General features: G+C 36.5%; 6 protein-coding genes and 3 non-coding genes across 9 annotated transcripts in view; 5 read left to right on the top strand and 4 right to left on the bottom strand.

Annotated features, from left to right (window-relative positions):
* LOC131940963 (uncharacterized) overlaps nt 1-4,073 on the top strand; it is a 9,891-nt gene extending 5,818 nt beyond the window's left edge. The window contains exons 6-9 of the mRNA XM_059299903.1: nt 1-58; nt 686-747; nt 3,139-3,169; nt 3,913-4,073. The exon at nt 1-58 is cut by the window's left edge and continues 53 nt beyond it. Of these exons, the coding sequence (XP_059155886.1) occupies nt 1-58; nt 686-747; nt 3,139-3,169; nt 3,913-4,001 (240 nt within the window). The 3' untranslated portion in view covers nt 4,002-4,073. The remainder of the gene's footprint in view (nt 59-685; nt 748-3,138; nt 3,170-3,912) is intronic.
* A 1,827-nt stretch (nt 4,074-5,900) lies between these two features.
* LOC131940979 (uncharacterized) lies at nt 5,901-22,646 on the bottom strand. The gene is made up of 18 exons (XM_059299924.1): nt 22,522-22,646; nt 22,019-22,130; nt 21,075-21,160; nt 18,800-18,891; nt 18,459-18,570; nt 16,668-16,774; nt 16,233-16,359; nt 15,511-15,631; nt 15,177-15,262; nt 14,712-14,950; nt 14,395-14,454; nt 14,050-14,211; nt 12,785-12,910; nt 12,502-12,616; nt 11,620-11,769; nt 9,725-9,909; nt 9,544-9,629; nt 5,901-6,272 (listed from the first exon to the last, which is right to left on the bottom strand). The coding sequence occupies exons 1-18, from the start codon at nt 22,616-22,618 to the stop codon at nt 6,083-6,085; spliced, it is 2,253 nt and encodes a 750-aa protein (XP_059155907.1). The 5' UTR covers nt 22,619-22,646; the 3' UTR covers nt 5,901-6,082.
* Nucleotides 22,647-26,259: 3,613 nt separating this feature from the next.
* LOC131940980 (elongation factor 1-alpha) lies at nt 26,260-28,970 on the bottom strand. Its single transcript, XM_059299925.1, has 7 exons — nt 28,805-28,970; nt 28,513-28,692; nt 28,245-28,412; nt 27,995-28,138; nt 27,637-27,879; nt 27,079-27,243; nt 26,260-26,876 (listed from the first exon to the last, which is right to left on the bottom strand). Exons 1-7 carry the CDS (start codon nt 28,946-28,948, stop codon nt 26,526-26,528), a joined length of 1,395 nt encoding a protein of 464 aa, XP_059155908.1. The 5' UTR covers nt 28,949-28,970; the 3' UTR covers nt 26,260-26,525.
* LOC131940981 (small nucleolar RNA SNORA73 family) lies at nt 27,349-27,592 on the bottom strand. The gene has a single exon (XR_009386601.1). It is a non-coding gene; the product is annotated as a small nucleolar RNA SNORA73 family (small nucleolar RNA).
* A 5,305-nt stretch (nt 28,971-34,275) lies between the features above and the next one.
* On the top strand, nt 34,276-34,347 carry Trnaq-uug (transfer RNA glutamine (anticodon UUG)). Its single transcript has one exon. It is a non-coding gene; the product is annotated as a tRNA-Gln (tRNA).
* A 3,488-nt stretch (nt 34,348-37,835) lies between these two features.
* On the bottom strand, nt 37,836-41,214 carry LOC131940972 (small ribosomal subunit protein uS14m). The gene is made up of 3 exons (XM_059299919.1): nt 41,057-41,214; nt 38,920-39,183; nt 37,836-38,304 (listed from the first exon to the last, which is right to left on the bottom strand). The coding sequence occupies exons 1-3, from the start codon at nt 41,099-41,101 to the stop codon at nt 38,122-38,124; spliced, it is 492 nt and encodes a 163-aa protein (XP_059155902.1). The 5' UTR covers nt 41,102-41,214; the 3' UTR covers nt 37,836-38,121.
* Nucleotides 41,215-42,347: 1,133 nt separating this feature from the next.
* On the top strand, nt 42,348-50,173 carry LOC131940974 (elongation factor 1-alpha). The gene is made up of 8 exons (XM_059299920.1): nt 42,348-42,442; nt 46,358-46,528; nt 47,636-47,815; nt 47,926-48,093; nt 48,202-48,345; nt 48,461-48,703; nt 49,109-49,273; nt 49,492-50,173. Exons 2-8 carry the CDS (start codon nt 46,385-46,387, stop codon nt 49,840-49,842), a joined length of 1,395 nt encoding a protein of 464 aa, XP_059155903.1. The 5' UTR covers nt 42,348-42,442; nt 46,358-46,384; the 3' UTR covers nt 49,843-50,173.
* On the top strand, nt 48,748-48,991 carry LOC131940982 (small nucleolar RNA SNORA73 family). The gene has a single exon (XR_009386602.1). It is a non-coding gene; the product is annotated as a small nucleolar RNA SNORA73 family (small nucleolar RNA).
* Nucleotides 50,174-56,385: 6,212 nt separating the features above from the next.
* LOC131940976 (uncharacterized) lies at nt 56,386-62,829 on the top strand. The gene is made up of 6 exons (XM_059299922.1): nt 56,386-56,462; nt 56,552-56,778; nt 57,596-57,739; nt 58,557-58,713; nt 60,937-61,886; nt 62,646-62,829. Exons 2-6 carry the CDS (start codon nt 56,568-56,570, stop codon nt 62,777-62,779), a joined length of 1,596 nt encoding a protein of 531 aa, XP_059155905.1. The 5' UTR covers nt 56,386-56,462; nt 56,552-56,567; the 3' UTR covers nt 62,780-62,829.
* Nucleotides 62,830-66,617: the final 3,788 nt, after the last annotated feature.

Raw genomic sequence — 66,617 nt, 5'->3', positions numbered from 1 at the left:
ACCCTTCATGTCATGACGGCCATCATCGACAGCATCACAGCCAGCGTTTCTCGTGTCGGTAAGTTCTCAAAACTAGGCACAGCCCAACACGGTCTAACATTCCTACCAGTCTATAGCCGGTAAAATAAAAACTCACCTCACCCTTACACTGACTTTTTCCCTTGTGGCCCCTGGAAGATATGCAGCCATACCTCACATAATGTTAACAAAACTGAGATTAAAATACTTGGTTCTAACATAATGTTAACAAAACTGAGTTTATAAACTCGGTCCTAAGATAATGTTAACAAAACTGAGCTTACAAACTCGGTCTTCATATAATGTTAACAAAACTGAGCTTACAAACTCGGTCTTCATATAATGTTAACAAAACTGAGTTTTCAAACTTGGTCCTTTCATAATGTAAACAAAACTGAGTTTTCAAACTTGGTCCTTTCATAATGTAAACAAAACTGAGATTACAATACTTGGTCCTCACATAAAGTTAACAAAACTGAGATTAAAATACTTGGTCCTAAAATAGTGTTAACAAAAATGAGATTACAATACTTGGTCCTAACATAATGTTAACAAAACTGAGATTAAAATACTTGGTCCTAACATAATGTTAACAAAACTGAGTATACAAAATTAATCATCACATAACGTCAATAAAACTGAGATTACAATTAACCTCTGTTTACAGTTGGACGAGTACCAATAGCATCTGACCAATCAGGAAGCTCGTACTTCAACAAAAGATTTACGGTAAGATTGTAGTTACTGTTACTATGATTCATGCGCTTGTCCATATTTTGATGTCACGCTTTATTTTAACGGTTCTGATTACTCATTCCCCATCGCCCGGAAAAGTCATACTTCATCTAAAATGACGTCACACGACAGTCTAATCCCACGTCATTAATTAGCTTTTTTTTAATTATTTTTTTTTAAAGGAAATAACTATGCTGGGTCCAAAATAAGTGTTATTGAACATTTTCTTTAATTCTTAAAAGTTTAACCTGTTTTACAAAACATTTTTTAAAACGCGAGTGTGACATCATAATTTCTGAACACACACACGCTCTCCCTTATCACACATCGTTACAAAATCAACTCCCATAAGAGAGTGACGTCACTTATGGACGAACCCCCCTCCCCTTAACCTGTATAACCGCTTGTTGACGTCTTTGAAACATTTTCTATAACGTCCACATGAGGGGGGGGGAGGAGGGTCGTAAGTCCAAGTTTTTGGATTTACACGTGTAAACAGGAGCGGAAAAAATGGGAGGGGGGGGGGGGGCGAAAAAAATATGGACTTGATAAATCGATGATGAACCCAAGCTAGAAAAAAAGGTTGGCAAAATAATCCCTGAGTGTTATGGCGAAATTGTAAAAAAAAAGGTTATGCCCCAGAAACTAAAAGTCGGTTTTGTTATGGGCCCCTTGTACACTCCAGCCCACCCCAGTACATCAATGTTTAATATGTACTCACCCACGACGCAAAGTCATATGGTACATATAACTATTATAACTTATGTCCAGTGTTTCTTCCAGGCTTTTTTTCTCCGGGGGGGGGGGGGGCACTTGAAATTTTCGGGGGGGGGGGGGGGGGCGGACACTGTTAAATGTATATATTTTCTATATAAATTCCATTACGCTCGGGGGAGGGGGGTTGGTAGACTTTTTTCGAAGGGGGAGAGGGCGGAGCCCCCCCCCCCCCCCCCGAAGAGATGCTGGAAGAAATTCTGCTTATCTCAAATGAACAAAACATAGGCTACTATCCCTTTTTTACAAGCTTTTATTTAACTCACTTCCTCGACAGTCTGTCTGTCTGTCTAGACGGAAACGCAGGAGTGAAAATTCGGACAGTTCTACTTGACCGACACGATTCACAGTTGGCACGTGGGTCAAGACATGAAGACAATGCAATCTGAAACTAAATTTGACTTAATTGGATGCCTAATTGATTTTTTATGAATTAATTAAAATTTGGACCGAATTAGTAGGCATGTCTAGCCAACCACACCACACGCGTCATCAATAGCTGCGCCATCACGACCACGTAATGGCTGCGTTCAAAAACCATTGCGCGCCTACTGAACGTGATATTCAGTAGGCGCGCAATGGTTTTTAGTCATGTAACTCTATTGTAGATAAAACATGTAAAGTACTGAAAAAAAAATTCATAAAAAACGTTTTAATAACAAGCTTTTATGTAATGATGCACTAAAAAGTAGAAAATAAATTATAGACTACTATTTAAATAACTATAAAGAAAAGCGTGGGTGTCTTCCTTAACATTAGTAAAGGTATCCAATAGATACTAAAGTGACCCACGCTTTTCTTTATAGTTATTTAAATAGTAGTCTATAATTTATTTTCTACTTTTTAGTGCATCATTACATAAAAGCTTGTTATTAAAACGTTTTTTATGAATTTTTTTTTACAAGCTTTTATTTAACTCACTTCCTCGTCATTCTGTCTGTCGTCAGTCTAGATAGAAACGCAGGAGTGAAAATTCGGACAGTTCTACTTGACCGATACGATTCACAGTTGGCACGTGGGTCAAGACATGAAGACAATGCAATCTGAAACTAAATTTGACTTAATTGGATGCCTAATTGATTTTTTATGAATTAATTAAAATTTGGACCGAATTAGTAGGCATGTCTAGCCAACCACACCACACGCGTCATCAATAGCTGCGCCATCACGACCACGTAATGGCTGCGTTCAAAAACCATTGCGCGCCTACTGAACGTGATATTCAGTAGGCGCGCAATGGTTTTTAGTCATGTAACTCTATTGTAGATAAAACATGTAAAGTACTGAAAAAAAAATTCATAAAAAACGTTTTAATAACAAGCTTTTATGTAATGATGCACTAAAAAGTAGAAAATAAATTATAGACTACTATTTAAATAACTATAAAGAAAAGCGTGGGTGTCTTCCTTAACATTAGTAAAGGTATCCAATAGATACTAAAGTGACCCACGCTTTTCTTTATAGTTATTTAAATAGTAGTCTATAATTTATTTTCTACTTTTTAGTGCATCATTACATAAAAGCTTGTTATTAAAACGTTTTTTATGAATTTTTTTTTAACAAACCACAATTCATCCTTGTTTTAAATTTAGTAAACTTTTTTTTTCTCAGGATGAAGAGTTACAGAAGGCCAAACGTACTAGTAAGTTCTTGTGTAACAAAATAAATTTCCTGTGTCTAGTCTCAGCGTTTGGGTTTAAATTAGAGGCTAGGTTGTCTTTTTACTGTCCAATATTTCTGACATTTATTATTTATAACGCCCACACACATTAAGGATTGTGCTCTATGTTTTTGATTTTTTTTTTTTAAAAAGGTTTTCAAAATGTTTAAAAATATTCTTCCAAACCAACAATTTTAAATACCCATGATGTGACGAATCAATCCCAATAAAAATGAATAATACCCTGTATTAAAAAAAAAAGTTTATTATAGTTTAATGCATCTTATTCTTTTCTTAACGATTTGTCCAAAAATACGTCACGAATTATAATTTAAGTGAATAGGCCATAGGCGTAGCGACCCTTCCCGGCGCCCGGGGACAAACTTTTCGATTTGCACCCCCTCAACCTTTCAATGTATTTTTCCAACCCATTTTGGCGCCCCCTAAGGTCGGCGCCCGGGGACATATGTCCCTCCCCCCCCCCCCCTACTTGAATAGGCCATACGTTTTATTTTATAAATCTTTTTAAGAAATAGATCTAGATTACAGACAAACTTTTGCGTTAGTTTTTATCGTGAAAACAAACCTGAACACACCCCCCACCCCCCCATAAGAATAACGTCATTTGAAATATAACCAATACATACCTTGATAACACCCCCCTCCCCTCACTCTAAAGTTAAGCAGAGATTAGTTTTGTTTTTCAACTTTTTAAACTTTCACAGCGGCCGGTATCCCCGTGTTCAACTACTACGGCTATTGGTTGAAGTTTGATGACTATATCTACAAATGGAGTGACAACAACTCCATGTAAAGATGCTGATGTAAAGAAGCTTTTCATTGATCAGGCTGATATCAGTGAAATAAAATATCACATTTAGGATAATTAGTGTTGCTTTGGCGTCATTTACCAATAGTTTTAGGTAGTTCTTTTAACATTTTACTAGTAGAGTGGGGGGGGGGGGGAAGCAGGCGTTGTTACTGAAATAGCAGTATAAACAAAAAGTGATATTCGTCGCCTAGGGTAGACCGAGGTACAGGATTAAGTCCGAGTAAAGACACTTTAAACCCAACGGGTTCCGAACCTACCATTCCACCTCTGTCTACCCTAGATGTTTAAATATCACTTTCTGTTTATATTGCTATTTCTTTAACATTCTACTGAATCATAAATCATACAACTAGCTAAATTATGCGATCATAAAACTAGCATGTTATCATTCCTCAACTGCAAAACTCAACTGGATCACTTGTTAAATTTTATATAGTATAGGTGGATAAAAAAATTTGTTTTTGATTGTGGGATGTGAACTATAAATAGATTTCATTCTTAGTCACTGGGCAGACGATCAGATGTGATTGTGAATGGGCTCAACAGTTTTGAACAAAATCACGTTAAAAAATCCTTGTTTTGAGCGACTATTAATAGATGGGTTATTTAAAAAACATAACCAGTTTCGTTAAGAAAACAAACAGGATAAAATGTATTTTATTGAGCATGTAAAAACTGAACCGTTTCTGTTTAGTCTGTAGCTGCTTATGAGAAATAATTTTGTTTAACAAGATTCATAGATGATGAGGTATAAGTACAACAAGGGGGGAAGGGAGAGAGAGAAGAAAAAAAAAACATAGTCAAAGAAATAATACTGATACAGCAGTTATGATTATGAAATGGGGAGATGAAAATTTGTGCTCACATTAACACATAATAAGCAACAATTTTATTTAACCCTGTAAATCCAGATTTATCAACAAGAGTTACCATAACTTGTAAAAGAAAAAAGCTTAAGAGTTATTGGTCCTTTTAAAACCAGAATTCTCAAGAGTTATTGGTCCTTATAAAACCAGAATTCTCAAGAGTTATTGGTCCTTGGTCCTTATAAAACCAGAATTCTCAAGATATATTGGTCCTTGTAAAACCAGAATTCTCAAGAGTTATTAGTCCTTATAAAACCAGAATTCTCAAGAGTTATTGGTCCTTATAAAACCAGAATGCTCAAGTGTTATTGGTCCTTGTAAAACTAGAATGCTCAAGACTTATTGTTCCTACCAAATTGGTAAAAAAAAATTTGGTCACCTTTACCATTAAGGTTTCTGTGCTATGTAAAGCTCAAAAACATGATAACATACCCAGTAGAAACCAAACAAGTAAGAAGAAAAAAAAATTAGAGATGATCTATTCATTATCTCTAGAAACTGATGAATAAAATGTTGATTGGTTCAACACAAACACACAATGCCCAAAAAGCCAGGACAAGACCAAACACCATAACCCTCTCACAGGGTCTTGCCATTGTATACAGTAACTGGTGTGGCCTGTCTGAACTGTAGAGGTGAATCTACACAATTTGATAGGATTTGATTAGCTTCAAGCTTTGCCAAATCTATACTTCATCACTGATATGTAGAGTAGGTGTACTACATCTATACTTCAGTAATGGTCAAGTAGGTCCATTGCATCCATACTTCATTACTGATATGTAGAGTAGGTGTACTGCATCTATACTTCAATAACGGTCAAGTAGGTACATTGCATCCATACTTCATTACTGATATGTAGAGTAGGTGTACTACATCTATACTTCAGTAATGGTCAAGTAGGTCCATTGCATCCATACTTCATTACTGATATGTAGAGTAGGTGTACTACATCTATACTTCAATAATGGTCAAGTAGGTCCATTGCATCCATACTTCATTACTGATATGTAGAGTAGGTCAACTACATCTATACTTCAATAATGGTCAAGTAGGTCCATTGTACCTATTCTTCATTACTGATATGTAGAGTAGGTCTATTGCATCTATACTTCAACATTGATATATAGCACAAAATCACTAACCAACATGTGTAAAATTGATGAATCCCTAAGAAACCAAAAAATAATATAAGATCTAGCATAGAGAACTTTTATCTAGAGGCACGTATGGCAAGTCTGTCTGCGTCTTTATGCTGGCCCTTGTGATGGTGTCCGGCACTGCGCTGGCAGACAGCAGGGACAGGTAGGCCGCCCACAGGCCGTTCTTGATGCACACGTCTGCTGGGTCACCTGCCAACATGCCAGCCACAACTGTAGCCGCAAGGCTGGAACAAAACATATTGATACGGGTTAAAGTTAAAGCTATAAACCTGGTGTGAGTGGGTGGACACAGACGTTAGACTGATGAAACAATACAAGCTGTAAGCCAAGTTAGGGTTAAAGCTACAAGCCTGATGTGAGTGGACATAGACGTTGTTAGACTGATGAAACAATACAAGCTGTAAGTCAAGTTAGGGTTAAAGCTATAAGCCTGGTGTGAGTGGGTGGACACAGATGTTGTTAGACTGAAACAATACAAGCTGTAAGTCAAGTTAGGGTTAAAGCTATAAGCCTGATGTAAGTGGGTGAACACAGATGTTGTTAGACTGAAACAATACAAGCTGTAAGTCAAGTTAGGGTTAAAGCTATAAGCCTGATGTAAGTGGGTGAACACAGATGTTGTTAGACTGAAACAATACAAGCTGTAAGCCAAGTTAGGGTTAAAGCTATAAGCCTGGTGCAAGTGGGTGGACACAGATGTTGTTAGACTGATGAAACAATACAAGCTGTAAGCCAAGTTAGGGTTAAAGCTACAAGCATGATGTAAGTGGGTGGACACAGATGTTGTTAGACTGAAACAATACAAGCTGTAAGCCAAGTTAGGGTTAAAGCTATAAGCCTGGTGCAAGTGGGTGGACACAGATGTTGTTAGACTGATGAAACAATACAAGCTGTAAGCCAAGTTAGGGTTAAAGCTACAAGCCTGATGTGAGTGGACATAGACGTTGTTAGACTGATGAAACAATACAAGCTGTAAGCCAAGTTAGGGTTAAAGCTACAAGCCTGGTGCAAGTGGGTGGACACAGATGTTGTTAGACTGATGAAACAATACAAGCTGTAAGCCAAGTTAGGGTTAAAGCTACAAGCCTGATGTGAGTGGACATAGACGTTGTTAGACTGATGAAACAATACAAGCTGTAAGTCAAGTTAGGGTTAAAGCTATAAGCCTGATGTAAGTGGGTGAACACAGATGTTGTTAGACTGAAACAATACAAGCTGTAAGTCAAGTTAGGGTTAAAGCTATAAGCCTGATGTAAGTGGGTGAACACAGATGTTGTTAGACTGAAACAATACAAGCTGTAAGTCAAGTTAGGGTTAAAGCTATAAGCCTGATGTAAGTGGGTGAACACAGATGTTGTTAGACTGAAACAATACAAGCTGTAAGTCAAGTTAGGGTTAAAGCTACAAGCCTGATGTAAGTGGGTGGACACAGATGTTGTTAGACTGAAACAATACAAGCTGTAAGTCAAGTTAGGGTTAAAGCTACAAGCCTGATGTAAGTGGGTGGACACAGATGTTGTTAGACTGAAACAATACAAGCTGTAAGCCAAGTTAGGGTTAAAGCTACAAGCCTGATGTAAGTGGGTGGACACAGATGTTGTTAGACTGAAACAATACAAGCTGTAAGTCAAGTTAGGGTTAAAGCTATAAGCCTGATGTAAGTGGGTGAACACAGATGTTGTTAGACTGAAACAATACAAGCTGTAAGTCAAGTTAGGGTTAAAGCTACAAGCCTGATGTAAGTGGGTGGACACAGATGTTGTTAGACTGAAACAATACAAGCTGTAAGCCAAGTTAGGGTTAAAGCTACAAGCCTGATGTAAGTGGGTGGACACAGATATTGTTAGACTGAAACAATACAAGCTGTAAGCCAAGTTAGGGTTAAAGCTACAAGCCTGATGTAAGTGGGTGGACACAGATGTTGTTAGACTGAAACAATACAACCTGTAAGCCAAGTTAGGGTTAAAGCTACAAGCATGATGTAAGTGGGTGGACACAGATGTTGTTAGACTGAAACAATACAAGCTGTAAGCCAAGTTAGGGTTAAAGCTACAAGCCTGATGTAAGTGGGTGGACACAGATGTTGTTAGACTGAAACAATACAAGCTGTAAGCCAAGTTAGGGTTATTGCTATAAGCCTGATGTAAGTGGGTGGACACAGATGTTGTTAGACTGAAACAATACAAGCTGTAAGCCAAGTTAGGGTTATTGCTATAAGCCTGATGTAAGTGGGTGGACACAGATATTGTTAGACTGAAACAATACAAGCTGTAAGCCAAGTTAGGGTTATTGCTATAAGCCTGATGTAAGTGGGTGGACACAGATGTTGTTAGACTGAAACAATACAACCTGTAAGCCAAGTTAGGGTTAAAGCTACAAGCCTGATGTAAGTGGGTGGACACAGATGTTGTTAGACTGAAACAATACAAGCTGTAAGCCAAGTTAGGGTTAAAGCTACAAGCCTGATGTAAGTGGGTGGACACAGATGTTGTTAGACTGAAACAATACAAGCTGTAAGCCAAGTTAGGGTTATTGCTATAAGCCTGATGTAAGTGGGTGGACACAGATGTTGTTAGACTGAAACAATACAAGCTGTAAGCCAAGTTAGGGTTATTGCTATAAGCCTGATGTAAGTGGGTGGACACAGATGTTGTTAGACTGAAACAATACAAGCTGTAAGCCAAGTTAGGGTTATTGCTATAAGCCTGATGTAAGTGGGTGGACACAGATGTTGTTAGACTGAAACAATACAAGCTGTAAGCCAAGTTAGGGTTATTGTTATAACCTGATGTGAATGAGAGGATGCAGGAGCTGTGGCAGGGATAGCAACATTAGACATAACAGGGTTATTTTAGTGCCCCAATGACACAAGGGATAAAAGAACCATCTCTGTAAAGAGATAGGTAGATGGGATATGTGACCACAGCATCATACAGGCTAGGATAGTGCCTGTAAAGTTTGAGGAATTGAAATAATTATAACAAAGTAATATTGATATCCAGAGTTGACAATACTCACTAATATTGATATAGCACTGTAATATTTATTTTTATTTAAACCACTACAAAATGATACACAAAAGAAAAATTGTGTTGGGTATAACAATTAGATGAATTAAAGGGCAACAACCAGCGTAAAGGAGGCTTAGTAAAACAACTCAGCATTTTATCTGGGATAACACAAACACTGCCATAAACTGTAACCAAACTTAGCTAGTAAAAATATTTTATGATGTCTTTTGTTACGCCTGGTATCCTGGGAGAGTAAAATTATTCTTGTGACTACAGCCAAATGTGTACAGGTAAAGTAGAGTAGTCTCACTAGCTACTGAGCTGTTACTAGTCAAATGTGTACAGGTAAAGTAGAGTAGTCTCACTAGCTATTGAGCTGTCACTAGTCAAATGTGTACAGGTAAAGTAGAGTAGTCTTACCAGTCACGAGGCGCTGAGCTGTGACTACAGTCTAATGTGTACAAGTAAAGTAGAAAAGTCTTACCAATCACCAGCTCCTGAGACGCTAACAATTCTAGAAGGTTCCATGTCCTTGCTGAACCCTGGGTAATATGTAGCTGAGAATGTGTTCTGTGGGAAAGTAGAGGAAAACTTGTTAAATTCCAAGCGTTAGATTGTTTCTTATCAATTTGTGATTTATGCTTTTTAAATTAGTAGAGACCTACCCTGCTTCTGTTGTCTAATGGTAGGGGAAGCAACTGCTGAATGTTGCCTAGACTGTGACAGAGTAGCACACCATGGCGCCCTAGGGTCAGTAAAACTACTGGAATGTGTTTGACCAAATGCCGGCACATGGGAACAGATATCTCCAAAATCTCATCCAGGCTTGAGGACTCCTCCGAAATGTTTACTAAAAAAACATTTTGTAAGCCAAAAAATTTTTTCTACATTATGAAAATGGTAAAATTAAATAAATATTTACAAATGTGAGCGGGTGAATGGATTATTTATTTTGTATTATTTTATTTGTTGCGAATCTGGGAGTGCATGGTGGTCCAATGGGGAACGGCACGGAGTCCCCTTCCGTCCGAAGCGGTCAGTATAAATTGACCGCTCGGAGTGATTTTCTTCCTTTTTTTGACCCGCGGCGAGATGTAGGTCGGGTCAGGTTTCTGCGTGGCGCACCGCACGCGTGGAGGTATTTGTTTTTTTATACTTTATCTTTATGTGATTTGTATGAATGCGACTGTCGATGTTTCTCGTTTTCTTTCATTTTCGTCTAAAACGAGATAGTGAGCATCGGCATGTCTGGTATGCACGTGGTGTGTTATTTTGTTATTTTGAATTAAAATGTATTTTTGATGTTTTCTAAACCCTTGGCGTGTGTTTCGGACCACGTGGTTTAGGCCAGTGTGTTTAGGAGTGTTTCCTAAACTAGTGTGAATGCGTGTGTGCATTTACTTGATTGTTTTATGATGTGTTGTTATTGACTAGGATTGGCTTAGTCAATAGTCAGTTGGTTAGACAGTAATTAGATTAGTATATTTTAGTTGCCTCGAGTTTTTAGGTTGTTTAAAATTAATGTGTGTGCTGTTTCGTGCAACGTCATGTTGAGTATCGCTTGCTTTGTGTCTGCCTTCATTGGGGCCTTAGCGGAGTGTGTTAACTTTATGTTATCAATATAGATGTTGTTTATGTAGACTAATGGCTTCGGGCTGCTCCTTGTGTAGGAAAGATTGGTTCTACAATGAATTTGTTTACACGTTATTTTTAAGTTGCTAGTTCTTCTTTAGACAGTGGTTAGTTGTTTTTGAGAATTGCTTTTAGAATTGTATAGTAAGGATTAGTTTTACTCGAGGCTTTAGCTAGATAGTAGTAGTAGGTAGCATTTTGAACTTGTGTATATATTTATGTATATATCTGCCATTACCATGCATTTTTCTTATGTTTTCCTTTTTTTTTTCTCTTCCCCCCCCCCCTTCCAGTGAGGTTGCTTGTGCAACTTGGCTGGGTGTTTTGTTATATATGAATTGTTTTGTTTAGTGTAAAACGCTTGTGTGTACGTATTGTTTTCTACGTAATGTATTGTACGTAGTGGTTTTACGTAGTGTTTTGTTTGGTGTGGACTTTTGGATGTCGAGAATGGATGAAGGGAGGTTTCTGTGTGTCAGGGCCTGGACCATCCTAGACATCATAAGTCGGTGCAACACCAGCAAATGGTCGAACGTAATGTTTTGTTGTATATAAACTGTGTTGTTTGGTTTTGTTTTGTCTGTTTTGTGTATTCAGTAGTTTTTCCATTTTTTATTTTCATTGGTTCCATGAAATAAATTTTATTGAATTGTAAAAGTTTTTCTTTTTTTATTTAGACTAAGGTTAGGGTTTAACCACTGTGGGTTCTACCACGGTTGCACTGACCGGACAGTAGTTAAGTAGATAAGCCTAGGGAAGGGTAGGGTAGATTTTAAGGTATCCCCCCCCCCCCTAGCAGGGCTTACACAAAAAAATATTATTTAAAAAAAAAATTTTGATTAGATAAATTGCTGTAAATATTTTATTTAAGGTTTTAAAAAAAAATTATGTCAACGGTAGCAAATATTTTCACGACAGTTAATCAAACCTTCCATCTCCTTCTGACCCGTCTTTGCTAAAAAGCTTTGGTACATAGAGATGAGCTCTCCCAAATTAGGAGATATAAAGGTTAAATTTTTCCAGGCATCTGTTTCAAATGGGATTTTGGCTTTGAACAGGTCTGTAGGCTCAAACCAAACTGGAAGAATTTAAACAAGTGGTTGACTCAATTAAATTTATTTAATAATTGTAAAATTGTTTGAAAATAATATTGAAATTTTGAAAAATTTAAGTTAAAATCTTTAAAATGTATTATATTAGTAAAAAAAAAGAATCCTCTTTTGACTTTGCGTAGCTTTCAACTGTTTCTTGACCTTGTCATATGAAGGGAAGATGTGGTCAGCACTTTGCCCAGCCGCCTTTACTTTCCTTAAAGTGAGTTAGGTAGCCATCAGAGCTGGGTTAACTCAGGGACATTCCACTGACTTAAATTGGACCTGGATTTTAACTCTAGACTTTCGGGTATCCGTAATTTTGTGACGGTGTGTTATGAGGGGGGGGGGGGGGTTCAGATGGTGTGAAGTAACTTTTTGCATTGTAAAAAAGCTATGTTAGAAAATTAGTTTTAGCCGTTATTTTGCATTTTAGAAAACTGTTTTAATAAATTGTAATAGGAATTGATCAAAGTACTCTATGTTGACAGAGTTCTGGCAAGATTTTGGAAAAATATCGACGTTTTAAGAAAAATTCAACAGCAATTTTGAGTTTTGAGGGGGGGTTGTAGGCTGAGGTGTGACGTCATTTTAGGGGGATCTGGCTTTATGTGACGACGTGACGGGGGGGGGGGGGGGGTAAAAATCGTCAAAAAAAAGCGTGACGTCATTTAAGGATGACCCCTTATAATAGTTTTGATACATTCAATTTGACCCACCTGGTACAGAAAATTTGGCACATTTAGTAACAACAGAGTGAATGACTTGAGGCGTAAAGTTTCCATCTAGCACGACAATAGGTGCTGATTCAAGCAGAGATTCAAAATTTTTCACCTAAAGGTTAAAGACAAATGCAAAAAATCTACTTCTTTATAAAAGAACAAGAGTATAATTTTTTTAGAGATTTCCAAACACCCAATGAAAAAATAAGCTCAAGGTATTAAATTATTTATCAGATTTATGCCTTTATTTAAAATGTTATAAATACCTGAACCAACTTACATGATCAATGTCAAATTTAAAGTTGATGTCCATGTCCCCAATACCCAACAGAAACTTGCCCTGGGACAGGAGGACATAGCAGGAGGCTGTGGACATCTCTGGAACTTTTTGTACTGAACTCAGATCCTGGGTTAGAAGTACTGGGTGAAATCATTCATAAAAACAAAAACATGCTTCATTAATTACAATTACTGGGTGAAATCATTCATAAAAACAAAAACACGCTTCATTAATTACAATTACTGGGTGAAATCATTCATAAAAACAAAAACACCCTTTATCAAACCATATATAAATATATCAAAAATTATTTTATTACTTCAATTCATAAATTAATACAATTATTAACTTTGTATATACATATTTGTACATCATTATTAAAATATTTTACCAAATATCCTTTTGTTTTTTAACTAATTTTCTTTTTTTTTTTTCTTTTTCACAAAATCACAATATTTATCTGACCATGTGAAAGCAATATAAAATTGTAATTTCTTATTTTGAAATAATTTAGATTAAGAGAACAACATAATAAGTATAATAATTTACAGCGTTGACATTTTAAAATTAACCAGTAATTACTATTACAACTAGTTACAAAATAACTAAAAACTATGTAGATAATCAATTCAAAACTATTCTATTGTAGTTAAATAATTGTTGCACATTTTCAAACATACTGAAAATTGTCTCTTATTTTAAAGAAATAAATTTTGTCAAAGTCAATAAAAAAAAATCTAAAACAAAACGAATCTCAGGAAAAAAATGAACAAAAAAATGTCTATGCCAACAAATCTAACAGCCAACAGAAACCAATGACCAATACCTTTTAACATACTCCAAATGGTGTGATTTTGTCCCACTCACCAACCTGACATACATATTTATGTTTATGTTTGGTTCGTAACAAAGAAAGATATTTAAAAAAAGATATCAAAACTACATAAACCCCATGCTGAATTTTTTTTTATTTTAGAGTGAAAAAAATGTGAAAAAACATTTTTTATATTTAAAAAAAACAGCGTTATGTTAGTATATTTAGTAACTTTTATAGATAGCGATATGGGACGGTGTGGTCTAACATTAGAACACTAGACTGATAACCCGAAAGTCTTGGGTTCAAATCCGAGTCCACACAGCTTTGATTGGTACCCAAATTACGTAAGAGAGTAATTGGCAGCTATCAAATTCTTTTCTTCCCGTTAACAGGCAATTTTGTAATTAAATAATGACTTCTATATATAAAAGAAAAAAGGTTGTCTCACCATGTGGCCACAAAAGGCTGACATTGCAGAGGAATGTGAGTCATTTCCTACTGCAGATAAAAAAACTGGATTGTATTCTAAGCGACTCAAACAATCAGCCAAGTTTCTGCCTACACCACCATAGGACTGCGACACTTTGCCTGGATATGTGCCACCATTTAGCTGACGAGGGTTAAAACAAACAGGTTTAAACATATGGCATGTTATTTATTGTCAGTGTTCAGTCTTACCAAATTAAACAAAAGAGTAATTAAATTTTTGCTACAGTAAATTTAAAAGCTTAAACTATAACTGCTGGTACAAATAAATTAATAATTAATAAATTTCTTGACGGTAGCAACTGACCTGAAATTTAGGGTCATTAACTTGGACACTGTAATCCACAACAGTCGACCCAATCACAATCTAGACATTAAAATAGAAACAGTTGACCCAATTACAATCTAGACATTAAAATAAAAACAGTTGATTCAATCACAATCTAAACATTCAAATAGATACAATTGACCCACTCACAATATATACACTAAAAAATGATGAAAAAAAAATCAGGTACAAAATAATCTTTTTTTTTCAATAAAATTTAAATATATTTTCAAAATTTTGTCTAGGGGATTACATGATTGTGTAAACTATATTTTAAAACAGAACTCTTCACCTACAGGCCTACCACAAAGTTTACTTTTATCACATGTGGGCACACTGTCTGAAGGCAAGTTTTTCTTCAACTTGTTGGCTGAGTCCTCTAAGGCAGACTTGAGAGCAGGGGACGACAGGAGTGAACAGGAAGTTGTCTGAGGGGGTGTGGCTATCTGCTCTAAGGGGACACCACTCTCAAGTTGGGACAGACAAAGGGCAATCCCAGCAGCCACAGAGGCATTGTTTTCTACAAGAGCTATGTCTACACAAGGGTTAAGGAAATTATTTTTCAACCTTACAAAACTCAAACTGAGCCTAAAGTTACAGTTAAATCACTTAAAATGACTATGTTGGATTGCAACAACTATAGTAGATTTAACCCCTCCATAGAATTTTAATAAATTAATATCTTTGATGTTAAATGGAATAAGGTGAAAGACTAAAAATCTGTCATCAATGAAGTCCTAGAACAGAGTGACAAAGGATACTGGCTACAAGAGATTCCCCCTCTGTTAATTCATTTATCGTCTTCAGGACGTAAGGTGTGACTTCCTTGCCAGTTACGTTGTTTTTTCTGAAAGTAAAATGTTTTTGACATAGTTATAGTAGGCCTACAGATTCAAGGATAAAATGAAAAAGGAATGTCTTTTGGTGAAGTTACTAGTAAATTTTGTCGTAAAATTCACCATAATAACTTTTTAAATCGGTAGCATTAAAAGCAGCACTACAAAAAACAATTCACAGCTATGAACATAATCGTATGTTGAAACAATAATTTAGGGATTTGTGAACACTAACAATGTCAAAAAGAGAGATAACTACCTAGCCAGTTCATGAGCTTCATTAATTGCATGTTGGATTATCTCCCCTGTAGCTGCAAACTCTGCAGGGATGGGCACAGCAACTAGAGTTCCACTGGTCAGTCCAAACTTGAGCTGGGTATCTGAAGATATTAGAATATTTTTTAGTGAGACCAAACTTGAGCTGGGTATCTGAAGATATTAGAATATTTTTTAGTCAGACCAACTAGAGTTCCATTGGTCAGTCCAAACTTGAGCTGGGTATCTGGAGATATTACAATATTGAAGATATTTGACATGAGGATTTTTTTTATATGTATTGATCAGATCAGATATTTAGACCTTAAGATATTTCAAAGGTATTTTATTTTAAGTTGAAAATCTGGCTAATAAGCATACTAGCTATGCACCAAGGGCATGCAAAAAAAAAGGATTTGTAAAGATTTTGTAAAATATATCCAATTGAATTGGCCATTTTTGATGTATTTGTATATATATTAACCCTTATGTACAACATTTCTGTACACATTTTCTGCAATCATAGAAGAATCTTAAACAATCTAAATATTTGAAGAATTCAGGTTTTATAGAGTCTAAAAAAATAAAACTACTGGTAAATGGATAAAATATTTTTCTTTTTATGATCTAAGCTTTTATTCACAGGTTGACTTGCAGATGTGGGCTAGCAAAAAGACAATAGAAAAAAAAATGATTAAAAAAACATTCCGGAAAGAAAAAACTTACTAATTAGCTGAGCAGCTTCCAGGTGTGTTTGCACATTGTAAGGTGACAAGCAGCCACTATCCGGTGAGAAGAATGCTGGGAAATTCTTGTCTTTGCCAAAGGTCACCACACACACACCTTGAGTTTCCTACAAGGTCAGGGACAATATTAGGTTCCACTATAAAAGGTTATAGGTCATATATTTGTGTGTACTAGCCACTCAATCCCTTCATGTCCTAAGGACAGAGTAGTAAATGTACACAACTATATCTGCACTTCTGATGATTAGTCCCAACACTTTTCAACAGAGCAAAGTTTTAAAATATAAAAACTTACACACTAATTTGAGACACTTGGTTAATTTCACTCACTCCCCCCCCCCCCCCAGATTTTAACAGAAGCTGATCCATAACAGGGCAATCAATCATATATCAAGAAAAAAGACACAGGACATACCAGGTATTCTAAAGTCTTGGGGATATCCAGGATAGACTTTATTCCAGAAGACACCACAGTAACAGGTGTGCGACCTAGTTCTGTTAAGTCTGCACTTATGTCAAAGCCTGGTCGTTTCAAATACATAAAATATTTAATTTGTACATATACATTTTTATAATTTGACTCTAAGTGTGCAGTTTAGAAAAAAAAATAAGTTTAATTAATAAACCAACTACAGTAAAATAGTATGTTAAAAAAGCACATAAAAATAAAATATGTTCTTTAAAACTGGTTTATTATGTGTGATGTTAAAAACATAGAGAAGAAAAACAAGAAGAAACTATCCCTACATCCAAACTTACTTGTCTCCGCCCCTATGTGGACTCCTCCCACTCCTCCAGCCCAACTTAATTGTCTCCGCCCATCAATAAATTGCCCCCACTTCAACATAAATTACTTCTTGTGCCCCTTTGTGGACTCCTTCACTCCACTGAAGCTTTCTTTCTCCGCCTCTATGATCACATTCTCCCACTCCACCATAAATTGTCTCTGACCCTATATGGACTCCTTCCACTCCACCCCAACTTACATGTCTCCTTCCATATGTGGACTCCTCCTACACCTCTATCGCACCGTACTCTGTCAACTCTTCTCACTCCATTATTCCAACTTACTTGTCTCCACCCCTCTATGGACTCCTCCCACTCCACCCCACCACTTACTTGTTTCCACCCCTCTATGGACACCTCCCACTCCACCCCAACTTACTTGTCTCCGCCCCTCTATAGCCACCTCTCACTCCTCCACCCCAACTTACTTGTCTCCGCCCCTCTATGGACACCTCCCACTCTTCCACCCCAACTTACTTGTCTCCTCCCCTCTATGGACACCTCTCACTCTTCCACCCCAACTTACTTGTCTCCGCCCCTCTATGGACGCCTCCCACTCTTCCACCCCAACTTACTTGTCTCCTCCCCTCTATGGACACCTCCCACTCTTCCACCCCAACTTACTTGTCTCCGCCCCTCTATGGACACCTCCCACTCCACCCCAACTTACTTGTCTCCTCCCCTCTATGGACACCTCCCACTCTTCCACCCCAACTTACTTGTCTCCGCCCCTCTATGGACACCTCCCACTCCTCCACCCCAACTTACTTATCTCCGCCCCTCTGTTGACACCTCCCACTTCACCATAACTTACTTGTCTCTGCCCCTCTGTGGACACCTCCCACTCCACCATAACTTACTTGTCTCCGCCCCTCTATGGACTCCTCCCACTCCTCCATAACTTACTTGTCTCCGCCCCTCTGTGGACACCTCCCACTCCTCCATATCTTAATTGTCTCCGCCCCTCTATGGACACCTCCCACTCCACCATAACTTACTTGTCTCCGCCCCTCTATGGACTCCTCCCACTCCACCATAACTTACTTGTCTCCGCCCCTCTGTGGACACCTCCCACTCCTCCACCCCAACTTACTTATCTCCGCCCCTCTGTTGACACCTCCCACTCCACCATAACTTACTTGTCTCCGCCCCTCTGTGGACACCTCCCACTCCACCATAACTTACTTGTCTCCGCCCCTCTATGGACTCCTCCCACTCCACCATAACATAATTGTCTCCGCCCCTCTATGGACACCTCCCACTCCACCATAACTTACTTGTCTCCGCCCCTCTATGGACTCCTCCCACTCCACCATAACTTACTTGTCTCCGCCCCTCTGTGGACACCTCCCACTCCTCCACCCCAACTTACTTGTCTCCGCCCTCTGTGGACACCTCCCACTCCTCCACCATAACTTACTTGTCTCCGCCCCTCTATGGACACCTCCCACTCCTCCTGTGGCAAAGATAGGAATCCCAGCTAGATGTGCAGCAATCATTGTCCCAGAAACTGTTGTTCCTCCACTTAAACCCTGAAAAATAAATATATTGTATTGCCACCATTTATTTATTTTAAACACTAAATAAATTACCAAACTTAAGGTTGTTATTATTCAGAATCTTTGGTTCTGTCAAAACTGCAAATAGGACTAAAATATAGCATTATGGTTTTTACTGTCTTTCCATAGTGCTGTTAGGATCGTAATTTTAATAATGTTTTGAGTGACAGGATTAGGGTTAGGGCATGGGTGTGGTACCCACCTGACTTAAGACATATGGTAGATCTCTCCGAGAAACTTTGATGAGGTTTGAATTTTTTTCTGCCAACAAGATCAGTTCTGTATCACACAGACCTGTACAGAAATGGGAACAAGTACAGGCACTTGTATTGTACAGGGACAAGTACAGGCACTTTTACAGGGACAAGTACAGGCACATGTAGAGGAACAAGTACAGGCACTTGTACAGGGACAAGTACAGGCACATGTACAGGGGCAAGTACAGGCACATGTGGAGGGACAAGTACAGGCACATGTAGAGGAACAAGTACAGGCACTTGTACAGGGACAAGTACAGGCACATGTACAGGGACAAGTACAGGCACATGTAGAGGAACAAGTACAGGCACTTGTACAGGGACAAGTACAGGCACATGTACAGGGGCAAGTACAGGCACATGGAGAGGGACAAGTACAGACACATGTACAGGAACAAGCAGTGGCGTAGCCAGGATCATCTCAAGGGGGGGGGGGGGGTCCAATTTTTACCCGGGGACAAACTTTCAATTTGCACCCCCCCTCCCTCAAACTTTCGATTTGCACCCCCCTCATACTTTTTATATATATACTGAGGGGTCTATGGGGGGGGGGGGTGGTTATGACCCCCCTAACCCCCACTGGGGACAAGAACAGGGACAAGTAGTCAAATTTTTCTGTAAACAGTGCAGAAAAAATACAAGTTCTACTGCAAAACAAAACAGAAAACACAAAATTTTGAACAGTAAATAATAATAATGTCAGCTACAACAGTGGAAGAAAGTAAATACATGATCAGGCAAACTATGTGAGGAATTAAATTAAATGAAAACATGGCCCACCAACATAATAAAAACATGGCCCACCAACATAATGAAAACATGGCCTACCAACATAATGAAAACATGGCCTAACAACATAATGAAAACATGGCCCACCAACATAATGAAAACATGGCCCACCAACATAATGAAAACATGGCCCACTTGCATAATGAAAACATGGCCCACCAACATAATGAAAACATGGCCCACCAACATAATGAAAACATGGCCCACCAACATAATGAAAACATGGCCCACCAACATAATGAAAACATGGCCCACCAACATAATGAAAACATGGCCCACCAACATAATGAAAACATGGCCCACCAACATAATGAAAACATGGCCCACCAACATAATGAAAACATGGCCTACCAACATAATGAAAACATGGCCCACCAACATAATGAAAACATGGCCCACCAACATAATGAAAACATGGCCCACCAACATAATGAAAACATGGCTCACCAACATAATGAAAACATGGCCTAACAACATAATGAAAACATGGCCCACCAACATAATGAAAACATGGCCCACCAACATAATGAAAACATGGCCCACTTGCATAATGAAAACATGGCCCACCAACATAATGAAAACATGGCCCACCAACATAATGAAAACATGGCCCACCAACATAATGAAAACATGGCCCACCAACATAATGAAAACATGGCCCACCAACATAATGAAAACATGGCCCACAAACATAATGAAAACATGGCCTACCAACATAATGAAACCATGGCCTACCAACATAATGAAACCATGGCCTACCAACATAATGAAAACATGGCCCACCAACATAATGAAAACATGGCCCACCAACATAATGAAAACATGGCTCACCAACATAATGAAAACATGGCCCACCAACATAATGAAAACATGGCCCACCAACATAATGAAAACATGGCCCACCAACATAATGAAAACATGGCCCACCAACATAATGAAAACATGGCCCACCAACATAATGAAAACATGGCCCACCAACATAATGAAAACATGGCTCACCAACATAATGAAAACATGGCCCACCAACATAATGAAAACATGGCCCACCAACATAATGAAAACATGGCCCACCAACATAATGAAAACATGGCCCACCAACATAATGAAAACATGGCCCACCAACATAATGAAAACATGGTCCACCAACATAATGAAAACATGGCCCACCAACATAATGAAAACATGGCCCACCAACATAATGAAAACATGGTCCACCAACATAATGAAAACATGGCCCACCAACATAATGAAAACATTGCCCACCAACATAATGAAAGCATGGCCCACAAACATAATGAAAACATGGCCCACCAACATAATGAAAACATGGCCCACCAACATAATGAAATCATGGCCCACCAACATAATGAAAACAAGGCCCACCAACATAATAAAAGCATGGCCCACCAACAAAATAAAAGCATGGCCTACCAACACAGAGTTTCCCGTTCAAAACAGCTACTGTAGCAGGGACCGCTCCATTTTCTCTGACCCTTCTCTCCACACTCAAGGCTGTGCTGTGGTCAAAGTTATAAATAATTACGTGGTGTGCCTAAAAAAATGGTGTAATTCTTCTTAAACAAAGTTATACAAGACTAAATACAAAACACCCTGTTCTTATGAAAATAAATTACTGGTAGGACAACAATTCAGAATTTATATTAATTTTTTATTCTGCCAGTATCACTGAAAGGATAATCTTCTTCTTCTTCTTCGTTCTTAATTATTAGTGTTGAAGGAGATTTATCTGCCAGTGGGTTTGAACTCGAGACTTTGTTCGCATTTATCAACCATGAGCTTTTTGCCGACTCGACCAAGCCTACAACACAATTAAGCGGTACGTGTCAACTGGTTATGCGCCATTGAGGCCATTGACTCCAATTTCAGCCTGCTTTTCTTTTTGGATTTGCTTCCATAGCCTTTGTCCAACCAAGAACAAACTACAAGGCAGCAGTTGTTTTAATTTTGGAGTTGTCTCTCCTAGAAGAGTGGCTGTCCCCAGCTAACGAGCCTCATCTGCCCGAGGGTTCGAACTCGAGACTTTTCGGTTTAGCAACCATGAGCTTTACCGAAAATATCTATCAAGTTGAGATTTTGTTTTTTTTTAATGCTTTTCATGCTCTTTTTAAAAACATATTAAATATTTTAAAATCTTAATTTTTAAATCCTTCATTTTTAGTCAAGTAATGTTTACACTGTTTATATTTTACGGACAGAATATATGAAAAAAAAAAAAGACAAGAAAAAAATTCAAAATAGAAAGTTCCACACAACACTGGGAAAGAACACAAGTTTGGGATACAAATTTAAAGTTGAAAGTGCACGTATTTTGCAACAAAAGTTTATTTTGCGGGTGCAATTATGGTGCTACAAACCTAAAATTGTGAGGGTATGGCATGCCATGGGTGATTATGGTACTTTCCAAAGCTACAACAGGCTTTCTGGCATGTATTGCTTCCCTAACTTCATCTGACACTCTGATAAAATCTGGCCATCAAAAATATGCTGTGATTAGTGAATAACTACATACTATCTATAACAAAATTCTGCTTAAGACTATGAATAGATTATTTAAGTTCACAATTTAAATAAGCCAAATTAATTAAATTGAATTTGTTTCACAATCAACAATCCACAGGCATATAAAAGCAAAAATAAATGCAAATTTAAAAAAAAGCATTATGGAACATATTTCGAGTAACTTTCAGTCCAGGCCTTTTATGCATTCGAACTATAGCATATTAAAAGTAAAATTAATCAAGATGGTGTGTTATGAAGACATGCTTTGAGCAGAATTATTTTATTTGTGGGGGCTGAATTAAAATCATAAAAGTAAACCATGAAATGAGTCAGAAAGTTTCAAGAGCTATGAGCTTACTGTTACATGAAGCATTCACTTGGCTAAACATCTTTGTATCTCTGTATAGCAGACATTTGTGGAGGCAGTTTCTCACAACATGCCTCTGTTTCAACATCTTGATTCAATTTGATGTTTTTTCTTGCAGGTCTAATTGAAGTGAGAAAACAAATTAAACAATATCTAACATTAGGAATCTACAAATCTGTGGAAATTTCAAACATAAATAAAAACTATTTCACTTACTAGACCTACTAAATGTTGGAGCTGAGGTATTGATTTTTCATTAATTGAAGGGGATATATGTAAGAAAGATATTAAAAAAAACACAGAAATTCTGATTTTTTTTTGTCATATTGGGTTTTGTGAATTTTTGTATTCTTGGTCCGTTTCTTTACTCAGAAAATAAGAACTTAAATGAGAAAAAAAAATTCTAAAGTTTAAAAAAAATGTTATGACCCTGTATATGAAAAAAATATATAGGTAGGCTACAATCAAAGCTTTCATTACAAATTGTAAAGAAATTATATTTTCCAGACTGAGATTGAGAAAAACAGTTAAATCAACAGGTTTAACTGTTTTTCTCAGTTTGCTAAAAAGCCTAACCCTACTACTTTTTTATTTTTTATACAACTAATATACTGGAATAATTATGCATATATGCTTTTCAATTGCCGATTATATAATTACAATGACTTTTTACCTAGAAGATGTTTCCAAACCCTAATTTAAAGCATATGAAAACTATGCCCATTTTTTTCCTAATTATTTCAGTGTTTGGTATGAGAATGAATGTTAGAAATCCACACAAAATTAGACGAAAATTCATTTTTAATTAATATTATTTCAAACCATTAACAATAGTGTCTATTGGGCCTAAAAGACACAAAGATGGAATTATAGAGACCATATTTTGAAACTAGACACGATGTAGCTCATCTGCTAAACTACAAGCTTTTAATTATAATATTGCTGCTATAATCAATATGTAAATAACGAAATATAAAAAAAGAGTGCCATTCTGAAACTAGTTTTCTAGAACCCACTTAACACTTCAAACTAATAACTAGTCTACCTTGCTACCTTGTGAACTAGTGAGTAGAACTAAAATAAGCCTAGAGATCTTAAGTCTAGGCTATTAATAAAATTAGTAATAAATAACTGTAAGGGCCTACTTCACATTGGTAGTGGCTAGAACTAGACCTACTCACTTAGAATAGATCTTGCTAGATCTAACTAATGGATAAGAACAGTGCCTTTTTTTAATTTATAAAACCAAGTTAATGGACCCAAATATTTCTAAATTATTCAAAAGGCCCATTAATTTATTTTTAAAATCATGTTAGACGTTATTAAAATAAATATTGTTATAAAATATGTATGGTTTTTGAAAGGCTTTACTAAAAAATTGATGTAGGCCTATATAACTATATAATGATTTTAAAACTAAACAGCAAAATAATAATTTAGTTGTTCTTATTTTGTCACAGAAAATGTAAATAATTAGAATCTAAATCTATCGCATTTCTATCCTATGCCATGTGGTTTAAAAACATATGGATCTAATTCTACTTTTAAATTTATCCACAAAGTTTTGAAAGTGGGGTTTAGATTTAACATTTACAGAAGATCGATTGCATGATCTTTCTCTTTCAAAAGACAATGAAATAGTATGATCTATGAATGGTTTTGGGCTTGATGAAAATCAACATAAATGTAGCCTTTTTATACAATGTCAATATACATCTATATATATAATTCTCTTCTGGGATCAGTTAGAAAACAAGCTGCAAGCGCGCCTTTGCAGTCCCCTCTCTTCCTCTCTATCGCTATCACTACCACCCCCACCCCACCCCCACATGATCTGGTGAGCGGTGTTCACTCTGTTTACATTTTACAATCATAGAGACAGTTTGGTGACGGCTATTAGGGGCAGATAATTGAGTTTGAAACGATTTTAAACTTAGAGGAGGTAACTAAGAGGAGCTGCTTTGGGGGGTTAGTGTTTTTAAGCAAATATTTTCAATGGCAGCATTGGTACTGTCGAATTCACAAATTATAAATTACTGAAAAGTAGAAAAAAAAACAACTAAATAGCGGCGTATGATACGCAGCGGGTCGGCTCGTATTACTATAATACTAGTTCTCAACATTTGCAACTTTCATCAATATTCAATCAATAAGCTTAAGTTTTTTTTTTCTATTATTATCAGAGTCTATATATAAATATTATTTTATTATGGCCACAATGAAACACAATTTTTTAATGTATTCATGATTAGTCATTACTAAATACTAAATACTAGTAAATACTAATGGTTAGTCAATAAGTCAATAATTATTAATTAATAATGAAAATTATTTTATAATAATAATATTTTAATATTTTGATGGAAGGTTCTCATTTAATGTAGATTGTTGTAGATCTAGATCTACACTAACTGAACTGCAACTCTGATTTTTAACAAAAAAATTTCATTTAGCCCTAGAAAATAAGAAATCTAGATCTAGATTCACTGAGTGCTGAGTTGCTGTACTGAAGTGTACTGACTGTGTGTCAGTAGGCTACTCAACTGTACTGTGTAGTCACTGTAGTAGTGTGTAGTGTGTGTAGATCTTTAAATTAAAGTTAACTAACTGTTGCTGTACGACTGTACGTAGTACTAGTATAGACTCACTTCTTAACTAATAATAACTAGAGATCTAGATCTAGATTCTAGATCTAGATCAGACTCTGATGAGTCTCAGAGTCGGTGACACAGTCACTCACAGTGACAATACTTTCTCCAGTGTGTTAATGATAAATATTAAATATGCAGTGTAGAGAAAGACAATTAAGAATTTACTAATTTTAACGTTGGACACCACATAATATTATATTAGATCTAAATACAGGTAACGATAAATCAGGGCTAGATCTAGATCTACTACTGACTCTACTGCTACCTCGGCTGTTTTACTACTCGTACTTACATTTTAGTTTATGACAGTCACTAGCAGTTTTTATTCTTGATCCATAAATTTTCTTACTAGGCCATCATCTGATTCTGATCTTTTAATTTATTTAGATCACGTAGCTAGGCCTAACCCGTAAGTCTTGGGATATAAGGCAGTAGAACATCCCTGAGGGGTACCCTATTTTTCTTCCAGACTTTTTTCTCCGGTGGGGGGGGGGGGGGGGGGGGGGGGGGGGGGGACTTGAAATTTTCGGGAGGGGGAGGACTTAAATTACCGGAGGAGGCGGACACTTAAACTTTCTATATACATTCCATTTCGTTCGAGGGGGGGGGGGGGTCCCGAAGAGAAACTCTGGGGGTACCTAACTAATAGGAAGGGAAGAAAGGGCTGTTAGATGTGCTGACTAATGTTTCTTCTAGGTATCTCTTCTGCTTCCGCCCTCTTCCCCGAGAAAAAAGCCTGGAAGAATAAAAGTGCTGACCACATATCCTTAAGCCAAGATCTTTGGCCAATCAATGCGATAGATTGACCTTGTTTCTCCAACCCATTTCCCAGTTTTTATGTTTAAGACAAGCTTATGTGTTCAAGTGTAATAGAGGTAATCTAAAATTTGATCAAGTCGCCCCACGATACAACCTCACATGGAACTTGTGTAAAGAAATTGTTCATGGCTTTGATAATCCCTCAACATTGCCTTGAGCTTAAAATAAGTTAAAATGTATTTCTACCCAATGTTCCTTATGCTTAAGTTTCTAATTATAATATATTGCCATAAGAAAAAAATAAAAATAATACCAAAAGTAAATTAAAAGCTTTATTTTACACTAAGAACATTTTTACATAATAAATAAAACATTTTTCCTCCTGAACTCTTTTCTGTGCAATTTTGACTGTAAAAGCCACCTAGACCACGAAATTAAAATGAGCTGAGTCAGCTTCTTAATTGGCATAAAACTAAAAATTGCAGCAAAATCTTTGCTACGATAATGTGGACAGTCTTTTTTAGACTTCTGAGAGCTTTCGCAAAATCTGTTTCGAGCTATGAAGTAAATTTCATCATCTCTTATTCATTTCTTCTTGGCTGCAGCCTTTGTGACTTTACCGGCGGCGGCATCTTCCTTGATAACAGACTTGATGACACCCACAGCTACTGTTTGTTTCATGTCACGGACAGCAAAGCGACCAAGGGGTGGGTACTCCTGGAAAGCCTCCACGCACATAGGTTTGCTTGGGACCAAGTCAACCATGGCAGCATCTCCAGATTTAACAAACTTGGGATTGTCTTCCAGCTTTTTGCCTGAACGACGATCACATTTCTCCTTGATTTCAGCAAACTTGCAGGCAATGTGGGCAGTGTGACAGTCCAACACTGGTGCATAGCCATTCTTGATCTCACCAGGGTGGTTCAGAATGATGACCTGCCAATACAAATAACCTTAGAGTTAGAAAAACTACAACATTTTTAATGATCAGAGAGTACAGGATAGAATGCACATATTTATCTAGTGGCTCCTACCCTGATGTGATTGATTTAAAAAATTATGGAAATTACTTTAACTATTACCCCCACAAGAAAACCTTGTAAAATCAATTAGTCTGCACACAAACACCCAAACCTACCTGAGCATGGAACTGCTTGGTGGCCTTTGGTGGATCATTTTTGCTGTCACCAGCAACGTTGCCTCTTCTGATTTCTTTGACAGAGACGTTCTTGATGTTAAAGCCTACATTGTCACCAGGGGTGGCTTCGGGAAGGGCCTCATGGTGCATCTCTACAGATTTCACCTATGAAAATTCAAATGAAAATTCACATTAACACACTGTAAAATAGCACTGCTCCCAAATTATTACAAACATGATAAATTGAAATTTAGTAAAAACATATGGTAGAAATGTACACTGCATGGTTTGTCTCCTCAATCAAAGTCGCATAGCAACTCAGAGAAGGTCATGGAATATGCAGCGAAGGAATCAACATCTAACAAGAGCAGTTAGGAGAAACCGTTTGATGTACAACGTTGTGGAAGAGGATAAACCTCAAGCCTTCTGTTACAAAGGACAATCGGCTCCTATTCGCCACCATGACCGTATTGTAATAGACCCGAGGGTCCTTCACAATACAAGTCAACGTTGATATATTGATACAACTTGTGTCTAATTTTAATTTCAAATAATTACCTCAGTTGTTACGTTGGTGGGAGCAAAGGTTACAACCATGCCAGGCTTGATGATACCAGTCTCAACACGACCTACTGGCACTGTACCAATGCCTCCAATTTTGTAGACATCCTGGAGGGGCAGACGGAGGGGCTTGTCACTTGGACGAGATGGTGGCTGAATGCTATCCAGAGCATTGATCAAAGTTTTGCCAGAAACCTTTTCTTCCTTGCCATCCTTGTCTTTACGTTCAACAGCCCAGCCCTAAGAAAGAATTTAGAAAAATATAAGGTTTCAGGTCTCACAAAATCAGGGTATGCCTAACAAAAAAATATGGCAGACTTCGCTGCATTCACAAGCTTTTTAGCATGGGACTTACCTTGTACCATGGCATGTTTGGTGAATCCTCAATCATATTATCACCAACCCAACCAGAAATTGGCACGAAGGCAACAGTCTTAGGATTGTAACCAATCTTCTTAATGTATCCACTGACTTCTTTCTCAATTTCCTTGAAACGACTCTAAAAACAGAATAAAGTGTAATGTTAGATCTTGTAAAATTGTGTAGAAAAAATTCAGTAAAGAAGGAAAAATTTAAATGCTTATTCGTGACAAAATCATACATACCTCACTGTAAGGTGGAGTGGTGCTGTCCATCTTGTTGACACCAATGATGAGCTGTTTGACACCAAGGGTATAAGCAAGAAGAGCATGTTCACGAGTCTGGCCTTCCTTTGAAATACCAGCTTCAAACTCACCAGTACCAGCAGCAACAATGAGCACAGCACAGTCAGCCTTTGAAAAAAAAAAAGCATGCCAATTGCAAATTATCCACACAAGCACAGATTATTTAATTGAAAAAAAAATGGCAATGTAAATTTGTCTTATCAACTACCTGTGAGGTGCCAGTAATCATGTTCTTGATAAAATCACGATGTCCAGGAGCATCAATGATGGTAACGTAGAACTTGTCAGTTTGGAATTTCCAGAGAGCAATATCAATAGTGATACCACGCTCACGCTCAGCCTTCAGTTTGTCCAAAACCCAGGCGTATTTGAAGGAACCCTTGCCCATCTGAAAGTTGTTGAAATTCAAATTGTAATTAATATTGTAAAAATCAACAGATTTGACTTGCGCTAAAACAAAAAAATATATATAAAAAAAATTTGGAGGGTAGAGTACTAACCTCTTGAGCTTCTTTTTCAAACTTTTGAATAGTACGCTCATCAATACCTCCGCACTTGTAGATCAAGTGACCAGTGGTGGTTGATTTTCCAGAGTCGACATGGCCAATGACCACAATGTTAATGTGAATCTTTTCTTTTCCCATGTTGAATGTTTATGATATCGTACTGTAAAAGAACAGGATATTAGGTTTATAAATTCCAAGACATTTTTTAAAAACCCTAGATCTATTAACTTATTAACAAGACATACTGAAAAACTAGAAATTATTCCAGATCTAGAATCTAGAGTAAGCCTATGTACTATGTATTACTATGCAGATCTAATTAAATCAAATATTAAATAAATTTTCATATGTAGACTATGTCCAGTGTGAGTGCACATAGATCTAGAACTAAGATTCTAGATCTTTTAATTAGCCTACTACTAGTTAGTTACTAGATCTAAATCTAGATCTAGATTCTAGATCTATGTAATATGTAATGCAGCATGTCTCAGTAATGTGGTAGATGCTAGATCTAGATCTTGATTTTAAAAGTACTTAGGGGCCTATAAACTATAGATTATGATCTATGTCTTTATATTAATTTTATAATACTAGATCTAGATCTACTTTACTTTATGTTGTCACACGTGGTGAAAATCAATGCCACCACCTCATGCCGGTTATTGATCGACCATTCCAAAAAATTAAGTTAGGCCCAATCGGTAAAATTTCATTGATGGGAATTTCAATTTAGGCTTAATGGAATAATATATAGATCTATATAATAATTCTAGATGATAGAACTAGATCTAGAATCTAGAATCTAGATGGGAATTTTTATAACAGTGCCGGTGTCTGATCATGACATCATGGAATCTTCTTTAAAAAGGGGGTGTTAGGTTACTGGTAGTCAACTAAATAATACACACATGGCTGGCTAATATACTAATGTCAACTGCTAACCCTGTCCCTAATCCTAACCCCAACTCTGGTCCTATCATACGCCTAACCCTGATTTCAAAACATAAAATTAGTCGAGATAAATTGAGATTACAATACCAGATTTTCTAGATCTAGATCTAGTCTAGATTTTAGATCTAACAACCCAACACACATATTTTGTGGAAGAGTCTATTAATACTATTATCATTATGAATATTTAATATTATCGGATATCGTTATCTAAAAATCATCCGAATCTAGATCTAGATTCTACATGCCTGTCCTAAGATCCCAAGTCTATATTTAATATTTAGATTACAATATCGACTAAGATTCTAGATCTAAGATCTAGATCTAAAAATAATCGACACATTTTCCTATCGATAACCGGGTTTGCACACACTCCGACCTACCTCGTGTCTCGCTCAGATCCTTGGTGAAATATTGTGACCGGGTGAAAGCCTACCATCGTTTATATATGGTCCAAACCAAGGGAGTTGGGGGGTGGGGTGGGGGGGTCAGGAAGGGGAGGAGTCAGACTCAAAGTGGATTGTGTGGGCATCTTAACCGCGTGTGGAATGGAGGAGTGGGGTTTGGTCGATTGTAGGAAAAAAAGTCACAGGAAAAAAAAAACACAGGAAAAAAAAACACAGAAAAAAAGTCACAGGAAAAAAAGTCACAGGAAAAAAAGTCACAGGAAAAAAAGTCACAAATATATATTTGCATGATATTTGTTAACACTTTTATGTATTAAATATTTAGAGAGTGCAAATTAACTTAGGATTAATTAAATGTAATGTAATGTGTGCAGGCTGTATACGCATAGGAATTTTTATAATTCATCTAAAAATATTTATTATGAAGTATGTAGATTGTAATTATTTTAAACTTAAGATTAGTAGCATTTAATAGAATGCTCCAAAGTCCACGTTTTTCATCGTGTTTTTTTTTAAATACCAATATTAAATGACCGTGAAATGGTAAGTTCATCTGACTTGCTGCCCTCAACTCATGGCAACAATAGTTATGTTTAGTTCAACCACCTTTACTTCCCACATTTATCACGCTCATTACATAACAAAACTTAGGTTCAAAACAGAAAGCCGACAAGGTTCAAAGGCTGTCGATGACGCATAACGTCAACAACACACAATATGTTCGGACAATGCCTACTGAGGAGAGGCCGACCAGAGAATAGCCTACGGCAAAATGTGCCTAAATTTCTTTTATAATTAACTTTTCTACCGCGTATTTAACTAAATACGTAACAAATGTTGAGATTGCTGTGTAAATTATTTTAGAGTATTTTTTACTTACAATTGTTATAAATCATAATGCTTTTAACGTCTATAAATAATTTATGCCATCAAAAAATACAACCCACAACAATAAACATACAAAATTTTACAATTTTTATCAAATTAATAAAAATATTTCTAAAAAGATTTTTGTGACTTTTTTTCTGTGACTTTATTTCTGTGACTTTTTTTCCGATAAAATTTTTCCACTGTGACTTTTTTTCTGTGACTTTTTTTCCTAGCAAAAACTGTGACTTTTTTTCTGTGTTTTTTTTTCCTGTGACTTTTTTTCCGTTTACCGTTTGGTCTAGGTGTGATACTGTCCATACCTTGAAACTTTAATATTGCGATTAGGCCTAGTTTCGATTAATTAACCTAATCGATCGATAACCATTTTTTACACATGATGTTTAGAATATTTCTAAAGTAATTAGACAGTAAATTAATATTGGTTTTTTTTTTTAAAAAGACACTCAAAAGCTAGATCCATGCTGTGGGTTAGTCAACCTTAATATTTAAATAAGTCGTAAAAAAAAAACATTTCTGAACCAAACTACTGGATTTGTGAGTTAAACACCCAGGGGCATGCTGTTGCAAAGTATTCCCTTTGTTTCGTCTTCCTACCCCCCCCCCCCCTCACTTCCCCAAGTACCCAACTCCCCTCATTAAGTAGGTTAAATTTATAGGTCTAGACTAAATTTTATTTAAAAAAAATATTCGCTTATAACTACTAATCTAGTCCACAATCTGTTGAAAGATTGGCGTATCGATTTTAAAAAAATTAAAAAAAAATTAACAGCCTTTAAGTTATGAATGAATCGTTGTTAAGAGATAGTACGCCAATTCGTTTAGGTAACCTTGAAATTCCTTTACCCTAGCTTTTGTTTTTATCCCCCCCCCCCCCTCACCTACGCACTGGGGGGATTGGAAATTGAATACTGTGTAAAACGTCATTTCACGTGGAACGTCGTTTCTAATGGACTTGCTTGCCGGTTGCGTCATGCCATGTTTTGTTATTTAGAACCTAAGCAGCCGGCTGCCAGTATCGGCCTAGTCCTTTGTGGGGGTTAAACCATGGTAACACACAGACGTTATTGTGAAAGATTATATTACTATCCACGTGTAGAGCCAAACAAGTTGTGAAACAACCTACGAAAGGAAAATCTATTCACGCTTCAACGACTGACACGCCGGCTGACCTAGATTTACCACGTGGCGAAGCGGTGTTGTTCGTGTACACATTTTTATCAGTTATCATGTAGAGTCTACGTCTGAGTAACAAAATGACCTAATTAAGGTTTTAAAATCATTTACCTAAATTAAAGAAGAAAGAAATAATTTAAAAAACAAAAGGATGATGACACCTAGTAACTTAGAACTACCAACTTTGCAAACTGTTAAATTTAAAAAAACACAATCTTTATAACATTCGTTTTATTGGGCAGGCTAAAACTTAAAAACGGCCTGAATGGATGGTCACATTTTGATATTAGATTCGATCTGTGTGATATGTGTGTATCCTAGACTAGGTCTACTCGTCTGTATCTGGTTATAGTATTGCTATCATCGGCAGTATGTAGGCGTATGTGTGTGTCTATGCCACCCAATCGAATGTGCAAGCCACTATGTTCTTCTCCAATGTTTCAGTGTAAATTCTCAAAGGTCTAATACGTTATGTACAACACTCTAGCCCTCACTTTATAATTTTACCCAACATTCTCAACATAGCATCGCAAAATCTACAATATTGATTAGTAGCTAAAAATAAGCACGTGCTAAAAATGCAAAGACACCACGTGGTTTGAGCCAACCTTCCAACTCCCCCTTAAACCTTCAGACACAACAACTCAACAATTTTTAAAAAGATTTTATCAATATTCGAGAAACGAGAAGTCATGTCTTGTGAGCGACAGTGAGCTGTGTTAAAACTTGCGTTGATTGGCCCGTGAATTTCGTGCCACGAGTTGCCGGCATCCATATTGACCTAATTTTGGGACGGGGAAAAAATCGTGCTAGGCCAGCCTAAATGCTAAATTTACTTGTGTCAACAGTGAAGGCTGTGGTTAATTTTTAAAATGTATCTCCTGATAAAATAACAATGGAAAGTTTTCTTTCCTATTCACTAAACACCGTGTAAAATACTAAATAGGCCTACGTGTTAAAAACCCGGATTTACATAGCATCGTAAACTAATAAGGAAAAATCCCTAGCCATTTTATTTTACACACCTAATCTGGCCTACAAATACAATGTGCTCACAGGCCTACACACTGAACAATTATCTAGTGTCGTTGAAACCATTCAACAAAATAAGACACACTGGGTGGTCAGCTTTCGGGGCTGGATAGATGTGGACTAAAGTACAACAAACTGCCCTAAGGCAAACATTTTAGTAGGCCCTACTGGGGCCGAATGGAGAGTTGAGTTTTTTTATTTAGGCTATTGAAGCATGTCGAGGGAGAGGGGAGGGGTGGTTATAGAGACTAGGCAACAATAGAAACCTGTAGTTGACCTAAGAAGTAAGACAAGAAGTGATAAATAGGCCAATAAGTAAGATGACGTAGTACCACCTAAGACAAGATTCACATGTGTAATAGATTAAGATGTGTGTTCACGGCGTACCTCCCCCCCCCCCAAACATCCAATGGAATATAGATGGAAGAAGGGATCTTTCCAATGAAGAGTGAGCCCCTCTCCCCAGGGACGTAATAGAATAAAAATATTACATTTAAATACATATTGAAACTATTCTCCTCTCCCCTTTCCCCTCTCTTAGAAATTTTAAATGGCCCCTAGACAGCAAAATGTCCGAAAGAAACCATGCTACACTAAATTTTAACATTTTCCTTTCATTAGAATTTAAAACAATTATTCGCAAATTATTTGTCCTCATTGGTTATACACATTAATTGTATTATAATAACGCTTAAGGATAGTTGGTTTTTTTTTAATAATTTAAAAAAAAATTAAGTTCAGATTTTAAAATTTGAGACAGAATTTCAAGCTATTATAGGGCTTACAGTGTCAATATAGATCTAACCCTTTTGCTAAGTGTTGATCAGAACACTCGCGGATCTTGAAAGTCCACGCTACTAAAAAAAACATATACTTTAAAGTAAAGCGAAAGTAGATCTATATCTTATAGGTCTACACAACAGCCTACATTATTTTTCTTAATCCTTATAAAATAAGATAAAATTTCTTTATTTCGAGGAATAAAATTTAACCTTTGATAGTGCAACATATGGTTCCATGGTGTAATGGTTAGCACTCTGGACTTTGAATCCAGCGATCCGAGTTCAAATCTCGGTGGAACCTGAGCGGTGGCTATTTTTTAAATATTTGACTCTTGATTAACACTTTGCAACTAAACATAAACACAGACAGCACATGTAATCTAGAAATGTAATTAAATAGAAAATATATTTTTTAACAGTGTCCTTCCCCCCCCTCCCATGGAAATTTTAGTCCGCGTCCCCGAAAATTTCAAGAGCCTCCCCCCCCCCCCCCCCCGGACAAAAAAGGCTGGAAGAAACACTGGATTGTTGGGCATAATTTTAAGCACTGTAGAGGGTAGAGCATTACATAGGCATATATCAAAGGCTTCACCCAGCCTTTATGTACTGTTGCCACAATCGACACTCGTCGTCATAAAATGTGTTACCATAACCAGTATAAGAGAACACACAACTAATGCAGTTCCTATATTTTGTAATCTCAGCGCATCTCCAACACCCATTCACCTACTAAACATGATTTTTTTTGTAACCCAAATGCGTAAATCTATCAGTTTCTTCCAGACATCTCTTCGGTGTGGGGGGGGGGGGGTGTTGAATGGGGGCGGGGGGCGAAGATAGTCTACCGCCCCCCCCCCCCCCCCCAACGAAATGGAATTTATATAGAAAACATTTGCTTTTACCAATGTCTGCCCCCCCCCGAAAATATCAAGTGCCCCACCCCCCGGAGATAAAAGTCTGGAAGAAACACTGCCCCCCCCCCCCCAATCCTCTTTTTGGTTTATGTAGTTTCAAAACTTTTCCATCGATTTCGACCTCATTTCATCACAATCTTTTGCCGTAGGTGCCCACTGCCCACGAAAATTTATCTCCATTTCGACCACATTTAGGCACTAGTGTTTCTTCCAGACTTTTTTTTTCAGGGGGGGGGGGGGGAGGGGAGGGGGGGGGGAAGGGCACTTGATATTTATTTTCGGAGGGGGGCGGACACTGGTAAAAGAATGTTTTCTATATAAATTCCATTTCGTTGGGGGGGGGGGGGGGGCATGACCCCCCCCCCCCGAAGAGATGCGTGGAAGAAAATCTGATTTCTACTAGTTTAAACCCTCTCCAACTACACTAAATAAAAGTATGTTGACCAAGGGCTGATATGGAAAAAAGCTGACTTAACAAAAAAGACACAACAGAGATAAAGGGGATAGGCCAAGGCCGACAGACAATTGTACAAACAGCGACGGTCTTAAATTAAATAAGTATAACTATAATTGTTCGCAAAGTTTACTAGCATTTGATTTATTCAGTTGGTATTTCAAAAAAAATAAATATTTGTTCTATTGCTTTGTGGGTAAGGGGTCATCTATAAATGACGTTACGCTTTTTTTGACGATTTTTACCTCCCCCTCCCCTCCATCACACGTCGTCACAAAAAGCCAGACCCCCCCCCCCTTAAAATGACGTCACACCTCAGCCCACAACCCCCCTCAAAATTGCTGTTGAATTTTTCTTAAAACAACGATATTTTTCAAAAATATTGTCAGAACTCAGTCAACATTGAGCATTTTGATCAATTTCTATTACAATTTATTAAAACAGTTTTCTAAAACGCGAAAAAAACGGCTAAAATTCATTTTCTAACATTGCTTTTTTATAATGCAAAAGTGTGACGTCCCACCATCTGACCCCCCCCCCCCCCCCATCACAAAATTACAGACCCCCCGCTCCCCCTTACGAGTGTGACGTCATTTATGGACGACCACTAACCCACACCATAGCCCTTCATATTGTGCCAATTGTTGCTGGTACTGTAGTAACTCAGACCATAGCCCTTCATATTGTGCTGTGATTTTTTTGGTAGCCCACAACATAGCCCTTCATATTGTGCTGTGATTTTTTTGGTAGCCCACAACATAGCCCTTCATATTGTGCTGTGATTTTTTTGGTAGCCCACAACATAGCCCTTCATATTGTGCTGCGATTTTTTGGTAGCCCACAACATAGCCCTTCATATTGTGCTGTGGTTTTTTTGGTAGCCCACAACATAGCCCTTCATATTGTGCTGTGATTTTTTGGTAGCCCACAACATAGCCCTTCATATTGTGGTGTGGTTTTTTTTTGGTAGCCCACAACATAGCCCTTCATATTGTGCTGTGATTTTTTAGTAGCCCACAACATAGCCCTTCATATTGTGGTGTGGTTTTTTTCTAGCCCACAACATAGCCCTTCATATTGTGCTGTGATTTTTTGGTAGCCCACAACATAGCCCTTCATATTGTGCTGTGATTTTTTTGGTAGCCCACAACATAGCCCTTCATATTGTGCTGTGATTTTTTGGTAGCCCACAACATAGCCCTTCATATTGTGGTGTGGTTTTTTTTGGTAGCCCACAACATAGCCCTTCATATTGTGCTGTGATTTTTTGGTAGCCCACAACATAGCCCTTCATATTGTGCTGTGATTTTTTGGTAGCCCACAACATAGCCCTTCATATTGTGCTGTGTTTTTTTGGTAGCCCACAACATAGCCCTTCATATTGTGGTGTGGTTTTTTTCTAGCCCACAACATAGCCCTTCATATTGTGCTGTGATTTTTTGGTAGCCCACAAAATAGCCCTTCATATTGTGCTGTGACTTTTTTGGTAGCCCACAACATAGCCCTTCATATTGTGCTGTGATTTTTTGGTAGCCCACAACATAGCCCTTCATATTGTGCTGTGGTTTTTTGGTAGCCCACAACATAGCCCTTCATATTGTGCTGTGATTTTTTGGTAGCCCACAACATAGCCCTTCATATTGTGCTGTGGTTTTTTGGTAGCCCACAACATAGCCCTTCATATTGTGGTGTGATTTTTTGGTAGCCCACAACATAGCCCTTCATATTGTGCTGTGGTTTTTTGGTAGCCCACAACATAGCCCTTCATATTGTGCTGTGGTTTTTTGGTAGCCCACAACATAGCCCTTCATATTGTGCTGTTGCTTGCTGGTACTGTAGTAACCCAGACCATAGCCCAAAATATTGTGCTGTGATTGTGTGGTAGCCCATCATTTGGTTGTAGCTCATTTTGTGGTGTACTCAGGGACGTTTTACTGTCTTGAGTACGGATTTGAACCTGACTTTTGGGCTAGAAGTCTAGCGCTCTACTGCTAGACCATGCCGTCCCACTAATTTCTTTTTAGTTCAAGAAATTATTTCAGTACTATCTGCCAAAAATGAATTTGTTTTAGTAGTTTCAACTTCAGTGGAAATTATTTCAGTATTTTCAGCTAAAATTTTTTTTAGAGAGCAGCTTCGTAAGTTAAATACTCTTATTCTCTTGTTTCCAGTTGTAAAAAAAAATCATAAAATTAATATTATTATGTCTACAAAGATTTATATTTTATTACCAATTCTTTTCATGAATTTGTTTTAGTAGTTTCAACTTCAGTGGAAATTATTTCAGTATTTTCAGCTAAAATTTTTTTAGAGAGCAGCTTCGTAAGTTAAATACTCTAATTCTCTTGTTTCCAGTTGTAAAAAAAATCATAAAATTAATATTATTATGTCTACAAAGATTTATATTTTATTACCAATTCTTTTCATGGTAACAAAGTTTCATAATAAACAATAGCATAAAGCAATAAAATTTAATAACATTGGTACTTTCAATTAATTAGTCCTTTAATTAAAAGTACTTTAAAGAGCTTCTTACCATTATGAAACTTAAAGTCGCTGAATACTTGATTTAATTTCAGATATTTAAAGAATTTTTAAAAATCGTTTTAAAAGAATAAAACCAAATAGAATTTTAAATATGAAAATAATAGTTTATTATTAATGTAATAACATTTTCAAAAATCAGAGATAGCCAGGTTGTGATGTTCTACCATCTTGCACGTGTAAAACCACTCAATTTGTTGTAATCAGCCAAGTTCCTCAACTGAATCCTACTCAACCTGTACCTATAAATAACCCAGCGTGGCCGAGATGTTAGTATACAGCGATTCACTACACGTGTTGGGTTCACATCTGGTGGCATAGTATGAAGTTCGTGAGATGCTTCTTCCTGCAGACACACAAGGGACATTGGTGAGGCTAAACAAGTGACATTGGTGAGGCTAAAGGTTAGACTAAACAAGTGACATTGGTGAGGCTAAACAAGTGACATTGGTGAGGCTAAACAAGTGACATTGGTGAGGCTAAACAAGTGACATTGGTGAGGCTAAACAAGAGACATTGGTGAGGCTAAACAAGAGACATTGGTGAGGCTAAACAAGAGACATTGGTGAGGCTAAAGGTTAGGCTAAACAAGAGACATTGGTGAGGCTAAAGGTTAGGCTAAACAAGTGACATTGGTGAGGCTAAACAAATGACATTGGTGAGGCTAAACAAGGGACATTGGTGAGGCTAAACAAGTGACATTGGTAAACAAGAGACAAGAGAATAATCAAAGTCTGACCCCATTACTTTAAACTTAACATAAATTGTAACTTATTGCTAGTAAATTTAATATTACGTTACAGTTTCTTATATTAAAAAAACCTCAAAAGCAAAAAAATGCAATAGTAAGTACAAAATATAAATAAAAGTAATAATAATATAGGTGTGTCACTGTTGAATTTACTGGAATTTGTATGTTGTGACTTTTAAAAAAAAATCAAACCCATTACATAACACAGACCTGTATCTCTTTGGGTAGGACGGAACATCTCTTGATTGCAATTAACCTCTGTCTGACTGGGAAGTTCTCCGTAACCATAAGTCGTCTCTTGTAATCACGGTACATCCACCTGTTCAGAAAGTGATGCGCAAAGCATTTATGGCGTGCTGGGACCGTGGTGTTGATAGCTGATGTGGTGGAATCAGGCTTGCATATGGTGGGGGCTGAGGCTGATGGTAGCAGTGTTTTGGAGATAGAACTAAACAGTTCAGAAATTCTCGGGATCTGCAATAAGTGAAAATTTTAATCATGTCTGAGTATACATTTTTTTGTTTGAATAATTAATAGATCTAATTTTTAAAATTCCAAAAAGAAATTTTTACAAATTAAATTTCAGAAACCCGGTACCCGGTACCATTGAATTTTGAAAATATTAGTTTCAAAAATTGCAGCTTATTTGAATCAGCGCAAAAAAAAAAAAAGAAAAATTGTAATAACATAAATATATTGTAATAATAAAGTTATGACACATTTTTCTTTTGTTACTATGTTTGTCAGTAGATTTATGGTCCAAATCTTGTAACTTAGTTGTAAATCACAGCAAGATAAGTTACAAGCGCCTCTCCAATGACAATAAAAGAGTACCTAATTTACTATCTAATTAGATATTAAATTAGTCTTCAAAAATTAATTAAATGATAGCTTTATTAAATAATAAAAGGGGAGATAAAAATAGTGATCATGTATTGGCTAGTTTACAAAAAATCCAAGCTTCTAGCTCTAGACCCTCCTGATGGGGTTGCAGGGCAGAGTTATCCTACGGTGTTGTTTTACTTCACTTAATGCCTCTGTATGGCCTCCGAAGTGAGTTTTTACATCATGATCAGTTTGATTTACAAAGGAATCTGCTCAAATGAAAAACAAACTACCCCTTTTTCTTTGTTCTTATATGTGTCAATATTGGATGCTGCTTGGCTGGGAAGATAAGTAAACACTTCCCAATTGAATATAAAGGAAGAGTCCTAGTTCAGTTCTGTAAAACTCATGAACGAGCCCTAGAGTCTTGCCATAGCTGGAAACTATCCACTCTACCACGAGGATGTGGTGTCTCTGTGGTCTGAACCTTCAACCATCAATATAAGCCGCATCCAGGTTGGGTGGGATTCATTAAAAGTCACAACTCAATCTGCTATTGTGCCTGGGCTGGCCTATACTTAAGCTCAGCGAGTAAGGCTGAATACAGGAAGTAGTGGTGGCTCGCTCAATAGGTCAGGAGAGCTGGTATTCTTGAGAGCTGTTTACAAATATCAGACATGCTACTTGGGCTAACTAGGGAGAAATGGCTTGTCATTTAAAGTAATTAATCAATTAATATATTGCAAACTATTTTTTTTTTAAAAAACAAATATTTTTAACACGACAGAGTAAAGTTTGTTGTTAGTGTTACTCTCCATATTTTCAAACGTATAGACAATGCTCTACGTCAAGGTTGTGCTGATGGTGTAAATGTATACCTGGCCTTACTGATACCCCTTTTCAATATTTTCATGTCCTCATCTGCTCTCTCATCCTTGCTTACTGTCATCACTCTCTGTTTTTTTTCAATTAATCTTCAACTTACTTTAAGCCTTTCTTAAAAGCTTCTTTGGAGAAAAACTAGGCAAGACAACATTTGGCAAAGAAATGCAAAACTGCAAATGGGGATGGGTAGGACACACCCTGCGTAAATCAACTAGCAACATCACCAGACAGGTTCTAGATTGGAATCTCCAAAGAAAGTAGTTAGGCTAAAACAAACATGGAAAAGGTCAGCTGTTGCTGTTAGTCAGTGTTAGACTGTTAGTGAAGCAGCCAGAATGATGTTGGTCCAAGTTGGAGGAATCACAGTGAGAGTCGGAGCTGAGTATTGAGTATAAGACAAAGTTAATAGATCTAGATCTAGTAGTAGTATAAGTTTGAGTGGATTGTGCTTTTGTAGAATGGAACTGAAATTATTTGATGAAACCTCTCCCAAGACCACTTCAAGTTTTTTATTTTAGTTTTTTGACATTTGTGTTGAAATGTGTTGAAAATTGTGTTGTGTTGTTGTCATGGCCATACCATTTGCATTTATGATTTACCCAAAGAATCGCTTTATTTAAATAATAAAAGCTCTTACATGTGTTGCACCACCTGGTGCAAACCTCGATAACACAGAAAACATTTTGTTGCATAAGCGATAAGCTGTGCTAAGTTTCTAAATCAGAAGTCTACGTGCTAAATTATAATGTAAGCATACTAAAAATAAAGCTCAAGGGCGCTGCCATTTTGAGTATGAAAATTGTTTCGCGATTTTAAATTTTATTTACCTGTCTAATATAGACTAGGCCCTAACATTTTTTGAAAAAGGAAAACGAGTGATTTTTTTTTTTATTTTGGATGTTTTAGCAGAGCATAAATTGTATTATAACTCAACATATAGGCCTAATATAATTTTTAAATTTTTTATTTCCTAATTAAAATTGATTATTTCGAATATACAGCTCTCGTTATACAATATTATACATCATGTAACTGCTAGTAGTACATTATAATCCGAGATAGAATATAGATAGATTCTTCGTTCTTTAACTCTTGCAGTATAAGTATAATCAGAGTCTCTTCCAGGCATCTCTTCGCCCCAGAGGCGTAGCGACCCTTCCCGGCGCCCGGGGACTAACTTTTCGATTTGCACCCCCTCGAGATTTCGATTTGCACCCCCCTCAAACTTTCAATTTGCACCCCCCTCAACCTTTCAATTTATTTTTCCAACCCATTTTGGCGCCCCCTAAGCTCGGCGCCCGGGGACATATGTCCCCCCCCACCCCCACCCCCCCTCGCTACGCTACTGCTTCGCCCCCCCCCCCGAACGAAATGGAATTTATATAGAAAATATATACTTTTAACAGTGTCCGACCCCCCCTCCCCACCCCCCAAAATTTTCAAGTGCCCCCCCCCCCCCCTCGGAGAAAAAATGTCTGAAAGAAACAAAGGGTCATTCTGTACTTGAAATAAAACGCTGCAGTTAACTCTAAATATGGGTAGGCTTAATTAAATTTTAAAAATATCGGACGTAATCGCAACACAACAGATAAACAAACACAATTTATACCCCAGTAGCATACACTGGTCAAAATTGAACTAATTGAAATATTTTAGTCTACTGGCTAAATAAACAACCATCAAGCGGACTTTATATAATAAAGACGTATGAGATATTCTAAGATACATTATGCAACGATAGGGAAGTAGTCTGTTATTCTGTGTCATCACTACGGATATCAGCTGTCCCTATTGCATGATACAGATCTAGATCTAGGCTACATCCAAATAGACTCTAGGCCAATGTGTTGGTAGGTCCAATTCAGAATTTATATTTAAAAGGCGAAATTGAGGATTGAAGGACCTACTATTTATAGAACTTACGTCACAAACCAGACTATCCCAGCGTTCCCAGCATACCCTACTTAGTCACGTGACGCGATTCTTCGGTCCTTTTTTGCGGTGGTTCTGAGCGTGACAGCAGGTATGTTGAATTCATTCCTACAATCGCTTATAATCTATAGGAATTATAACTCATCTAGTCATTCTGATTTGAAAGTTGGTATCTTAAAACGTTTCTTGTATTGTCGCTTTCGTTTTCTACTGTGCGTATGACGTTATATATTGAAATATCCATTTGAAAAGTTAGTTAAACTCAAGCCGGCTAAACGACCACACCGCCATGCTAATTAACAAAGAAATTTTAGAATAAATAATTATAAGTGTTATGTGAAGTAAACCTACTTATTGTAGGGTTTTATACCAACTTAAATACAATTTAAAGACTTAATTTGGGGTTAACATTGATAAAAACTTTGTCATCTCTTTAGTTAGGATGTTGTGACGTGACAAAGAATGATAGTCTAGCCATTTTTTGGTAAAATCTTAGTTTAGCGTCGTAAATTCCAACGTAGCTAGTAATGTGCGATGAAGGTAACTAATGAATATTTCTTTCATTTGGCCATATTTATGTCATATTTTACATAACATAACAGATAATTGAATAACAAATCACAATCCAAGACCAAACCAGTAATAAATATCCTGGAATAAACTTTAAACTACCCCGTTCGAGACAACAATGAGTAAATACGAGCAGCGGCCATGTTTTAAAAACAATAAATTGTCTATTCGCATGTCTTTTGTGTTGATTTTGTGGTTTAATATTATTGTTTTGTATTGTTTTAATATATGCCGGGGGGGTCGTCCATAAATGACGTCACACTCGTAGGGGGGAGGGGGGTCCGTAATTTTGTGACGTTGTGTGATGAGGGGAGGGGAGGGGTTCAGATGGTGCGACGTCACACTTTTGCATTTTAAAAAAAGCAATGTTACAAAACGAATTTTAGACGTTATTTTGCGTTTTAAAAAACTTTTAATACATTGTAATAACAATCTATATATATAATTCTCTTCTGGGAGCCGCTAGAAAACAAGCTGCAAATGCGCCTAGAAAACAAGCTGTAAACGCGCTCCCTACCTCCCCACCCCTACATGGTTTTAGTGAGCTGTGTTCACTATAAATTTTAACAAGCAGAGCAAAAGATTTTAAACGTAGGGGAGGGGGGAAAAGGGGGGGGGGTTATGGTCCTTAACGAGCTACTTATAGTGTTTTAAAGAAATATTTTCAGTGGCAGCGTTGGCACTGTCGAATTCACAAATTTTGAATTACTGAAAAGTAGAAAAAACAACTAAATAGCGGCGTATGTTATGCCGCGGGCCGGCTCGTTGATTAAAATACTCTATTTTGGCAGAGTTCAGAGAGGATTTTGCAAAAATATAGCTGTTTAAAAAAAATTCAACTGGATTTTGAGGGGGGGGGGGGGGTGGGGTGTAGGCTGAGGTGTGACGTCATTTTAGGGGGGGGGGGGTCTGGCTTTTTGTGACGACGTGTGACGGAGGGGAGGGGGGGGGGGTAAAAATCGTCAAAAAAAGCGTGACATCATTTATGGATGACCCCCTGTATAGTAATTTTTCTTTTTTTTTAATATAGTTGACATAAATGACTAATAGACCTTATCAGACTTAATAGTGTGCATCCAAGACCACAACAATTGTTGGGAGGTCGAACTTTTGAACACTTTATTTGCAGTAAGCAAATCAATATTAGATCGCTCATAAATGACGTCGCTCTTAAGATAGTAATGACAGCGTGCATTATTACATAGCAAACATATGAACATATTGTTTCAGATAGAAATTGTGATTTGTGGTGGGGAGAGGTTGAGTAGAACTCAGCGATGTGATTTTGGAGACGGGTCAGGTTTTTTTTTTTTTTTCGTGAAAACGGGATGGTTGTGGGGGAAAGACCAGCTGTAGAAGTATGACGCGTCATTCATTGGTGATCTATTTTCTCAGTGGGGACGAAAGAACTATTAAGAAGGGTCAAGAAATGTAAAAAGCTTGCCGAGTCGCATTTCTTGAACCCTACCTTTTTCATTCCCCCACTTAGCACATCGTCACCGAGTTTACGCTCGCACGTGACGTGACGTCATGTACCGGTACCGCCGACCGTTAGGCTAATTTTATAGGAAAAAACAAACAACAAGCGCTGCCGTTTTGGCGCTTATGCGACGTTTAATTTGATTACATAAGTTGGTGTTAATTAAACAGCCCATAACACATCTATCACTCGTCCATTTAAACGTACGTGGTTATTTCTGCAAGCTTGCTGTCTTGAGACTTTCGGCCCTTTAAAAATGTATTAAGCTCTCACCGTATAGAACTAGACTACCCATATTAAGCTCCAAAAGAAGCTTGGTGAAAACAGGATGGCCGTCCGATTTTGAAGCTGCTCTGCGCTTTATAAAAAGCACAATAAACGATAAGATGACACTTATATTAATGTAAATTATAGTTCTGAATCTTGATACATTAAAAGTGATATTCGGAAATTAAGAGCCAGACAGTCAACATGATATTTCAATTTAAGTCCAAGAAAATAAATTTCCTCAAACGATGGAACATTAATAAATTTTCGCGCAGTTTAGCGAAATTGAATTAAAGTATATACGTCATCTTACAAAGCGCGATAGCCTACTGGTGCTCTAACGCGGCCCATGCTAATGGCCGTATTCCTAACGCCCCGCATTAGACGCGGCTTATTCGTCGGCAGGCATTTGGTGGCAAGCCTTTTTGACGGGGATAATGTGTTGAGGCCGTTTTGCCAAATGTCTTAAACTATCAGGCTTGCAACATTTGTGATGATTCGTTTTAAGCAGCTTATTTATCGTTATTTTGATTGAACAAAGCATTAAAGAAGTTCTCCATCAACCACCTAGGTATTTTTCCCCGTTCACCTCCTTTCATGAGACCGACACGTCATAAATTGCAGAGCCGCCTGAGTTGACGTCACAAATCTTCACTCACCCCCGTAGCAAATCATATGTGACATCATTTATGGACAACCCCATATCACTCACTTGGGTACTTGATATTGACAATTTGACAACAAAGGATAACCAAAATCTGTCTGGCAGGTGGAGACTTGCGATCGACCATAAATGACAACACGCACTTGAGGAATGGAGTGGCTCATTGTTTTAGATGATGTTTTACGAGGGAAGCTGGTGGATAATGCATTTTGTCTCTCTGTATATATAAATAATGACAAACATTTAATGTTGTCAAAATTATGGTTAGAGATCTTAGATAAGGCAGAGTGAAGCGTAATTTTTTACATTATGACTTGTTGTGACATTGACAACAAACATATGACGCAGGTTGGGGTTTAATTAAGGTAAGAGAAGTAAAAAAATGTCATAAGTTACGATAGAATCACTAATTGATGAAAAGAAAAACCTGAAATGAAAATAGTGAACATTCAAACAATAAGAAAAAACTCAAACTATATAGATCTAGTAATAGTAAGATTAAATAAACATTAGTAATAAAAAACGTGATTTAATACATGGATACAAGTTGCATCTCACAATGCTTCTAGAATTAATAAAGTTGTTTGTTGGGAAATTCAGTTTTTAAAGAGCAGAATAAAAAAAAATGCTTTGTAATACGGACTATACAACAAGACAAATACATTTTCATACGAATAGAAATGAAAGGGAAGCTACTCTAAATAACATTTTCTTAAGATGGCTGCTGTTTTTAATAGCAAATTTACTATCTCGAACAGAGTTGATAAAAATTAGTTTCAGGATATTTAAATTAATTTAACCATAAATGGTGATCTATTATTTAATTATTTATAATATTTTATCAAAATATACCAAAATATACTCATATTTAATGACATATTCATTAATTCACTCTCTCCTACATTACTAGTTTTGGCCGAATTTACGACGCTAAACTAAGATTTTACCCATTTTTTCAGCCTTAACCAACAGTCGTATGTCCAATTACCGAAGTATATTAAGTATGCTTTTAATATTTCTTCCAGCTCCAAATCATTATCTAAACATTCAACATGGGAAAGGAAAAGATTCACATTAACATCGTCGTCATTGGCCATGTCGACTCTGGAAAATCAACTACCACTGGTCACTTGATCTACAAGTGCGGTGGTATTGATGAACGTACTATTCAGAAATTCGAAAAAGAAGCTCAAGAGGTAAGTTTTTTAAACTAGAGACTAGATCTAGAAACAACTAGAGGAGTTTACACTTTTCGGACACACACCAAAAATTACGTAGGACCGAACACTTCGTCGGTTTTTGGCTCATAGAAACTTTAATTAGCATGTCTCACGCGAAACCACGGCGCCTGCACGTAAACTGTTCATTTATGAACACTTCCGTGTCAAGTACTTCCGTTTCCTTTCTCAAGAATTATTTTTAGAAATTTTTTAACGTTGCATGGTACGCACATTTCTATTTTTACACCAGCCGGATGAAGTGACCTAGGGTTGGACTTAGGGGCAAAACTTGAACCAATCAATGCTTAGCTAAAAGGTTACACTATAAATAGCTTCTATACATGTATGGAACATCGTAAATGTCAAGGTTAATGGGTTTTTTCGTGCTTGAACAATAAAAAAGGGGTGTTCGCTAACTTTTTTGACCTTACATGGGACCGGACAGCAACACAAAAATATTATTAAATAAGAATTTAGAGCATAAAAGGGGCTGGTTATGAAGGGAAAGGGTCAAAATAAGGTCAAGAAGGCAGTGGAATGCGAAAGAGGAGGGGGAATCATGTGACCTGGCTGGCTTAGCAGCGTACTGCGCGAGCCGCAATGGCTGAATGGGATGAACTTTGGGAGTGTGGGAAAAAGGTTTTATACTATTAAAATTACCTCACAAACAATCAATAACACAATATAAATGCATATAATATATGTTTTTATTCATTAAATTGACTTTAAATTATTCTAAATGAACAAAAAGTGCTATGTCCGATGACGGGTAAAGGTGTCCGAACACATGTAAAACTGTATTACATGTGTTCGAACACACGTTAAGACCCCCCAGTCACTATAACAAGAATGGCTTAAGTTCTATGCGTATGAATACAAAATGACACACACATTATTAAAGTAGAATGGTTGCGGATAGATATGATACTTTTTTTTGTTTTCTATGTTAAGCGGTTACTGAATGAGACCGCATGGAATTTTTACGTTGCGTTTTTTCGCTATGTGTGTCCGAAAAGTGTAAGCTCCTCTAGTTAACGTAATGTTTTCACATTTAAGCATTTATCATAAAAATTCTTTTAACAGATGGGCAAGGGTTCCTTCAAATACGCCTGGGTTTTGGACAAACTGAAGGCTGAGCGTGAGCGTGGTATCACAATTGATATTGCTCTCTGGAAATTCCAAACTGACAAGTTCTACGTTACCATCATTGATGCTCCTGGACATCGTGATTTTATCAAGAACATGATTACTGGCACCTCACAGGTAGTTGATTGGAAATTTTACATTGCCATTTATTTTAATAAAATTAGTCTGCTTGTGTGGATAATTTGCAATTGGCCTGCTTTTAAAATAAATGTTTTTTCCCCCCAAAGGCTGACTGTGCCGTGCTCATTGTTGCTGCTGGTACTGGTGAGTTTGAAGCTGGTATTTCAAAGGAAGGCCAGACTCGTGAACACGCTCTTCTTGCTTATACCCTTGGTGTCAAACAGCTCATCATTGGTGTCAACAAGATGGACAGCACCACTCCACCTTACAGTGAGGTATGTATGATTTTGTCATGAATATGCATTTAAATTTCTCTTCGTTTACTAAATCTATTGTCTACACAATTCTAAAATATCTAACATTACACATTATTTTGTATTTAGAGTCGTTTCAAGGAAATTGAGAAGGAAGTCAGTGGATACATCAAGAAGATTGGTTACAATCCTAAGACTGTTGCCTTCGTGCCAATTTCTGGTTGGGTTGGTGATAACATGATTGAGGATTCACCAAACATGCCATGGTACAAGGTAAGTCCCATGATGAACAGCTAGTGAATGCAATGAAGTCTGTCATAACATTTTAAGGCATACCCTAATTTTGTGAACGACCTGAATCCTTATCTTTTTCTAAATTCTTTCTTAGGGCTGGGCTGTTGAACGTAAAGACAAGGATGGCAAGGAAGAAAAGGTTTCTGGCAAAACTTTGATCAATGCTCTGGATAGCATTCAGCCACCATCTCGTCCAAGTGACAAGCCCCTCCGTCTGCCCCTCCAGGATGTCTACAAAATTGGAGGCATTGGTACAGTGCCAGTAGGTCGTGTTGAGACTGGTATCATCAAGCCTGGCATGGTTGTAACCTTTGCTCCCACCAACGTAACAACTGAGGTAATTATTTGAAATTAAAATTAGACACAAGTTGTATCAATATATCAACGTTGACTTGTATTGTGAAGGACCCTCGGGTCTATTGCATTACGGTCATGGTGGCGAATAGGAGCCGATTGTCCTTTGTAACAGAAGGCTTGAGGTTTATCCTCTTCCACAACGTTGTACATCAAACGGTTTCTCCTAACTGCTCTTGTTAGATGTTGATTCCTTCGCTGCATATTCCATGACCTTCTCTGAGTTGCTATGCGACTTTGATTGAGGAGACAAACCATGCAGTGTACATTTCTACCATTTCTGTTTTTTAATAAATTTCAATTTTCTACCATGTTTTTGTTTTTAATAATTTAGGAGCAGTGCTATTTTACGTTGTATTGATGTGGATTTTCATTTGAATTTTTATAGGTGAAATCTGTAGAGATGCACCATGAGGCCCTTCCAGAGGCCACCCCTGGTGACAATGTAGGCTTTAACATCAAGAACGTCTCTGTCAAAGAAATCAGAAGAGGCAACGTTGCTGGTGACAGCAAAAATGATCCACCAAAGGCCACCAAGCAGTTCCATGCTCAGGTAGGTTTGGGTATTTGTGTGCAGATTGATGTTATAAGGTTTTCTTATGGGGGTAGTAGTCAAATTAATTTCAAATATTTTACAAATTTCCATGATTTTTATAAATCTATTATTTCTGGTTTTGAGTCACTAGCTAAATGTATGCATTCTATCCTATACTTTCTGATCATTACAAATGTTGTGTAGTTTTCCTAACTCTTGGTTATTTGTATTGGCAGGTCATCATTCTGAACCACCCTGGTGAGATCAAGAATGGCTATGCGCCAGTGTTGGACTGTCACACTGCCCACATTGCCTGCAAGTTTGCTGAAATCAAGGAGAAATGTGATCGTCGTTCAGGCAAAAAGCTGGAAGACAATCCCAAGTTTGTTAAATCTGGAGATGCTGCCATGGTTGACTTGGTCCCAAGCAAACCTATGTGCGTGGAGGCTTTCCAGGAGTACCCACCCCTTGGTCGCTTTGCTGTTCGTGACATGAAACAAACAGTAGCTGTGGGTGTCATCAAGTCTGTTATCAAGGAAGATGCCGCCGCCGGTAAAGTTACAAAGGCTGCAGCCAAAAAGAAGTGAATAGAACAGGAACCCTTGCCTACGCTGAGAGGATTTAAGAATGCCTATACGAAGATTTTCTTGAATGGTCGACATAGATTTTGTGAAAAACCTAACAAGTCTCGAAACTACCACCATTATAGTAGCAGTGATGATATTGCTGCGATTTATTTTAATTTTATGCCCATTAAAAAGCTGACTCAGTTAATTTTAATTTCTTGGTCTAGGTGGCTTTTACAGTCAAAATTGCACAGAAAAGAGTTCAGGAGGAAAAACGTTTAAGCCTAAGTTAATTTTATTCAATGTGTAAAAATAAACGTTCGTTTTAAGTGTAAATTAAAATTTACCTTCAGTACGGTGTTGTAATTTTTATTCACTAGTTGTGCTTGTCTGTTACTTCCCATATTAAAAACCTCTGGGGTATTTCATGGATTACCAATCTGGTATTTCAGTAATTTGATATCTAGCTGAATTTTGCAAATTTACGAAATTGTAATTCATCTGATAAAGGGAGACTGGGAATTTAAAACTTAAGGTATTCGAATATTTGGTGGCACCAGCACAAACTATAACAAATTTTCTCGCTATTTGTGCGGTAGGGGTTTTTTTTAGCCCTTTTTCGACAATTTGGTGGCATCGGATAGTGGTTTTCAACGGGATGAAATTGTCGCTCAACTGATTCGAAGTCTACTATGTATCCAATCCATAGGCCTATTCTTGCGTAGTTTTTCCACGCAGGTTGGGTGGCAGTTTTCTTCCAGATTTTTCTCCCGTGGTGGGGGAGGGGGGGGGGAAGTGCGGACACTGTAGACCAGGGGTCGGCAACCTTTTGAAGAGCCATTTCATTTCAAATTTTTATATTTTTAAGATTATTAGTTTTTGTGCAAGGAGCTGGAGAGCCGCATTTTGATATCAAAAGAGCCGCAGGTTGCCGACCCCTGCTGTAGATCAGTGGTTTCCAAACTTTTTCGAGTAGCAACCCCCTTTTAAAAGAGTAAGTGACCCGCGACCATAGGAAATACGTTTGGGTATGAATGCTGAATACTACACCAAAATTGTGTGTGCAGTTTTTCAATCATCTTACGCGGAATGATTCTGCAAATCAAATAATTGCTTCATCTTTATTCCATTAGTTATGTTAGTAAAGCCCCAGGTTGGGAACCGGTGCTGTAGGCCATATACATTGAATTCCATTTTAAGGGGGGGGGGGGTGGTGGTGGATGAGATACCTGGAATAAACTGGTAACACCTGCTTTAAGTTATGAGTATCGCCCATCCCATCTTTGCACTTTTCCGCTCCAGACACGAGTATACGTTCATTACCGGATCATCTGGTGAAGAAATTGAACTGCTTAACCGTGTGATTTAGCTTCCGGTATTATTAAACCTATTTTCCATCTCCTTAGCTACCGATGATTTTAAAAAACGTGGGGAGTGCGGGGGGGGGGGGGGGGGGGGAGTGTAATTGGATAAGCAGACCGTTTTGCTCAAGTCGTTTACTGAGGAAATCACGCGTCCATTTCACTTTGAGAAAGGCTTAGATTTAAGAAGCGTGTGTTAGTAGCCTACTGTAGTAAGCTATGGGATTTACTTATCAATCGCTTTGATTGCTTTATGGATCCTAAAAATTAAACGAAACTTGATCATGTTCATCACAATTGTGCAATATTTTTTATTTAACTAAACTAAATTATTGGTTATTTTAAACAATTATTCTTGAGAAATAATTTCATTTATTTCTTAGATTGTTTCCAGCCTGTTAGTTATTCCAGGGTTTTTTCGTGTGTTGAAATTCAATTATATTTGAAGGGTAAGTAACCTATACATGTAGGCCACACAAGCAACATACATTGATTTAAACAAATTATCGCCCTTTTCATACAATTTCTTACTAATTGTTATGCTACGCAGTGTGGTAGTGCCAGTTACAAAGATGTAAAAATGCAGTTTTGCATTATAATTAATAAATATTAAAAATATATGGGGGGGGGGAGGTCCAAATTGAAAGTTTGTCCACGGGGGAGGGGTAAATTGTTTGTCCACGGGCGCCGGGAAGGGTCGCTACGCCTCTGCCGCCCCCCCCCCCCCCCCCCCCCCCCCCCCCCCCCCCCTCCGTTAATGGGAGTCACAATGGCATTCTATGTCTAAACTAATTAAATAAACCAAAACAAAGGAAATAACTGTTGAAGTATGACGACACACCATAGGTTTGAGAAACAGGTAAGTATTTAAGAACCCATTCATTGCTATGTGCCTATAGGACGAGATAAGATAAGCCTGCTAGACTCTAGTAACCAACAGCAACGTACATTAGGACGTTAGGTTTCATTGAGACAAAAAGGCTTTCCGTTTTCTTTTTTAGAGACCGATTCTTGAATGAAATGGTGGCATATGTTTTCAAAGACATGTTTTGACTAACCTCTTCAAGCGAACTACCGGGTCTAGATAGTTAATCTTATGTTTTTTTTTAGGATAGGTAGGATCCAGTAGTGGTTTTTTTAAAAAAAAATACGTATGGGATGTAACTTTGCGACATTATTTTGGGGGTGGGGTTATTTTGAGAAGACGGAGGGGGTGGGGAATTAAAAATGTGTCTATTGTTGCGTGACATCATATCAGATGAAAGTGAGTTGCTCCGGGGAGGGGGGGGGGGGGGCATATAGCCTATTTTCTACATAGACCATAAATCATATATTCAGAGGTTCTTCCAGGCATCTTTACCGCCCCCCCCCCCCTTAGTGCCCCCCCAAGAGATTCCTGAAAGCAGTGGCGTAGCCAGGATCGTCTCAATGGGGGGGGGGGGGGTCCAATTTTTACCCGTGGACAAGCTTTCGATTTGCACCCCCCCCAAAAAATTTCAATTTGCACCCCCCTCAAACTTTCGATTTGCACCCCCCCCCAAACTCGATTTGCACCCATAACGAGGGGTCTATGGGGGGAATTATGACCCCCCCCCCTGCCTACGCCACTGCCTGAAAGAACCTGGCTCAGGACAATAGTTTATCTGGTTCAATATTGGACGACCAGTGTAGGTATCTTTTTCTTGTCGAGTGGGCGTGGCCTATTTTTTTCCATTGGTTCCGCGTCATAGAAAAAAAAAAAAAAAACAACATACCAGTAATTCATACGTTTTTTTTTCACCATAAAATGGCATAAAAACATTAGATCAAGATGTTTTGAATCTGTAGTATTGGAATGACTGCATCCAGGTGACAGGACTAAGGGCCAGTTTAACTTTTCAAATTCTGCGTCTACAAGCATACATTTATACACAGGTCCTTTTGGGACGTTTCTTCATTTAGGTACCAAAATGTAAATATTAATGATTATACTGAACATAATAGTAGCTCGACCTATATCAATATCCGTCATACACAGTTTGAGGTAAGTTATGTAACTATTAACAAGAAAGTGATAAAAGCTAAACAAACATGCCGAACGTGTGTATTTGTTTTTTTATGGCACATAATTAAATAAATAGACAATAGCTTCTAATTCTTTTTCATCATTAGCCTAAATATAGCCATCGCTATCCTTTCCCTATACGTAAAACCTAAAAGTTAAAATTATTCAATTGTGGTATTAATTTGTATACATTGAATGAAATGTAATATAATGTAGTTAAATGTAGGTCTATTGGCTTATATTGAGATGTGTATTTTTTATTTTTATTTAGCTTTACAAAAAAATTCGGCTAACTTTTACTTTACGGGACGTTACTTGAGTAGACAATGTTGAGGAAAAAGTAATTACACAGTTATCTCCCAATCAGTCAGGGGACGTAATGCTCATATTTTTCATTAGAACTTGAAGTGCTAGAAAGTTGAAACTGATTTTTCCCTACACTACACGTCATTGAGTCGTCACCGCATTCTAACCATTACATTAATAACACAGATCTAGCTAATAAGATCTAGACCTACAGAAGATCTAGATCTAGATCTAGATCTAGACTATGTTTTGTCTAAGTCAGGCAAATTTTGTTAAAATAACATTTTATCCACTCTCATAATAAAATACTTAAAAAAAACTTTTTAAAAAACCACGTTTTTCTTGTGGACTAAAAAGTAGAAAATAACTATTTACATACATTTGATGACAAAAAACGTGGGTACGTTCACCATCAAATTTCCCGACCCATCTGCCTGACCCACGTTTTTTGTCATCAAATGTATGTAAATAGTTATTTTCTACTTTTTAGTCCACAAGAAAAACGTGGTTTTTTAAAAAGTTTTTTTTAAGTATTTTATTTTCTCCTTTTTAGTCCGTTGCTACACATGAAAAACGTGGTTTTTAAAAAAGTGTTTATAAATACACGGACTAAAAATCTTGAGCGACCAGGATTCGAACCTGGGTTGTCGCGGCCACAACGCGAAGTACTAACCACTATACGATCACGGCCAGCGCGCTCACATCGATTGGGGCCGAAGTAACTGTGTCAATAGGCCTCAAGTCTTGTCGGTATCTTTAGAAATCATGTCCTCAATTTTATGGTCCTTGGGGCGTAATTAAATTAAGCTAATTACGGTCACTAATTGCTAGTTTTTATGATCGCATCTGAAATTGTTAGGCGAAAGTAGAATGCATGCCAAATTTCAGGTCTCTAGAGCAATCAGAAGTGGGCTAATTTTCGATGTCAATTTTAACAACAAACATCCAAACAAACAAATGCGAAGCTGAGTTAAGAAAAACGTTTTAAAAATTATAATGATAATGCCGCAGACGCAGAATAGAATAATGAGAAAATGTCTGAGAATATTAAATTTTTAATTATTAAAAACAATACAATGTATGAATAAGTGACTGAGTCAATTATTAATAATTATATTTATAATACTTTATACTTACATACATAATGAGAATGACAATAAAATTAAAATTGAATACATTGACATTCAGTTGTTCATTACAGTCATTTGATATTCAAACAAATAATCCGCCTAAAATTTAATAAATTAAAGTTATTAATTTAGAATCTTATTTTTTGAAATAAAAATGTTTAATCTAGATTTAGATCTAGACTCTAGTTCTAGATCTACTAGCCTATAAGCTTTTTATAAAGTTAAATTTCAGACTTTAAGATCTGGATCTAAAATTTATAACCCACCCCTCATTGAAATTATCAGTTGATATCCAAAAGTGAAAGTTAACTCATTAATTTTTAAATAATTATATCAAGACAAAATCCTATTTTAAAACGTTTTTCTTAACTCAGCTTCGCGTTTGTTTGTTTGGTTGTTTGGATGTTTGTTGTTAAAATTGACATCGAAAATTAGCCCACTTCTGATTGCTCTAGAGACCTGAAATTTGGCATGCATGCTACTTTCGCCTAACAATTTCAGATGCAATCATAAAAAATTCATAAAAAACGTTTTAATAACAAGCTTTTATGTAATGATGCACTAAAAAGTAGAAAATAAATTATAGACTACTATTTAAATAACTATAAAGAAAAGCGTGGGTCACTTTAGTATCTATTGGATACCTTTACTAATGTTAAGGAAGACACCCACGCTTTTCTTTATAGTTATTTAAATAGTAGTCTATAATTTATTTTCTACTTTTTAGTGCATCATTACATAAAAGCTTGTTATTAAAACGTTTTTTATGAATTTTTTTTTTCCAGTACTTTACATGTTTTATCTACAATAGAGTTACATGACTAAAAACCATTGCGCGCCTACTGAATATCACGTTCAGTAGGCGCGCAATGGTTTTTGAACGCAGCCATTACGTGGTCGTGATGGCGCAGCTATTGATGACGCGTGTGGTGTGGTTGGCTAGACATGCCTACTAATTCGGTCCAAATTTTAATTAATTAATAAAAAATTAATTAGGCATCCGATTAAGTCAAATTTAGTTTCAGATTGCATTGTCTTCATGTCTTGACCCACGTGCCAACTGTGAATCGTATCTGTCAAGTAGAACTGTCCGAATTTTCACTCCTGCGTTTCCGTCTAGACTGACGACAGACAGAGGAAGTGAGTTAAATAAAAGCTTGTAAAAAACTAGCAATTAGTGACCGTAATTAGCTTAATTTAATTACGCCCCAAGGACCATAAAATTGAGGACATGATTTCTAAAGATACCGACAAGACTGGAGTCCTAATGACACAGTTACTTCGGCCCCAATCGATGTGAGCGCGCTGGCCGTGATCGTATAGTTGTTAGTACTTCGCGTTGTGGCCGCGACAACCCAGGTTCGAATCCTGGTCGCTCAAGATTTTTAGTCTGTGTATTTATAAACACTTTTTTAAAAACCACGTTTTTCATGTGTAGCAACGGACTAAAAAGGAGAAAATAAAATACTTAAAAAAAACTTTTTAAAAAACCACGTTTTTCTTGTGGACTAAAAAGTAGAAAATAACTATTTACATACATTTGATGACAAAAAACGTGGGTCGGGCAGATGGGTCGGGAAATTTGATGGTGAACGTACCCACGTTTTTTGTCATCAAATGTATGTAAATAGTTATTTTCTACTTTTTAGTCCACAAGAAAAACGTGGTTTTTTAAAAAGTTTTTTTATTTATTTAATATTAATTAGATATGTATGGGCCTTTTTTTTTTTAACCTTTACCCTCATGAGAAATTCCTGCCCTCAAGATTACCTGTTTTGATAAACCTGACCCTAGGGCCTAGTGAGTATAGTTTCAACACAATGACACAAAGAATAAAGAGTGTTATTTTTTTTTTGTATTGTAATTTTCTAAAAAAAACATTTTTTCAGAAAAAATACTTTCAAAATGGGCACGGAAACTAGTGATGGCTACATACTGACGCCAACTTTTGGAAAGTACGTCCTTGTGATATGTGGCACACTAAACTTTGGTTTAGCAATTGCTGTCCCCATGTCTATGTCTGTTATGTTCCTGGAGTGGCATGATTCTTTTCAAGTCTCCAGGGCAAGGACCGCTGCCGTCCATTCAACATGCATTGGCATCATATTTGGTGCAGGTTTGTTATTTAATAGTTTCGTAGACGGTTGAAACCAATTTTTTTCCTTAATTAAAATACATGTAAAGTTCTCCTTTCAGGGCAGATGAGGTAAAGTTAATGTTTCTTGACCTCATGAAAGTATGGTGTGGTCAGCACTATGCCTAGCCACCTTTACTTTCTTTAATGTGAGTCAGGTACCCATCAGAACTGAGTAGACTCAAGGATATCCTGCAGAATCAAGTCAAGACGGAGAATTGACATAGAGACGTACTGGTCAAATGTTGAATGCTCTACCCCCCAACCACACTGTCCCTTATTTAAAATATAAATGGATTATTTTTTCCTTTTATTACTCTTACAACCTTTAACAGAATTGAAGTGTAAAATTGTATCAATTTAAGATGTTAAGGTTTAGACAAGTTTTTGTGTTAGGGTTGGCTTGTAATATTGGTGAATTTTTTACCCTTTGCACCATTATAACTTTTTATCTAGAAAATTCCATTATAAAAGAATTATCGGGAACTCAATACAAACTTTTATGTTGTTGTATAATCATAATGTTGTTATATAATCATAATGTTGTTATATAATCATAATGTTGTTATATAATCATATTGTTGTTATATAATCATAATGTTGTTGTATAATCACAATGTTGTTATATAATCATAATGTTGTTATATAATCATAATGTTGTTATATAATCATAATGTTGTTATATAATCATAATGTTGTTGTATAATCATAATGTTGTTATATAATCATAATGTTGTTATATAATCATAATGTTGTTATATATTCATGATGTTACTAAAGCTGGTACTTACTACTGCAGGGGTTATTGCTGGGTATCTCATGAACAAAATTGGAGCCAGATTGACCTGTATGGTAGGGTCATTCCTAGCTACATCTGGTCTTTTGATTAGCTGCTTTGCTACAAGTATCACGTACATGACTGTGTCCACAGGGGTAATCACAGGTACGTTGACTTATTCATATTTGTTTTCATATCACCACATATAGCAAATGGTTAAGGAGTTAATGTTTACATTCAAAATAGGAAGGGTTACAGATTTTATCTTGACAGTAGCAAGGATTGAGGTTTTTTCATAATAAGAAGGGTTAATGATTTTTTTTTTTTTAGTGTTTATGTTAATAAAATCAAGGGTTAAGGATTTTTGTTTATGTTTATGAAATCAAGGGTTAATGATTTTCTGGTTAAATGTACGGTCTAAAAAACAAGTGGTATGAAACCAAAGAACAATAGTCAAGCAATAAAAATTTAAACTTCCTTTATAAATTATTGTTGGTAATTAATTAAAAAAAACCTGTGGTGAAACACTTGATGCATTTTGTGTTCCGTGGTCAAGCCTGCCTTTGTCTTCCTGTATAATGTTCTGTTAGCAATGACAATGTACTTGTCTCTATACAGCTCATGGAAATAAAATCTTATGTGTAATATACATTTCATTAACCAGTGTTCAGTTGATAATGCTTTTAAACAAATGTATGTATGAGACAATGTACTTGTCTCTATACAGGTCATGGAAATAAAACCTTATGTGTAAATATACATTTCATTAACCAGTGTTCAGTTGATAATGCTTTTAAACAAATGTATGTATGAGACAATGTACTTGTCTCTTTATGGGTCATGGAAATAACACCTTATGTCTGATATACATTTCATTACCCAGTGTTCAGTTGATAAAGCTTTTAAACAAATGTATACATGCATGCTTAACCTGTATACTTTTATCAGCAAACATAATTTCTCCTAATGGCTTGTTTCCCAGGCTTCGGGTTCTGTCTGGTGCAGCTGCCCTGTATCCCCAGCATCACCCCACCCTTCACCAAGTACAGAAGTTTGTGCATCTCAATCTGTACCTTTGGTGCGGCCACATTCAACATGGTCTTTCCATACTTCTACAGGTGGCTCATCAATCAGTACAGGTGGGTTTCGTTAATTAGTCAATACAGGTGTGTTTTGTTGATTAGTCAATACAGGTGGGTTTTGTTAATTAGTCAATACAGGTGGGTTTTGTTGATTAGTCAATACAGGTGGGTTTTGTTAATTAGTCAATACAGGTGGGTTTTGTTGATTAGTCAACACAGGTGGGTTTTGTTCATTAGTCAATACAGGTGGGTTTCGTTGATTAGTCAATACAGGTGGGTTTTGTTGATTAGTCAATACAGGTGTGTTTTGTTAATTAGTCAATACAGGTGGGTTTTGTTGATTAGTCAACACAGGTGGGTTTTGTTGATTAGTCAATACAGGTGGGTTTTGTTAATTAGTTAATACAGGTGGGTTTTGTTAATTTATTCAATACAGGTGGGTTTTGTTAATTAGTCAATACAGGTGGGTTTTGTTGATTAGTCAATACAGGTGTGTTTTGTTAATTAGTCAATACAGGTGTGTTTTGTTGATTAGTCAATACAGGTGGGTTTTGTTAATTAGTCAATACAGGTGGGTTTTGTTGATTAGTCAACACAGGTGGGTTTTGTTGATTAGTCAATACAGGTGGGTTTTGTTAATTAGTCAATACAGGTGGGTTTTGTTGATTAGTCAATACAGGTGGGTTTTGTTAATTAGTCAATACAGGTGGGTTTTGTTGATTAGTCAATACAGGTGGGTTTTGTTAATTAGTCAATACAGGTGTGTTTTGTTGATTAGTCAATACAGGTGGGTTTTGTTGATTAGTCAATACAGGTGGGTTTTTGTTAATTAGTCAATACAGGTGGGTTTTGTTGATTAGTCAATACAGGTGGGTTTTGTTAATTAGTCAACACAGGTGGGTTTTGTTCATTAGTCAATACAGGTGGGTTTCGTTGATTAGTCAATACAGGTGGGTTTTGTTAATTAGTCAATACAGGTGGGTTTTGTTGATTAGTCAACACAGGTGGGTTTTGTTGATTAGTCAATACAGGTGGGTTTTGTTGATTAGTCAATACAGGTGTGTTTTGTTGATTAGTCAATACAGGTGTGTTTTGTTAATTAGTCAATACAGGTGGGTTTTGTTGATTAGTCAACACAGGTGGGTTTTGTTGATTAGTCAATACAGGTGGGTTTTGTTAATTAGTCAATACAGGTGGGTTTTGTTAATTAGTCAATACAGGTGGGTTTTGTTGATTAGTCAATACAGGTGGGTTTTGTTGATTAGTCAATACAGGTGGGTTTTGTTGATTAGTCAATACAGGTGGGTTTTGTTGATTAGTCAATACAGGTGAGTTTTGTTGATTAGTCAATACAGGTGGGTTTTGTTAACTAGTCAATACAGGTGGGTTTTGTTGATTAGTCAATACAGGTGGGTTTTGTTGATTAGTCAATACAGGTGTGTTTTGTTAATTAGTCAATACAGGTGGGTTTTGTTGATTAGTCAACACAGGTGGGTTTTGTTGATTAGTCAATACAGGTGTGTTTTGTTGATTAGTCAATACAGGTGGGTTTTGTTAATTAGTCAATACAGGTGGGTTTCGTTGACTAGTCAATACAGGTGAGTTTTGTTGATTGAAAAAATAGAGATGGTTTATTTGGATCAGTCAATTTAGGTGGGTTATTGAGTTTTTTTATTGACCATTACAGGTAGGTTATTTGAATCAATCAATGCATGTAGGCTATGTTGATTAAATTTGTTCAGGTAGTTTGAATATTTTTCCATCATTTGATGAAAAATGATCTGTACACACAGCATTTATTCTGAAATCCTCACATCTTCTGCGTCTAGGATTGTGATGTGGTGCACACAGTACATCAAGATAGGAAGCATAAATACTGATAGAAGAAAAATGTTATCATAATATAAAATATTTAGGGAATTAAAAAGACGTCATTGCCCTGAAAAATTTGCATGTCCTTGCCTTTACACTTACTATCATAAAAAAAAAATTGGATACATTTTCATTGTGAAGCTATTTTTAAAAACTTTTCTCCATAATTAATTTTGTTACAATTTTCTGACCTATTGTGCTCTTTTAATTTTTTAAATTCTATTTTTATCCTAGGTTGATTTAGTTGTGAAAGGGTTACACTGCACTTAAAGATAAATCAGCTTGTTCTAATTAACGAGATTCTTTTGTTGTTAAAATTATTATTTTTTGCCCAACAATTTATTTTATATAATTTAAAATATTTAAAATTAACTGTTGAAATGATAAAAATCTTTTTTTTTGTTTCAGTTGGAGAGGTGCATTTTTTATATTGAGTGGTTTAACACTGCAGACATTTGTCTATGGGTTAGCCATGACCTCAACCATCAAAAGAAGGAAGTTGGTGGGATCCACCAATCAGGAAGCTTGTACCATGAACCTATTGGAAGAGAAGGTGGAGACATGTGACAATCATGTGACTGTGGGTGATGAAGGTCATCCAGTTGATGGAGATTTAGAACTTCACCACCTTAGCAGCAGCTCAGATTTGGAGTATAAACAAAAGAATGGTAACTCTTCCTTATCTGATTGTAAACAAAATGGGGATAATCCTTCTAATTCGTACCCACCTTTGTTATCTGATTCACATCATAAGAGAGATACAGAAGAAGAATATTGTGAAGCTAACCCATCATCTTCTGAAAATCCTAATGAGAGATCATGTGATGAACTAAAAAACAACACAACAAAAATGAGATGTTTACTGTATTTAGATGAACTGAAATCATCCAAATGGAGATTTATGATCGATCCAGTTTTTCTTTTGTTTTTGGCTTTTCTCGGCGTCACCCTAAGCAGCATCTTGGCTTGTTACGTCCTGCTCATGGACCTGGCTACAAATATTGGGTTCAGTGAATCAACAGGGGTCCTGTTTATTCTAATCACAGCAGTATCAAATCTGTGTGGTAGGATTGTGTCAGGCCTGATGAATCTGGCACCCAGGCTGCATAGCTTTGTCATCATTTGCTTGTTTGGTGGACTTGCCAGTTTGGCTATGGCCATGTTGGGCGTTGTTACTGACTTTGGTTTGATTGTTGCTTGTTTGGTTCTTTTGGGATCTGGGATTGGAGCTCTGGCTAGTATATATCCCAAGTGTATTTTGGACCTAAAAACAGTGGACAGTGATTCGTATCCTTTAGCCTTGGGCATCACTTGCACAGCGGAGGGATTTTTCGACTTCGTTATTCCTATAACAATAGGTAAGTCATTTTTCTATAGTATCTTGATCAGGGTACATTTGTGTGGTGTGGAGATTTTTAATATAAAAAAACTGTTATATACTGATATATATATATATATATATATATATATATATATATATATATATATATATATATATATATATATATATATATATATATATATCAGTATATAACAGTTTTTTTATATTAAAAATATATATATATATACTGATATATATATATATATATATATATATATATATATATATATATATATATATATATATATATATATATATATCAGTATATAACAGTTTTTTTTATATTAAAAATATATATATATATACTGATATATATATATATATATATATATATATATATATATATATATATATATATATATCTAAGTTTGCATCTTTGCAATTTGTTTTCTGATTTTTAACAATTAAGGTATGCAATGTGGCTATGTGGCCTGAATTTCAAAGATTTCCCTTCTGCTTTTTTATTCAACTTTTATTCCACGTTTAATTTAGTTTAAGTTTTTAATTAGAAAATAAATTATTAATTAAGCTACATGTGAGTAGTAGTTAATAAAATGGCTAATTTTTAGTGAAAATATATTTTTGTAATCTGATGAACCTATTTGGTCAAAACAAAAGCTTAACATGATAATGTATAATCTATATAAATAAATATTTTTCATACATGGAACAGAAATAGATAAGCATATTTTCCCTTTTAAGGTGATTTAATGCCATGGATGTTTTTTTTTTTCAGGACATTTAGTAGACATCTCTGGTTACTATTTTCTCCCTCTGGTAGGACTTGCCAGTTTGTCCATGTTCATGACATTGGTACTCTTCACGGCATTTTGTATGAGTCCTCATCGAAAAAACCCCATTAAAGAATGATGTTATACAGTCCAAACAATAACATTTTAAAACTTGCCTGAGTCCTCATTAAAAAAAACATTAAAAAATAATGTAGCACAGTCCAAACTTGCATGAGTCCTCATTACAAAACCCATTAAAAAATAATGTTATACAGTCCAAACTTGCATGAGTCCTCATTACAAAACCCATTAAAAAAATAATGTTATACAGTCCAAACAATAACATTTTAAAACTTGCCTGAGTCCTCATTAAAAAAAACATTAAAAAATAATGTAGCACAGTCCAAACTTGCATGAGTCCTCATTACAAAACCCATTAAAAAATAATGTTATACAGTCCAAACTTGCATGAGTCCTCATTACAAAACCCATTAAAAAATAATGTTATACAGTCCAAACTTGCATGAGTCCTCATTACAAAACCCATTAAAAAATAATGTTATACAGTCCAAACTTGCATGAGTCCTCATTACAAAACCCATTAAAAAAATAATGTTAATCACCCAAATTATTTATTTGTATGTACACTTATTGTTTTGAATATTTATTCTGTTTCTGGTTTATTGTTGCTCATTTATAAAATATGTTGAAGTTGTAGATTTATGATTGACATACACTCATGACATAGATGACACAAATATTTAAGCTGACATTGTTACTTTATGAACATTTTGTTCTCTTTTTACTATTAATGTCATTTTTTCATTGAACTAAAAGTTTCTATAATTATAATTCAAAACATTTTTTACACTGCTGACTGTGATAAAAATAAAAAAACTTGAAAACAGGATCATAATTAAAAAAATAAATAATGATCTGTTACAGATTTAAGTTTATTTTATAGTTATTGAAGTTTATTGACAATCATAACAATTTGTTGCTTATATTAAAAACCTTCTAGGGCTTAAGTCTTTAGGGAGCCCCTTGGTCAGGAAATGCTGATCATTCTCCCCCCCCCCTCTTTCCAAATTGTAATATTGAATGAACTCCTCCAGAACCTTCCATCACCTGCCACGGGCAACAGGGTCCCAACAATGCCACTTGATTCATCATTTCCCTAATACTTACCCATTTCTTCTTCTTCTTCGTTCTTAATTTTAGTGTTGGAAGGGATCCCCCTCTAACACAATTAAGGATACAATTAAGGATACATGTCGACTGGTTATGCACCATTGAGGCCATTGACTCCAATTTCAGCCTGCTTTTCTTTTTGGATTAGCTTCCATAGCCTTTGTCCAACCAAGAACAAACTACAAGGCAGCAGTTGTTTGATTTTGGAGGTCTCTCCTAGAAGAGTGGCTGTCCCTAGCTAACGAGCCTCATCTGCCTGAGGGTTCGAACCCGAGACTTTTCGGTTTAGCAACCATGAGCTTTACCAACTCGACCACGCCGACCCCCCTTACCCATTTAAATTGTTTGTTACATAAAGTATTTGATGCCTATTGATACATCATTGCCCTTATACTTACCTGTTTAAATTGCATGTTGCATAAAATACTTGATAAAGCAAAAAAAAAAAATGTTATTTTGTTGTGAGTTATACAAATATATAGGCCTAATGAAATTATATTCATATTTTATTTTTAGATGTAAATTTTTATTATGTTAGTAGCCTACATAAACAACATTTTGAGATGAATTACACAAAATTATACATGCAATATATTATATTCATATTTTAGATGTAGTTTTATTTAATGTTTGTTGTTAATTAGTTGAGATTTAATTTATAGAATAATAAAATAGTGCAATAAAATAGTTTATTATAGTCAAAGGAGTTTAATGTTCTGTGTATGAATGTTTTAGCTGATCTAGAATGGAAGTAAAAGTTTATATTTTAAAAATTGACCACTTGAAACTTGACCAGTACCCTTTTTCATTTTCAGTTCTCTTTTATTGTGTCCAAAAACTTTGGAAAAATAAAATCCAAATTTCTTCAAATATAATTTTCTTTTGATCCCCCCCCCCCCCCCCCCTAGTCAACAGTACAGCTGTCTATATTTCAAATTACTAATGCAAACAGTCAAATATTTTTTTTTGCAGCTGTGAAAATGTTTATTCAGTTGCATTAAAATGAATTTGAGATTATAAAATGTTTTTTGCTTTTTAAAAACTTTACCTCCCCTTACTGCTAAATATAAATTTATATCTTTGGCATGACTTGCCATATTGGCAAACAGACTATTGCTGAATAAATCGTATTAAATAATTACCTCGTAGTATACATCTCAGCCACTGTCAGTGCCAAAGTTTAAACATATAAAAATATTAAAAACTATTTATTACGGGCGGATTTCAACTGTGCTTTCCCGGCTATGTTTTAACAGTATACTCATTTTTAAATAAATGCAGTTGAGTTGGCCTGACGTATTTCCCCGACTACCACTGCTTATAAACAATTTTCCTAAAAGGTGAAATAATTCCGGCATGCTAGTACGACGATTTCCTGTATTTTGTGCGACCAAGAAAATGAACATTAATTTAGGATTATTTGAAAAACCCATTTCAGTTGAATTTATCTGGCAACATTAACCGTCTGCTGTGATGTAGGCGTATCCGCTGGCAAGTTGTAACTCTGATGTAACGAAGCCCCCTACACGTCTAGCCTCCTCACGTTCCCGTAGAGCTACACTTTTTATTTCACCTGCCTTGCGAGTGAGCATTCCAGCTATTTTTAGATTGAGCGTGTTGGAAAAAGGCATTATCTCCCTTGATTCAACTATATTTCCCTTTCAATACTACACTACACCTCTCACATATTTTTCCTATCGGAGAAGTTGATCCCATCTGCTCGAATCCTAACAGAAGTAACTGTTGTCTACCAGAGATGCAGGCTTTTGATTTTTGCACCGTAACTTGCATAGATCTATACTGTAATACTGTTGCTGAATTTCCAACATAAAGTAACTACCAAAAGCCGATTAAAAAAAACCCAGTGTCCACAGTGATAGGGAAACATGATGTCGATATTTGATAATAACAAGGTTTCTTTCAGGTATTTTTCTCCCCGGGGAGAAGGGGGGGGGGGTAGAAATCTAGACTTGGTCTAGCTAGACTATCCACTCTCTCCACCCCACCCATTATTTTCGTATTCATCTTGTTACGGAGTATCAAAGTTCAAAGTTCAATTGAACTTTTATGGAACTACGGTGTTCAAACGAAATGGCGTCTGTCTAATTGTCGCTTAAGTTCGTAATTTAGTTGTTGATGATTTCAAGTGAAACGTTTTTTCCTTTAATGATTGCACTATGTCTGTCAAATGATTGCACTTTGTCTGTCAAATGATTGCACTTTTAAATGAAAACATTATGTCATGGATTGATTCAAGTTTGAAGGTTGGTAAAGTTTCATTTCAAGTCGTCAGTACAGAGCCAGGTAACCTGTATAGAAAGTATTAACCCCCCCCCCCTTCTTTAACATATCATCAAATAACACACGTTGTCCCGAAGTAAAGATTACACACACCCTGGCGAAACAAAATACTAGATGGTTCATTATACGAACGTCAAAGACTGTAGTCTATTTTTTGGTACCATCCTAATTATTACTGTTCTAATTGGTACCATCCTAATTAGTACTGTCCTGATTGGTACTGTTCTAATTGGTACCATCCTAATTAGTACTGTGCTAATTGGTACTGCCCTAATTAGTACTGTCCTGATTGGTACTGTTCTAATTGGTACCATCCTAATTAGTACTGTCCTAATTGGTACTGTTCTAATTGGTATTATTCTAATTGGTACCATCCTAATTGGTACTGTCATAATTGCACATGGTACTGTCATAATTGGTACTGTCATAATTGCACATGGTACTGTCATAATTGGTACTATCCTAATTGGTACTGTCATAATTGG

This window comes from Physella acuta, unplaced genomic scaffold (genome assembly GCF_028476545.2).
Source record: "Physella acuta isolate Inbredline_101_S28 unplaced genomic scaffold, ASM2847654v3 ptg000336l, whole genome shotgun sequence".
Classification (NCBI taxonomy): domain Eukaryota; kingdom Metazoa; phylum Mollusca; class Gastropoda; family Physidae; genus Physella; species Physella acuta.
This window is presented reverse-complemented; position numbering and strand designations above follow the sequence as displayed.

What these genes read in the sequence shown, in the direction of transcription:
- LOC131940979 (XM_059299924.1), bottom strand. Translation starts at nt 22,618, where the DNA reads ATGTTGAAACAGAGGCATGTTGTGAGAAACTGCCTCCACAAATGTCTG. An exon ending in TACCATATGTCTTAAGTCAG is followed by an intron (nt 18,571 to 18,799) that starts GTGGGTACCACA and finishes TTTATTTTTCAG; the next exon opens with GGTTTAAGTGGAGGAACAAC. An exon ending in CCAAGACTTTAGAATACCTG is followed by an intron (nt 16,360 to 16,667) that starts GTATGTCCTGTG and finishes CTGACCTTGTAG; the next exon opens with GAAACTCAAGGTGTGTGTGT.
- LOC131940980 (XM_059299925.1), bottom strand. Translation starts at nt 28,948, where the DNA reads ATGGGAAAAGAAAAGATTCACATTAACATTGTGGTCATTGGCCATGTC. An exon ending in TGATTACTGGCACCTCACAG is followed by an intron (nt 28,413 to 28,512) that starts GTAGTTGATAAG and finishes TTTTTTTCAAAG; the next exon opens with GCTGACTGTGCTGTGCTCAT. An exon ending in CCACCAACGTAACAACTGAG is followed by an intron (nt 27,244 to 27,636) that starts GTAATTATTTGA and finishes GAATTTTCATAG; the next exon opens with GTGAAATCTGTAGAGATGCA.
- LOC131940972 (XM_059299919.1), bottom strand. Translation starts at nt 41,101, where the DNA reads ATGTTTTCTGTGTTATCGAGGTTTGCACCAGGTGGTGCAACACAT. An exon ending in CACCAGGTGGTGCAACACAT is followed by an intron (nt 39,184 to 41,056) that starts GTAAGAGCTTTT and finishes CACTTATTGCAG; the next exon opens with ATCCCGAGAATTTCTGAACT. An exon ending in TCCTACCCAAAGAGATACAG is followed by an intron (nt 38,305 to 38,919) that starts GTCTGTGTTATG and finishes GTGTGTCTGCAG; the next exon opens with GAAGAAGCATCTCACGAACT.
- LOC131940974 (XM_059299920.1), top strand. Translation starts at nt 46,385, where the DNA reads ATGGGAAAGGAAAAGATTCACATTAACATCGTCGTCATTGGCCATGTC. An exon ending in TGATTACTGGCACCTCACAG is followed by an intron (nt 47,816 to 47,925) that starts GTAGTTGATTGG and finishes TTCCCCCCAAAG; the next exon opens with GCTGACTGTGCCGTGCTCAT. An exon ending in CCACTCCACCTTACAGTGAG is followed by an intron (nt 48,094 to 48,201) that starts GTATGTATGATT and finishes TTTTGTATTTAG; the next exon opens with AGTCGTTTCAAGGAAATTGA.
- LOC131940976 (XM_059299922.1), top strand. Translation starts at nt 56,568, where the DNA reads ATGGGCACGGAAACTAGTGATGGCTACATACTGACGCCAACTTTTGGA. An exon ending in GTCCACAGGGGTAATCACAG is followed by an intron (nt 57,740 to 58,556) that starts GTACGTTGACTT and finishes CTTGTTTCCCAG; the next exon opens with GCTTCGGGTTCTGTCTGGTG. An exon ending in CGTTATTCCTATAACAATAG is followed by an intron (nt 61,887 to 62,645) that starts GTAAGTCATTTT and finishes TTTTTTTTTCAG; the next exon opens with GACATTTAGTAGACATCTCT.